Here is a 54,380-nt window from a genome sequence, read left to right as displayed (position 1 = left end):
GCCAAGGCATAAGCACACCCACTTCAAACCACAATTTAAAGTGCAAGTGCTTGTACCATTGGACTCAAAAATGTTTGTCCTTGACGTCCACAATATCACTTAGAAGGATTTCATGGTGAAGCATATATAAAAGGGAATTGATGCCAATGAGTAGTGTAAAACATACATTTAATTACAAAAAAAAGCATCTAAAACATACATCTAAAAACAGGAAAATCAGCTTATCTGGCTTGGGGTCATTAGATATAGAATTTGGACCCTGAACACCAGGAATGCCTCAATGCGTTTCGTCAGCTATCTCTGTAGCAGGACTTCTTCAGGAGACAGCTGACGAAAGTTGTTCTAAGTGCATCTAAGCCCTGCCCCCCTACCTCTTACCTGTGTTTTCTGCCTGAGGGGGGATGGAATAGACACCAGTGGGAGGTAGGTTTCAGCTGTCTGCAATGTGGGGCTCTGCAGTGCAGACACAGCAGGGAGGGATCTTAATCGATCCCTCTGCTGGCTGCAGTGGCTGGGCTGCCATGTATATCATCGGGGGATATACAATGTATTCAACAAGTTCCGAAAAAAAATTGGGGGGGGGGGGGGGGACTTGATGAATTTCTACTTCCCCATAAGTATGGGGATTGTGAAAATTATCAAGGCACAATTGTAAGCAGGAGATGTCTGTGATTATTTCCTGCGTTAAAATAATGATGAATGAGGCTGACACTTAGATTATAAAAAAGTAGGAGAAAATTTAATTTTTCACCTGCTTCTGTATGAATTAAGTGATGATGAATAGAATAAAATAAAAAAATATATATAAATTTATTTTTTGTGTTTGATTTCAAATAATTAAAAAAAAAAAAAATTAAATATAATTAAATCTTCACAAATTATTACATAAAAATTGTATTAATTTTGTTTAGTATTGTATTAGTAAAATAATTTCAGAAACAAACTTTTTGGCTGGGAGCATAGAAAGTCAAGTTCTCCTGAACAGATGTATTTATCCGAAGATAGAACATAAAAACCGTATTGAGACTTTTCATCTCCCATATCAGACACAAGAGACAAATGTTGCATTTAGTTTCCCTTTAAATGTGATACACTATATGGACAAAAGTATTCGGACGCCTGACCATTATACCAACAGGGACTTTAATGACATTGTATTCAAATACATATACTTTATGAAGGAGTTGGTTCCCCTTTTGCAGCTAGATCAGCTTCCACTCTTCCTGGACGGCTTCCACAAGATTTTGGAGCGTTACTGTGGGAATTTGGGCCCATTCATTCTGTAGAGCATTTATGAGGTAAGGCACGGATGTTGGACGAAAAGGCCTGGCTCGCAATCTCTGTTCCCGTTCATCCCAAAAGTGCTCGATGGGGTTGAGGTCAGGGCTCTGTGCAGGCCAGTCAAGTTTTTCCACACCGAACTCCTTAAACCATGTCTTTATAATCCTTGCTTTGTGCACACAGCCATGTTGGAATAGGAAAAGGGCCTTCCCCAAACTGTTGCAACAAAGTAAGACCCTGTAACAAGACCCCTTCCATCAGGTACAAAATGCACTGCTCCTGGACTTCAATCTTAAGTGATTTCAGTCACCTGTGTTGAAACACCTTTCTTATCAATTAATTAGTTCACCACGGGTGTCTGCAATGATAAATTAAGAAGGAAGTCCAGGAGCAAAACATTTTGTACCTGATGGAATGGGTCATGTTGGAGGGTCTGCAAAGTTGGAAGCCTAGCATTGTCCAAAATGTCTTGGTATGCCGAATCATTAATATTGCCCTTCACTGGAGATGAGGGGCCTAGCCCAAACCCTGAAAAACAGCTTCATACCATTATCCCTCCACCAAAATTCACAGTTGGCACAATGTAGTCAGGCAGGTAAGGTTCTCTCGGTATCCGCCAAACCTAGACTCACCCTTCTGGCTACCAGAGAAGCGTGATTCATCACTCCACAGAACACGATTCCACTGCTCCACAGTCTAGTGTCGATGTACTTTACATCACTCCAGCCGACGCCCGGCATTGGACTTGGTGATGTGAGGCTTGCATGCAGCTGCTCGGCCATGGAAACCCATTCCAGTAAGCTCACGCCGCACAGTTTTTGTGCTTACATTAATGCCAGTGGAAGTTTTGGGACTTTTACGCAACATGCACCTTAGCAGTCGTAGACCACGCTCTGTGACTTTACGTGGTATTCTGCTTCGTGGCTGAGTTGCTGTTGTTCCTAAACAACTTCCTAATAATATATCACTTTTGACCATAGAATATCCAGCAGGGATGAAACTTCACGAACCGTCTTATTGCACAGGTGGGCATCCTATCACAGTACCACGCCTGAAGTCGCTGAGCGCTTCAGAGTGACCCATTTTGTTTCACAAATGTTTGCAAATGGAGACTGCATGGCTAGGTGCTTGATGTTATACACCTGTGGCAACGGGTCTGATTGAAACACCTCAATTCAATAATTAACAGGTGTGGCCAAATCCTTTTGTCCATATAGTGTATATGCTCTGCAGCAGATATGTACCAGCTACCGTTCTGCACAGAATCACCAAGGTGGCCCAGCCATGAGTCTACTGTTCACAGCTGTCCCCCTCCGTCTCATAACTCCAACGCCTTTGGCTGTGAATAGATTTCTACGCTACTATTACAAACCCGGTAACATTAGCAAGATGACTGATGGGATGGGGCAGCCTAGCGCTGTTGCCAGCAGTTTCAGGGCCTGATTCAGACCCACTCGCAAGCGGGTCGATGTTGGCCCAGTGCGTATGCGCACGACGGAGCCGTCATGCGCAGGGGGCGTGCTGTCGATGTTGAGTGACAGCACGCCCCCTTTGGTGGGTGGGCCAGGGGGGGCGTGGCTGCCCAGACAGAGGCGTTCCCATGGGAACGCCTACCGTCTAGGGCCGGCCCCACTGACATCACAAGTACTAATAAGTGTTGTTAGAAACCGCTTACCAATAGGATCAGTGGACAGGTTATATTTGCAAAATGTAAAACCCCAGTTAGAAATAAAAACCTATGGAGCAAGACTGTCTCCAACACCGATGTTTTCTCCCCAACTGTACGGTACCTGCTGGAATCTTGTTTCACCATCTCTGAGAACATTGCTCTTGCGCCTTCCATCTACAAGTCTGTAGCCTTCACTTTACAATTTTGGAAAATACCCCACCCCCTCTCTCCCTCCCTGGAGTTGGTAATTAAAAGATTTAATATGGTCTCTTGTAAAGGCCCCCATACACTAGTGACGGATTGCCGCAATCCCCATTACAATAATTTGTCGGTCATGATCAAAATATTAAAGTGATCCGCAAATCCGGGATTTCACTGATTCCCCGATGGATCGGTGACCATCGATGGCTGCCGATCTGAATTTTCCTACCTATGGATCAGCGTTTCCTATCTGATCGGGGAGTCGGCCACCAGATGTAAAGGGGCCCTTTAGTCACACACATTCTGGTGCTTGGGACCCTCTTGGTGTATGCTTGGGGGTTTCATCTTTGCGGAGGTGATAATGTGATTTAAAAGCAAGTAAGAAATGTTAGGACAAAGACAGGGTCTCAGAATACATGGCTGCATACTAAGAGATTGCCAATAGATAGAAGCCTTGATTCCAGGGTGCAGAGCCTCTCTACAGCTTGCCACGTGGGAGCTGCACCTGACACGCACTATTAGGGGTATTCAATTTGAAGCGTTAAGTCCGGATCTGCCTTAAGTTTCCGCCGATGACGTAATTTTCGCTGGTCTTGCTTTTACGCCGTATTCAATTTGGAAGACTTTTCGCCTAGGCGGAAAGTCAATGCAATGTAATAGGCGGAAAGGTATCGCCTATGAATGGCAGACGAAAAAAAGTGCAGAATTGGGGTTTTGGGGTGCAACATTCCGGGAGCCCCCGTGCAGCCTTCAGATAGTCCCCCAAAGGTAAACTGTGTCAAAAAATTTAAAAAAAAAAAAACTTAAGGACACCCCAAAAAATTACTTTGATAAAGGGGGCAAAAAAAAAAAATGTTGGGGTACAAACTTAAAAACTAGCGAACTTGACTCTGGGGGGGTACCCAAGTATGCCCCAAGTGTTTTTTTTGATTGCAGGGGCTTGCAGCAGGTGGATTTTTCAACTTTACTTTAGCAACTTTTATATATGCTGACCCCCATTTTCAAGTACCCCAAATTTGCTGGGATAAGTTATTTTCAGGTAAAAAAACCCCTGAATACTATTCTGCATCACGTACTGGAAAACGCTATTTAGCAGCTATTGAGCCCGTTTAAAAAACCCAAATACCTTCAGCAAGCCAAATCGGGGGGTACCATAGTGAACCCCCATGTCAGAGCATCATTTGGGGGGTGTCAGGTTGATTTCCCCAAAAATGACAGGACTTTCCGCTGGTTTCAGTATCGCCGGGTGCTGTTTTCGCCTACTTTCAAATTGAATACGGAGACTATCGGGCACGCGCGCGATACTTTTCCGCTTGTAAAACTGGCGAAGTCAGCGTTAAGTCCGGGCCGCGTAAACTTATCAAATTGAATACGACTCTATGACCGCTGATTAAGAGGCTCAGGGTCTGTATTAAACACAATCAAAGGTGGTAACCTGGTAAGAGGTTTGTCCCATTTGAGCCAATAGCTGGATCACTTCTGACATCGATGGGGTTTACAAATTCGATTTTGGGTCTTCCGTTGGTTTTGCAATACGCGGATTTACTAAAGCCCAAGCCGTCGGGTAACCAATTGGAAGCCACACTTTAGAATAGACTAGAACATTGCTTCTACATCAATGTTTTTAACATTACGAGTATAGACACCTCGTATTTACTAAGCGTCGGCTTTCGGAAGTGTGTGTGAGAAGTGAGACCTTCAACAGCTGCTGTTTGTGATATCTGTCCAATCAGAGGAGAGGAATCCCTGTACACTCATAATGAAGGCAATCAGGGGCGCAGCTACCCTGGGTGCAGGGAGGGCGGTTGCTATGGGGCATGCAGCATGGCCAGGGGGCCCACCTCCTCCTCCCTGCACCCACTTTTGGTTTGTGGGAATCGTGGACTAGGAAGCAGTTTGCTGCAAGGATCATCAGTGCCTGTCAGACTGATCAGACCCATCCCACTCTCCTTACCAGCATCAGTGAGTACAGGGTGATCATGAGCAAACCACTATTTTGTATTGCTGCATGTGACAGGGGCAGTGACATGATGTGAGGAGGAGAATGGAGGCAACAGGAAGCCACAGACTGAAAGTTATATAGTGGGAGGAGCAGAGTCCCCCAGCAGCACAGAGTATATCAGGAGATGAGTGATGTGTTAGGACAGGACAGCATTTGACAGGGGCAGTGACATGATGTGAGGAGGGGAATAGAGGCAACAGGAAGCCACAGACAGAGTTATATAGTGGGAGGAGCAGCACAGAGTATATCAGGAGATGAGTGATGTGTTAGGACAGGACAGCATTTGACAGGGGCAGTGACATGATGTGAGGAGGGGAATAGAGGCAACAGGAAGCCACAGACAGAGTTATATAGTGGGAGGAGCAGCACAGAGTATATCAGGAGATGAGTGATGTGTTAGGACAGGACAGCATGTGACAGGGGCAGTGACATGATGTGAGGAGGGGAATAGAGGCAGCAGGAAGCCACAGACTGACAGTTATATAGTGGGAGGAGCAGGGTCCCCAGCAGTACAGAGTATATCAGGAGATGAGCGATGTGTTAGTGAGGACAGGGCTGCATGTGACAGGGGCAGTGACATGATGTGAGGAGGGGTATAGAGGCAGCAGGAAGCCACAGACTGACAGTTATATAGTGGGAGGAGCAGGGTCCCCAGCAGCACAGAGTATATCAGGAGATGAGTGATGTGTTAGTGAGGACAGGACAGCATGTGACAGGGGCAGTGACATGATGTGAGGAGGGGAATGGAGGCAGCAGGAAGCCACAGACAGAGTTATATAGTGGGAGGAGCAGGATCCCCAGCAGCACAGAGTATATCAGGAGATGAGTGATGTGTTAGTGAGGACAGGACAGCATGTGACGGGGGCAGTGACACGATGTAAGGAGAGGAAGACAGGTGAATAGAGAGGCACGCACTGATAGATAGGGAAATGAGCAATGTCTCCCGATAGCACAGAATAGTGATGTGAAGCTCCTAGTTCATTCATCCAACTTACAGACCTAATTAGCATCTTCCTCAATTTATCATTATTGCTCTGAGACCCTGGAACACAACACGAATCTCTAAGGCTAATGTCATAAGGGAGCTTTATTTTTATATTCATACCTTGTAAATGTGGGTATTTCAGTATTGCTATGATAACCATGCTGTCTGCTTGTTCAGAGCTTACTCCGTGGAGTATTTCACGCATGCTGGAGTTTTCATCAGCCGCAAATGAGAAAGAGCAGTTGTCAAAGTGGCGACATCCTGACTTGCAGACGAGGGTGACATTGTGCCATGTAGACTATGGTGTAAGGGAAAGTTGCAGAGATGTCTACGAGGATGACACGCAGCAGCAGCAGTATGTCTGGATTGGATCTGGGTTCATGGGATCTGTTGGCTGCAGGAGTGTGTGTGCATGTATGTGTGTTAAGGTGGGGGGGGGGGGGGCAGTCAGTAAGAAGATATTGTAATAGTATTGGCTTCACCCATAAATTACATTTTAGTTTTGGGTGGACTTACACTTACATTATTTGGAAGGGGAAGCGGGCACGATTTATTAGCAGGAAGTGCGCACAGTACTGTGGGCAGTGATCCGTACATGTGGGCATCTATAGACTGTAAGCTTGCGGTCAGGACACCCTCTCTGTCTGTTAACACCCAGGGCTCCATTTAGTAACAATCGTACTTGCCAGCGGCAATGGAGACTGTACCGCTAGCGCCATCTATAGAGGCCACAACCCCTTTAATGAGTGCTACAGGGACTAGGGCTTATTCTTAAATTGAGCCCTAGGTCTTGTTTTATTACTGTGTTAGATCCGAAATTGTAAAGTGCTGTGGAGAAGGCTGCCATAAAATAGACAAGCTAAAACTGAGTGACATCGGAGTTTACATCGGATCGTACCACCATGTTCGGATCTCAGAACGAGGCTACACGTCAGGCGCCAGCTGTCCAGAAATCTCGTCTGTCGCATGTTTCTTCTCGCCTATAAATGGTACGAGCCAAGACACCCAAGAGTCACCTCGGAAAGAGGACGTGTAGTCTCATTCTGACATCAGGCCTTGGCGGGAAGATCACAGACAAAACCGAGCTGTTCATCTCTACAATAAATGTTAATAAATCCTGGAATATTTTTAAATAACCCCCTGGGGCGTTATATACAAACTCTTCTACAGGGAACATAAATTCACTCTGTCCCCCAAATCATGTCATTTTCCATTGGATGACATCAGACACCTGTTCAGAAGTAACGGTAAAGAGATTGCAGCCAGCGCTTTTGCAGTTATTTCTGTACTAACTGATAGGATAGGGAAGTTGGAATTGCATTGCTCTCTCACGTAAATAGGATGGTTCAGAACTGACCTGCTGGGGAGAGGATGCTGTAGTGTAGATCCTCATATGGTATGCAGTGGAGAAGCCGGCGGACCTAATCCTGACAGCCAACTTCCCGACTGCTTAATCCCGGCGAGGGTTAAATAACAGGGGTCTAAATCTAAATGCCTGTCATTTTACCAATGCCGGGAGACGGCATCCCGATCAAAGGGATGCCGAGCGCGGATAGCCGCAGGGAGGGAAGGGTTAGGTTTAGGGTTCCCGGGGGGGATTTAGGGTTAGGCACCCCCCCGGGAGGGGGGGCGAGTTAGGTTTAGGCACTTAGAGGGTGGATTAGAGTTAGGCACTGGGGGGGAAGGTTAGGGGGTAGAATTAGGTTAGACAATACTTACCTTGGACGATCAGGATTTCCTCCTCTGCCGGGATGCCGCTGTCGGGATTCCAACCGCCAGGCATGGGTCCAGCGGTAAATCATACTCCTCATATGTTAATGTATTATAGTCATACTAGCATATTGGTCAATGGGGAGGGGAGAGCACAGGCAATGGCGATTCTCTCTAAACCACCGACAGATTCAGACCAAACCGCTGAGGTTTACGGCAATGTGCTGCAATCTCCAATGATTTGTGGCGGTTTTCCTAGCGATGTGGCTGTTTTCCTAGCGATGTGGCTGTTTTTTTGGCGATTTTCGGTGGATTTCCTTCACGTTTTGCAGCGATTCTTCCCCAAGGATTCGCAGCTGTTTTCCCAGCGACGTACGGTGGTTTTTCAGATGATTCTTTTTTTTTTTTTTTCTCTGCTATTTTTGTACGCCAATCTGTGGCGGTTTCCCCCTGCAATGTGTGGCACTTTGCGCAGCGGTTTTTAGATGCCAGTCCCCAGCTGCCGGGGGGTTAGTGTGAGTGGACGCCATTCCCCATAGTACCAGTGGTTTCCGAACTCGTTCTGCAAGGGACTCTAAACAGTCCAGGTTGTAAGGATAGATCCATGCTTGTGCACAGGTGGATTCATTAGTACTTCAATCAGTTTGATTGAATCATCTTGTACATAGGCATGGATACCCTCAAACCCTGGACAGAGTGTTTGGGAACAACTGCGTTATATAATATCTACAATAAAATAAATACAGCAGTGCAGACCTCCACAGCATTAGAGTGCGGCACAGAGCGGCCCGCCTCCTCTCTCCCCTCATCGTCTCTCTCACTGTGTGCTCGGTCATGTGATCACCAAGATGGCGACGCACATAGCAGAGCACGGGGGGAAGGTGAGTGAGGGCGCTGTGTTGGGGAATACCGATATAGAGGAAGCCCCCCTGGGTGTTGGGGAGATGAGTGACGGCTGCTGGGAGCAGAATAACCCGGAGTAGCTGCCGATAGTCTCAGTCAGCCCTGGCTCTCCAGCTAATGGCACTACAAGTCCCAGCATGTACTGTCTGCCTGTCCGAGCACGCTGGGGATCGTAGTCTCTCGACACCCGAATGGCTGTAGGTTACCCCGGCCAGTGTGGATGTGATAAGGCCCAGGCTGTGCCGTCAAAGAGGGAATACATTGTATCAAGCACTATAGTAACCGAGTGATGCTAGTATACTTGTACAGTAGTGTGAATAAGCCTTATAAAGAGAAAGCCAGCATGATACGTGGCATACACCCACCCCACCACCTAGGTGTGGACATCGATGTTCAATGGGGAAGCAGTCGGGAAGCCGACGGACGAAATCCCGACCGCCAGCTTTCTAATCCCGGCAAGGTAAAAATGACAGGCATCGTAATCCCGACGCCTCTCATTAGACCTACGCCGGGAGCCCGACACCTGGTTTACCGATCGAAGGTAAGCCGGGCGCGGACAGTCGCGGGGGGGGGTGGTGATGGTGGTGGCGGGGGGAGGGTTAGGTTAGGGGCTCCCGGGGGGGGATTTAGGGTTAGGCAACCCCCGGAAGGTTAGGCTAGGGGAGGGTTAGGGTTAGGCACTCCTGGGGGGGGGGGGGAGGTTAGTGGCCTCCGCTGTCAGGATTAGAACCGCCGCCGCACCCCCCCGGGAGATTTAGGGTTAGGCTGCGGGGAAGGGGGGGGGGGAGGTTAGGCACTTGGGAGGGAGGTTAGGGTTTGGCACCCATAAAGGAGGGTAAGGGGGTAAAAAAAAAGGTTAGTTCATACTTACCTTTTCTAGCTTCAGGATTTTCACCCCTGCCGGGCTTCCGCTGTCTGGATTAGAACCGCCGGCCGCACCATTTGATGGTCAGCTTTCCGATGGCAGGCGCCATTGAATGGTGTGGACGTTATAGTCACCCAGTGTTAAAATACAGCTGAATTCATCTGTTTAACACTAAAAATGTCCATAGGTTGCTATTAGTTACCATTGCATCAAACGTTTAGATGGTGGAAGCCCAGCCATCATTCCATAGGGGCATCCTATATCCATGCCTACAACCCACCCCATCCCGGCCTCCGCCTTGTCGCTCACTATAAACTATCAAAGACATCAGCTTTCCAAAAACCTTATTGAAGTCTGCGGCCCTGAGGCATTATATGGTCCAGAGCTCCTCTGCGATGTTTAACAGCCACGTAATTTATTGGGGCGGGTACATTATTCTGTATCTTATTACATATTATTATGACGCACTGTAGTAATTGTATTCTCACCAGATCAGCCGGGCAGACATGCTCGCTGCACAGTAAAGACTGTAAGTGTACACGTCTGGTCATTGAAATGGTTGATCTGGTGAACCTGGTCACATATATAACTGGGGGCATTCTGCTCCAAATGCCACCCAGGGCGGCACAAGTAATTTGCCTCCCCTCCCCATGGTCACTGTGACTAATGGGGTGCAGATAAGAAGGGGCAGAGGAGACACTTCCTCGGCCCCTATACTTAGCTGTCAGCATGCTGCTATGACAGTGGCAGCAGGAAGAGCAATAACTGGTCGCTATGATCCCTGTGCAGTTACTTACAGCAGGGTGCAGCTGGTGATTGTGGTAGTGCAATGTAGAAACCTAGATTATAATGTCCATAGGTTGATACCACCTTAAATGAGGTTCCCTCCTGGCACGCCGTGTACATGCCATTACCTTATTTCTGGTCGTTATAGTAAATATGTGCACAGTAATTTTCCACATACACTAACAGGCTCCATTGACAGGAAGGGATCCAGGCAAGCAGCAAACGCAACCCAGTGTGCTACAGGATGCTATAATATGAGTGATCCGATAGGGTCTCCTTTACATTCTCTCTGAGATAACCATGTACAGTGTTTGCTGGGATAGTTGAACATATATCTATTATTTTTTGCAGTGGATTCTCTGTCATGGCGTGCGGCGCTCATTCTTCCGGGTCTCCAGGCGCCTAGGAAGCTCTGCTACGAGTAGCGATGACGATCCACAGTATAATGTGGTGGTTGTGGGGGGAGGACATGCCGGCACTGAGGCTGCAGCTGCGGCAGCACGGACAGGAGCCAAGACTCTGCTCATTACACACAAGGTGGAAACGATAGGTAAAATATATATGGATTTATTTGACTCTACTTATCACCGACGTACTAAAATAACAAATCTGTGTTCTGCCAAAATTATTATAGTATGCAATGTATATCATGGAACTGATCAGGGTCACGGGCATCAGAAACCCTCAGTTCTGCTAATGTGTTACACTGAGATTTCATTCCTGGACCTGCATCTTACGCTCATATCATTGAACACACCCAGGTCAGATGTCCTGTAATCCATCTTTTGGGGGCATCGGGAAGGGTCACCTGATGCGAGAAGTGGACGCTCTGGATGGAGTTTGTGGAAGGATTTGTGACCTCTCCGGGATCCACTACAAGGTCCTAAACCGCCGAAAGGGACCAGCAGTGTGGGGGCTGCGGGCCCAGATTGACAGGACTTTATACAGGCAGAATATGCAGGTCAGTGAGTCCTTTGGACCAGTAGGTGGCAGCACATGCAGTCTGATGTTGAAATGCTGTATGTACCGAGAATTAGCCACAGAGATATAAATACCTGTTATTTTAAAGGGGAATTTCAGCTTTATGTAAATTTTTTTTTTCTATATGCCGTGCACTTGGGTTCAACAATAGACCTATTGTATCAATAAAGTTATTTACAATGGACAGACTGTTCTCTTTTCTTGTATTCATGTGGTCAACTGAAATAAAGAAATTTGTCTATAATATACGGTTACATGTAGGTGGATTTTAAACCTTCGACATATTTCTCTGCAGAAAGCCATCCTGAACATGCCGGGTCTGACTGTGACAGAGGGCTCTGTGGAAGATTTGATTTTAGGGCCCCCAGATCCCACTTATCCTGGAAAGTGTCAAGTCAGCGGGATCATACTGGGTTTGTATAATTGACCTATTCTTCCTATAACCACCGCTGAGTGATCGTTTTACTATTTTATAATGTGTAATACAAATTACACCCATCCAGCATGTTTAATATGGTTTTGTCACAACCCTGTTTCATCCCGTACGTTTGGCTTGTACTGCGCTTACTGAGCCCCACTGCATTGTTCCCCTACAGCCGATGGAAGTAAGATATTCGCCAACACCGTGGTGCTGACAAATGGCACATTTCTCCGTGGAATGGTAAGGATCGGCACGGAACATGTTCCCGCCGGGCGCTGGGGGGAGGAGCCTGCAGTCGGTCTCGCACGCACCCTGGAACATTTGGGTTTCGCGGTTGGGAGGTTAAAGACCGGAACCCCACCCCGCATCTCAAAGGATTCTGTAGACTTCAGTAGCCTGCAAAGACAAGAGGCGGATAGTGAGCCCATACCATTCAGCTTCATGAATGATAGCGTCTGGATCAAGGTATGAAATTCATATAAAGGGGACGATAGGTGTAGAAGAATTAGAGGAGAAAGCAGTTTGTGGCCGTTATGCTGGTGACACTTGTTGCCATATTGTAGCCAGTATCTGACAATTGACCCTATAATGCAGTGAGTGTTTCCCGAAAGCCGTCCACGGTGACTGATTATAATCCTGAGGTTAATGTACAGTATTAAATGTCACTTAAACAGCAACATGATCATGCAGTAACATGTATGTGTTCTATTTAGCCTGAACTACAGCTCCCATGTCACATGACTCACACCAGCCCCAGCGTGGAGCAAATCATTAGAGAAAACTTACATCTGAGCAGTCACGTCAAGGAGACGAGCGCTGGCCCACGGTAAGACCCACTGGGGCTCGTTAACGAGGTGCGCTGGATGTGCGGCATACAATGCTTTCACTTTGCGCCTTGATGGCCGCTTCAGGGTGGTTACCTGTTCACCAGGAGATGCCTAAAGATGGGTACACACTTGCCGACTGCCAGATGTGACGGCCGATGGTGCCATCGAATGATATATATATCTGGCGGGCGGTACACAACTGCACGGTCCGGTGACCGCCTGCCCGATATGACGTTCGCAAGAACCATTGACCTTGCCGGCGTTGACAGCTGGGTCGCTTGCATGGACGATGGAACGACCCCGATCGCCCAGCGGGGCCGCGCATAGTGGGTGCACACTAGACAATGTTCCTGGTACGTTGGCCCGATCTGAGGGTTCGTACGACATATCGTTTAGTGTGTAGCCGACATTTGTGTGTCTTACAAGTCACCTGACCACTTTACTTTGTCTTCTAGGTACTGTCCCTCCATTGAGTCAAAGGTCTTACGGTTCCCGGGTCGAAGTCACCAGGTCTGGCTTGAGCCTGAGGGGCTGGAATCAGATGTAATCTATCCCCAGGGACTATCTGTGACTCTACCAGCCGAGGCTCAGGAGAGGCTTCTGAGAGCGATCCCTGGTCTGGAGAATGTTCACATGCTGAGGCCAGGTTAGTAGTTAGTGAATATAACTGGCTCCTAGTGAATTGCAGCGGCCGATGTAAAATGGTGAAACCATGCTCCGATTATGGGATAGTTCCAACTATTGACAAATAAGAGTTTGGCAACCTCCCACTTCTCCATCCACCAATGAGTGTTCTTCTGGATATGACATTGCATACTGCACCTCTGGCGGCTTAGAAGCAGACGAAGGATGCTTCAGCACAATCAGTGTGACCGGGTAGGTGGTAGACCTGCTTCCTGGCCGCCAGGCACATCGGTGTGGTGTGTGGATCACCCCTCTCTGGATCTGCCACTAGTGAATTGTTGGGATGCATTGTCATCAGCAATGGCCGCCTCCGCAGTGTGATGGCTGCACACCAATTAATGACCTGATCTCATTTCTCCATTGCGTTGTGGGCACATTATGTCCTGTCTTACAGGTGTTTACACTCTAGTAAGGTTTCTGGCCTGTTCTGGGCACACAAATGATTGGCGCGGGTAATCAGAACCCATGGGAGACATGGCACAGAAACAAGAAGCCAGGCTCCTCCAGTACTCATTTACCAACCAGGGAAGTTCAAGTCATTCTAAGTGCCATTGGCATAGGAGGTTGGAGCCTGGGCTAACCCAGTTCTGTTGTATTATCACCTGGAATGGGCTATTCATGACTACCGTAGATTGTTCTGCCCACCGACCCGGCATTGACTCCTCCCAGGGACTGTGACAAAGCACATTTCCACCATAGTTTGAGAGGTAGAAGGGAGCGTACTTCTCGTGGAATGGTGGAGCTTTCTCTGTCTCCTCTGGGTTATGATCTGTGTTAATTTCATTTCTGTTGGTACCATACACTCCAGCTGATGGCAGTAGGGTACAGGGACCATTCTATATACTGGTTTTATTGCATGGGAAATAGGTTTGTCGTCTGTGAACGAAGCTTTACACCTAGAGTATTCACAACATGCAGCCCTACAATTGTTGAGGAACTGCACTTCCCAGCATGCCCTGTCACAGTTGTAGCATGCCCCAATAGCAATACTGTGGCAAGGCATGCTGGGATGTGTAGTTCCACAGCAGCTGGTTGGCCGCATGTTGTGAATACCCCTGCTTTAATGTTCTCTCACTTTTTGTAGGATACGGAGTCCAGTACGACTTTATGGACCCCCGGCAGCTTCGTTCCTCTCTGGAGACCTTTCTAGTCCAGAGACTCTTCCTGGCCGGACAGATTAACGGCACCACCGGATACGAAGAGGCTGCTGCTCAGGTAGACTGGAAATAAGAGACCTAAAGACCCCACAGGATATACCACTCGGTCACACACATCAGAGGGTTTTATTGTATAACCCAGAGGTTCCCAAATGTGGTCCTCAAAGGACCCCAACAGTTCAGGTTTTAGAGATATCCATGGTTGAGCTCAGGTGGTTAAATCAAACTGAACAAGGTGCTAATTAAGTCACTTTTGGTCATGCATAGATATCCTTAAAACCTGGAATGTTAGGGTGCCTTGGAGATCGAGTTTGGGAAACTGGTATAACCCAAATAACACCATTTTTCTTCAGGGTCCATAGTGTTCCACAGGGATACCATGGGGTTAATGTGGTTGGAGAGATCCAGGCACGAAGCAGTTAAAGCTGTAAGCTCCCAGGATGCCTCGGGTCCTCCATATATACCCCAGCCACAGGCCTTCAGTTGTTCATTTGGTGTGGCAGGATTCAGACGCACCTTTGTAACAGGACTGCTCAGGCAGTCCTAGGCTTTTATGTTTTATTTTATTTTCTATGTTTTTGGGTTGGCAGTACCAAGCGTCTGAATTAAGACGCATGTACTGTGACTCCATCTACCTCCGCCAGGCCGCAACACCAGTAACAGGGCTGGTGATTTCGGCGGGTCTTGGCTGAGCTTGCTAGCAGCAATCCTGGGACCCGGACGCACGCAGATGTCAGGTAAGGCGATTCCTCCAAAGGTTTTCGTACCTCTGGGTCGCCCCTCCTACACACCTCGTGTATATGAGATGCTCACAGTCCACTATCGGTGCGCTGCTGTAGCTGTTGGTCTCAGGAGTTTTTTGGTCAGTCTCCCTGTATACCTCTAACATGGGCCAGGTATATTGTGCTTTTGAGTAATTGATTCAAAGCCCAGGGCAACTTAATTTGCATATGCATTGTATGTGTCTGTTCTAGCTGCTGTGTTAATACTGTCTTTTATATCTGACTGTCAGTTATAACTATCACTGTTTTTTTCCTCATCCCTCTGTTGCAGTTGTGTGGGGGTTTTCCTTTATACTTCACATTTATTTGTTATTTGTGAAGGTTGTCACATTACATTGCATTGTTACCTTTATAATTATATGTCAAAAAGTAAAGGGAAGCAGGAGGGGGAGGCCCCTGTGCTGGTTTCGTCTAAAGCCTGTTTGACTGCTTGTCCTCTCAGGATTTTATAAAGGATGGTTTGTGTGCTGTCTGTTATAAAGAACCACCTCACCAGTCCAGTATACCAGTCCCTGAACAAGAGCCATCCTGGGTGTCTTCCTTGTCTCAGTTTATGAAGCAGTTTGTGGATTGCATGGCTTATCCCATACTGCTTCCTTGTATGGGGTAGCCACAGCATGCTATGTTTACACCTCCTATACATCCTTCCTGGATAGATGCTTATGCCCACTCAAGTCAAGAGTATGGCTCAGTCAGCTGTTGCAAGCAGACCGGTAGTTACTAAAGCACCCAAGAGAAACTTATCTTTTTATCGGCCTGTTCACCATATGGATTCAGACGCATCATCAGGGGAATCGGATGATGCGCAGGGTATGTCTTCAGGGTCTAGTTCGGGTGAGAAGGACCATCCATGCACAGTGGATGTTTCTTCTTTGGTGAGGGCGGTTAAATAAATCCTAGATAATCAGGATGATGAACCAGCCCCTGGTAAGAAGGCTCCAATGTTTAAACATCGGAACGTGGCTAAAACTGCGTTTCCTGAATCTGAGCAGCTCACTGAGCTTATGGAAGAGGCATGGTGTAACCCGGACAAACGGTTTTATGATTAGCATCGTAGTATCCTTTCCCAGCTTCTGTATGTACGAAGTGGGAGGTACCTCCTACTGTGAATCCTCACGTGTCGCACTTAGTCAGAAATGCTACGTTGCCTATTCCGTCAGCATCTTCTCTTTAGGATTCTACAGATAGGAAAATTGAAGCGTGTCTTAAGGCAATATTTTCATCATCGGGAGCTGTTATTCGCTCCAGCTATGGCTGGAGCCTGGGTAGCCAAAGCTGTTGAAGAATGGATGGGGGCATTGGAAGATTCTCTACCAGATGCTACCAGAGAACAGATGATGAATATCTCTCACATACGGGAAGAGGCTTCCTATCTGGGAGGAGCTGCAGTAGATGCTGGAATTGTATCCTCTAAAGCATCAGCAGCTTCAATAGTGGCACGCAGGGTCCTTTGGTTAAGATCCTGGAAGGCTGATACAGGATCAAAGGCGGCACTGGAAACCTTACCTTTCTATGGAAATATACTTTTTAGAGCAGAGTTGGATATGATAATAGCTACTCTGGCAGGCTTCAAAGTGTGCAGGTCTGCCATCTACTGATACAATAAAATCTAGGCAGTTCTATTTCCGGTCTGGACCAGCCAGACGTCCAGCTTCTAAGCCGAAAGACAAATCCTCGGCCTGATGGGGCAGGCCTCCTCCTGGGGGATCTCAGGGTGGGATGTCGACTTCTTCAGTTTGCGGATTGCTGGCATCAAACAACAACAGATGCTTGGGTCCGAGAAGTGGTCTCTCAGGGGTAAGCCATCGTTTGGATACTCTCCGGTCAATTATCTTGGCAATGGAGCCTGGTGATTTTATGGTTTCCCTGGACATTCAGGATGGGTATCTGCATTTCCTATTACGCAATCCCACCAACAATTTCTTCGGTTTGCTGTCCTACAACAGCATTACCAATTTCAGGCACTGCCCTTTGACTTATCTACAGCCCCCCAGGTATTCGTCAAGATAATGGCAGTCATGACGGCCTATCTCAGGCGTCGGGGAATCAGAATATTACCATATCTGGACGATCTTCTGATATTGGTACAAACTCCAGTTGTTTTACAACACCATTTTCAACTGACCATAGCTTGCCTACAAAGGCACGGCTGGATCATCAATTGGAAGAAATCCTCTTTCTCCAACACAGCAGATGATACATCTGGGAGCACTTCTGGATTCTCCGGTACAAAGGGTGTTTCTACCAGAGGACAAGATTGCGGCCCTATCATTGCGAGTACACAAACTACTATGCAAGCGAAGGGTATCTATTCCATCAGCGATGCAGGTCCTGGGATCAATGGTATCCACCTTCGACATGGTGGAGTATGCTCAATTTAATTCCAGGCCTCTGCAAAGATTGATTCTCTCCAGGTGGAACGGACAGTATCAGCTAATAAGGTCCCAGAGGATCCTTCTCACTCTCACTCCAGAGGTTCGTCTCTCCCTCTTGTGGTGGCTGAAAAAGGATCATCTGGACAAAGGGTGCCCATTCTGGATTCCAAATTGGGTACTTCTCACCACGGACACCAGCCTTCGCGGATGGGGGGCAGTGACAAGTCATCACACCTTTCAGGGAAGATGGACAAATCAGGAAAGTCATCTGCCAGTAACATTCTGGATCTGCGAGCAGTATACAATGCCCTTATCATGGCATAGGACATGTTCCAAGGCAAGCCTGTCCAGATCCAGTCCAACAACGTGACTACAGTAGCCTATCTCAATCATCAGGGAGGCACGCAAAGTCATTCAGCTATGAAGAAAGTGACAAACATTCTGATTTGGGCAGAACGTCATCTTCCGACGATCTCCGCAATATTCATCCTGGGAATCCTCATTTGGGAAGCGGACTTCCTAAGTCGTCAGGACCGGGTGTGTTTCAACTCTTGGTGAACAAATGGGGCCTACCAGACATAGACCTCATGGAATCATGTCACAACCACAAGGTCCCCAGGTATGGGTCCAGCACCAGAGGTGCCTCAGCATCCTTTGTTGGATGCACTATCAGTAAGATGGTGCTTCAAGCTTGCGTATCTCTTTCCTCCGATTTCCCTCATCCCAAGGGTTCTCAGAAAATTTAAGCAGGAATACTAGTGGCTCCTGCTTGGCCAAGACGTCATTGGTTCACCGACATACGGAATCTCTTCATAGACAGTCCGTATCCTCTTCCTCTATGGCCGGATCTGTTAATGCAGGGTCCCTGCCGGCTCCCGGACTTGCCTCGTCTGGCTTTGACCGCGTGTTTCTTGAATCTTCCATCTTAAGAGCCAAAGGTTTCTCCAGCTCTGTGATTCAAACGATGCTTAGGGCACGAAAGCTTGCCTCTGTCCACATCTATTACAGGGTTTCAAATTCTTTTGGTCAATGGTGTTCCCACATGAAGTATGTTCCTAAGGTGTTTAGGGGTTCCCAGGTACTGGCTTTTCTCCAGGCTGGTTTAGACCTTGGTCTCTGCCTTGCCACTTTGAGAGTGCAGGTTTCTGCATTACCAGTCTGGTTCCAGAGAAAAATTGCTTTATTACCAGATGTTAGAATTTTTTTTCAGGGAGTTCTGCGAGTTCAGCCTCCTTTTGTCCCACCGGTAGCACCTTGGGATCTGTCTTTGGTTAATAAGGGGCTACAAGCTCCCCCATTTGAACCTCTGCACTCTGTAGACTTGAAATGATTGACAGCGAAGACACTTTTTCTCCTCGCTATCTCTTCTGCACGCAGAGTCTCTAATTTGGCAGTGCTCTTTTGTCGCTCTCCATTTTTTATTTTTCACCAGGATAAAGCTGTTCTTCGTACAAGGGAGGGTTACCTTCCTAAGGTAGTGTCCCGTTTCCATGTAAATTAAGAAATTGTAGTTCCATCTTTTCAGGCTCCAGACCTCTCTGTCGGTGAAGCCTCCCTGGATGTAGTTCGTGCTCTCCGTATATATGTGGAGAGTACAAACTCTGTTAGAAAATCAGATACTCTTTTTGTTTTAAATGGTTTTCACAAACGAGGATGGCCAGCTAACAAGCAGACCCTGGCTCGATGGTTACGTATGACTATCTATGAGTCCAGAGGCTGATATCCCTGTTCCAAACACGGTGACGGCACATTCTACTTGGTCTGTAGGGCCTTTGTGGGCATTTAGTCATGGTGCCTCTGCTGAACAATTGTGCAAGGCAGCCACGTGGTCTTCTGTCCACACTTTTCTACGTCTTTGATACTTTTGCCTCTCAGGATGCTTCCTTTGGGCGACGAGTTCTCCTTTCTGTTCAGGAACGTCCCCCAATGCTTTGACATCCCCATGGTATCCCTGTGGATCCCTATGGGACCTGAAGAAGAAAATAAGAGTTATGGTAGACTTACCATTGATAACTGGAAGTCTGTAGGGTCCACAGGGCACCCACCCTGACCCTCCTGGCTGCATTGGGTATTTTTTCTTTCAGTCACGGATTCCCTCATTTTGTGTGAGAGTGTTTCTGGTGTACAATTGTTCTTCCTTCTCCTCTTTCCTTCTCCTGCCTCGTGCCTTGTTTACAAAACTGAAGGCCTGTGGCTGGGGGCGGGGTATATATGGAGGAGGACCCGAGGCATCCTGGAAGCTGAAAGCTTTAACTGTTTGGTGCCTGAATCTCTCCAACCACATTACCCCCATGGTATCCCTGTGGACCCTATGGACTTCGAAGAAAAAGAGTTATCAATGGTAAGTCTACCATTACTCTTATATTTAGATGGATTTCAGGGAATAACATTAACTGAGATATTAACCTCAGAGGTGTGTGACCTATTGACAACTCTCACACCACTGTATAGGATTATAATATGTTTGCCACCTATAAGTAGGGATCTGCGGTGGCTGCCAATCTACCCAATGCTGGTAAGAGAGACTGTCGGTAAGTCTGAGGTTTTAGTAAGGTGTATTGTATTTACTTGCTGTGCAGATTCCTTTGTGATCAGAGTATTTCTGTCCTGCTAGGGGGTGATTGCCGGAATAAATGCTGCACTCCGGGTTAAAGGTCAGCCTGCGTTCACCGTGAGCAGAACAGAAGGGTACATTGGCGTGCTGATCGACGACCTGACCACGCAAGGCACACGGGAACCATACCGCATGTTCACCAGCCGCGCCGAGTTCCGTATGTCCCTGCGGCCAGACAACGCAGATACCCGGCTCAGTCTGAGAGGTGAGCTGGTGACTGACGTCCAATGGAGAAGGTTTAAGGAGTTCATCCACATTCTGTAGCAGAGAAACAAAGGGGAGGACTGTTAAATGCGGGTGCACTACATATATCCTTCCAGTAGGGGGCACACCGACTGTGGTCTCCACCCTCTAAGAGGCCGGCACAGGAAGAGAAACTAACCCCCATCTACCTATAAAATGTGAATTTGACTGGATTCCATATACCTTTTGTTTCTGGTATGGATATGTTTTAGATATGCATGTGTCCATGTTACGTGTAGCAGTTGTTTCACTTCTCTGATTGGTCCTCAGGGTATAGAGAAGCAGGCTGTGTTTCTCGGGAGCGGTACGATCGGGCGCAGACCACCAGAGAGACTCTGGATGATGGACACTCTGTTCTCCGCTCCATACGGTTTTCACCCATTGAATGGAAAAAACGCATTCCAGAGGCCCAAATCGGCACCAGCCGTTCCAGCATCCTCAGGTACCATCTGTGGTTATCAGTGCAGTATGCGGGGTAACCTGTAGGTGTCACTATGGAGACAGTACAGACCAGGAATTAAAGCCCCTTCTTCTCCACAAATGCCATCTGTGCCTCTGTGGGATCCATATTAATTTTGCCCTTTAGGGCAGGACAAGGTACACGGCCCCCCAGTATAGAGAGCTACGATAGGGTACTTGGCTTTTATTTTCAGCTATGGTACCCATACATCATGGCTGAATTGACAGCTCCCAGAGTGCTCTGATCTCTGAGCACCGATATTCTGGAAATCTGACATGTCAGATGTTTGTTAAATCAGTCCTGTTGCTGACGGGAGAGCGAGATGTTCCTCTTTGCAGTGTCTCAGTTTATCCTGCTTAACACCAAGGGTAATTTACAGTAACACATTTCCAAATATAGATAGGAAGTTTCCATACCTACATGGATGTTGAGAGTTTTAAAAATATTTTTATATTCTATTTAAAAAAAATGAAATACATTTCCTTGTCAGTTTCTTTTCTCATTTCTCCTTATCTGAGTGCAAACTGATACTGTACATCCCCAATATAAAATGTGATATATGGACAGTTACATGAAAGCTACACTGTAGACAGACTGCCGCTGATTAATCGTTTCCTCCTCCAGTGCTGAGGACATGCTGAGGTATGATGGGGTGGAGATGGAGACCCTCTCCCGGTTCTTGCCAGACCCTCTGCAGAAATTCAGCGAAAGGCGGGATATAGCTCAGCGCTTAAAGACAGAAGGTAAACGCGATACGCTGGAAGTTAAATGTTTTAGGGGTATAAGAGTTTGGTTAACATAAATCGCTAGAGCAGGCCACAGTATAGGCAGAATCTTGTTAAGTAACATTTTTCCTTTGTTTCTTCAAGGTGCTAATAATAATTAATTCTGCAGTGTCATGTGGTTACCATGGCAACCACAGTCATATGGCATATGATGTAATGAGCACAGAGGATTTGGAATGCCTTAGGAGCTCTGTATGTGCACTTGAACATCCTCCCCTGCACCCCCTCATCTGCCATCACATAACATGCTTTGAGTCTGTGACAACCATATTTGTTTGCCATATAGAGAGGCATTGAATAAAAGATAATGGTTTGTAGTAGAACAGCTAACAACAATGACTATCAGATGTATGCTTAAAACATACATAAACAATTCTATCTCCGTGTTTCTCAACCTTGGTCCTCGGGACCCTTAACAGGTCATATTTTCTATACCCCAGGCGACCTGGAAAACAACTGTTTGAGAACCACTGTTTGATCTCATATCCGTCCATTGGAAACCCACTTTGTTTTATTCTACACATGAGGACGCACTTAACAATGTTTACTCTATGTCCTACAACTTGATAAATGTAATTCTATGTGACAAAGAACATGTTTTACTTTGTTGCTATTTATTTAACAAAAATAAGCCAACATAATTGAGGACATCAGTGAGAAATGGAGTACACGCCATGATTCAGTAGTTAATGGCCTCATAACTAAGTAACAATACTGACGCGTTTCATTGTGGGATAACCCAAAAATTAATCTGATGAAGTTGTGCGTTACTCCACAACAAAACGCGTCAGCCTCTAATTTGGGTTTACCATTAAAACGATCTATACAACCTCCTCCCCTTACCCCGAACCCTTCCCACACATGAACAACAATTGCTTCTATAAAATGATAGGAGAGGTGGTCGTCTTGGCATTTGGTAATACAGACATTGATGCTGCAGATTAGAGGTTCAGCTTTTCTATAGAGGAGGTAGATTGTCCTGATGATCATATTATCATGTGCACTTGATTAGTAGCACATGGCTCAAAGTATCCTCTTTGCTGATGTGGGAGCAGTACGGGTGCACTTACTTTATCACTCATAGCATCTTCATGTTGGCTTGTTTTTTTTTGTTGAATAAATAATGACATAATCAGATCCTTTATGGCGTCCTGACATGAGCACAGGTTTAAAAGGATTACACTTTATTTCTCTTTCTGTCTACATATCTTGATGTGTCACTCGTGTACTGTAAAGGTGCGTATCCACTACACGAGAGTGGAACGACTGTACTATTACATATTGTAACCGTACAATCGTTCATCATCCTGTGCAGTGGATAATGTGCCCACACTGAACGATATGTCGGTCAGTGCAGGCACCCTCCCTCATCCCCAAGCATGCGCAACCTGTTGATATCGGCAGGTTGGCCGGCATGTTCAGGTGATGACAGATGCCGACAACGACCAGCGGGAACGCGCATCGCTGGTCGTTGCCGGCATATTCACTGAACGATTAATGAACGATAACAATGTTTGAATCGTTCAATCGCTCATTTTTCTCATGTAGTGGATATGCACCTTAAGTTTGTATTTCACAATTGTTATTAAATGTATCCAGAGTTCTGATGGCCAAACGCATCACGCTTTCATATTCTAGTTATTTATAAGATACACGTCGGTTACCAGCAGAAGGAAATAGCTGAAGTTCGGAGAGACGAGTCTTTGGTGTTGCCAGACAACCTAGATTACATGAACCTGGACGCCATTCTTTCTAATGAAGTTCGGGAGAAACTATCTCAAAGTCGGCCTGAGACGGTAAGATGGGGGGTTCTTCTGCCAGTCTCTTGTTCTCATCCCTCTCCCACCTCACCTGTTCGCTTTCGTGTCTGCTCCATGTACCTCATTAATGGGATTGTCCCCTTTTCCCCAGGGGGAAGGCATAATGAATGGAAAACACAGGAGCAGGGTTGGGACAGAGGCCATTGGTATAGATGGCAGCCACCACGTGACTAAGGCAATCATTGGCGGAAGGTCTTGTTGTCATTTGGGGCCACCATAGAGAGCCAAACTAGTCTCGCATTTCAGCCACAAACCCCCTCTCTGGAGGGCCACAAGACTGGACATTGTCTCACAGATCCGTGCTCCATGGCTGCCCCAGCTAATCTCCTGTTTTCTACAAACTCCTCAGGTCTCCCAAGTTCTTCTGGAAGGTTAATTTACAGTGGGTACAGACATTGGTCATTGCCTCAGATGGTCCTGTTATACCTGTCTAATTAACCTCCCTTTCCATCTGGATCTTCTTTTCGATGCCCTCTTCTCCAACAGAGCCTCAATGTAAGGGGGCTGGTTTGTGGCGCAGTGCTCTTTACACCACAGTTTCTAAAATTACGTGATTCCGCTGTCTTGTTTGCCAAAGGGTTCGGCGATCGATGATAACACTGCTTATTGCCATCTTACTAAAAGATATAACACCTGCGCTCTGAGTTCTCCACGCGGAAAATAATACTTGCTTAGGAGAGAGCTGCACATGGAGGTGACCAACCTAATCATTACAGATAATGGAGATAATGTGCTGCGCTCTTCCTGTATGTGTTCTGCTTTGTCTAGTATTGTAAGCAAATAAGATAATTAATGGCCTCTAATCCCCTAGACACAGATTAAGTATCACTTTACTCATAATGATCAAGATAAAACAAACAGTGGTGGGCTATGCCCAATCAGGCAGGAATGTGCATAAACAATCGTACATGAATATAAAGGAAAAAATCTCTCCGTTCTATTTGCACATTTGTAATGTCTTTCAAACATAGAACCAACAAATGGTGTCAAACTGGAATGTCTGTGTCCATATGACCCTTAATGTTCTTTGACTTAGAAGTATTTTGGTTCTGTTGCTGTTGATCCCAGCTTTATCCTAAATGTAGAGAAAAGTCACTTGTATAATAGTATACTGTCGTCCAAGTGGCGTCCCGCTGGTGGAAAGTGTAGAAAGGTTGGTGCACTTAGGCAGTGTTAGAAGGGGCCAGATGATACGCTGGTGATCAAAGCCTTTCAGCGTATCTGAGATATAGGGGCTCCGGACTTATCCGCCTCACTGGATTCCAGGCACCTCTGGTCCGTCTTTCTACAGACGTCCCCTAGGGCCTGGTTATCACGGTGGTGCAGCTGACATCTGGGGAGGAGATACGGCCGGTTGGGGCTTAGAGCAGAAGAACGCCGTGGACAGCAGTGACATCTGGCCCTGGGATGATGCAGCAGATGGCTCAAGGGATAACAGGTGAGTCTCCGTTGTGGAAGGGACACCCGGTGCCCGGCTCTACTAAACCCCAAATGGCCATATCTCCTCCCCAGACGTTGGCTGCACCAACAGTCTTCTTGTCCAGCTACTTTATCATCAGACTCCATATCTTGCCTCCACAAGGACACCGTGGTCCTTCGCACAGTGCCCTCCTGTGGTTTCCATGTTTTACAACCAGGAATTGTTGTGTGCCGCCCTTGAAACCCTGTCCTGCAAGCACTAAGGACACGGCTCTTCATTTGCTTGATGTGGTTCGTTGCTTGCGGATGTTCCTTTCGATGACGTACTAGAATTCAGATGCCCTGTTGGTTCTTTCCCCGGCTGCAGGAAAGAATGTGGTAATCACACACTGGATCCCGGAACAACCATTTAGGCTAATTCTGTGACAGGGCTAATGTCATCCATGTTTTATGACACCCTCCCCCTTGATCTTGGCTCCATTTGGGGTGTTAGGCACAGGGCATCATACATAGCCACCACCTCATTACCTGAAGACCTTTCACGTTCTACAAGGAGGCACCTGCATGGGAGAGATGGTCCTCTAGGTGTCCACCGTCTCATGGTGGTTATGCACCTCCTGCTTAGTGGATGCAGACCAGCCCTACCAAGAATGCCGGGGTCTTTGTGTCTCTACTTACCTAATGGTAAACAAGAAAGGAGTAGAGGGATATAAGTTTCAGCATTATAGCCTTTGTCTTGCCTTTTGTAGGGTGTAACAAAGCCCATGGTAGGCCACAGCCCCAACGTGTACCCACTGTAGCACCCTATAGGCTCAGTTCTGCATCTCTGAAACTCCAGTTGTCATTGCAGTACTTTCTTACTATCGTTTTATAGGGTGCTACTTAGCTGACGGCACCTGATGGTCTGTAATGTCAACCAGCCAGCCAGCCATGGAACCCTAGTGTCCACATAGCCAGGAGTGATGGAGTCAGTGTTGACAAAGAGAGCATTCGTCATAAAACACAGATGATAAATGCTTCACCCTTTGGAGTTGAGATGAAGCCCGGAAATGTTTGCGGGAGAATCTTTTCTCTAACTTGGAGCCACAGATTTGTCTTGAAACCTTTTTTTTTTTCTCCCTCCTAATGAAATGTGTTTACTGCTCTCCTTTCCGCAGATCGGAGCAGCTTTCCGTGTTCCAGGTGTGACCCCTGCCGCCATATTGAATCTGCTAAGATATGTCAAGTCTAGCTCCCGAGCACCGGAGGCCGCCCGGAGTGGGAATAAGGGAGTGGGACCTTTAGTTGAAGGAGAGTATTCACCAGAAACCTGTGCACTGGAGCAGCAGACGGTGTAGAACAAAGACAGAGAACTGAGAACCGTTACCACCGGCATCAAGATAACGGAGAGCTCGGGCCCGGTGTTGGATTGTGGTTAGATGTCCGCTGCCATATATCGCTATGGTACTCTGTGGAGACTCTTCTTGTGGGGATCAAGGACCTGCAACTTATTCTTGTTTCTGGGTCAAAATATGTAAAAATGAAGCTTTATCTAGTATCACCAATGTTGGGCGATTATCTAAGAGTGGGACAGGAAAAATGGCTTGAACAGAGATAAATATCTGTGAAGACATACACTGTTGTGCAATATAGTACAGTACAGTCTAATACAATGGGAAACCTGTTACTTATATTTAATATAAAGCTCTTTGTAAATGGTTGTTTCTTCACCCGTCTGGAGTGTATTTGGTATCGGAAGAGGGAACTGGCTGCAGACCAGGAATATCTGACCTCTACCTACTAGTGTTACGTTCTTCCTGTCAAACCGCACTATCGGTGAGTCCTATATCTTCTGTGCAGGTTCAGTAGTGCGATATGACCGGAAACCTGTACATACAGGCTGTCGGTCACTGTGTAGCCTGCTGCTAGGGTTAGGGAAATGGAAGACGCTATGGGGGGCTACTATTAGTGTATTTAAGGGGCCGTATGTGCCTTCAGGCAATAAAAAGTTCTTTACTATATTCTGTGGTGTTTTCATGTAGGGCGGTAAAATGCCAACATCCGGGTCACCGCTCTCTGACCTAGCTTGTGTATGAATGTCACATACACATACCATAGTGCAGCTATAAATGTATATTTCTGATATGTGCCTAAAGACTGCTACATTTTCTAAACTAATAAAAGTACAGGCCTTCTTCTTAGTATAGACTTATTCAGGCTTAAAGGCAACGGATCCTGAGACCATTCATGTGTGGGGTTTCTTCTCAGCCAAGGGAGTGGGCGCACTCTCAATTTTGCCTAAGACCACAGCCATGAATAAAGAATGGTACCAAAACATCCTCCAAGAGCAACTTCTCCCAACCATCCAAGAACAGTTTTTGGTGACAAACAATGCCTTTTCCAGCATGATGGAGCACCTTGCCATAAGGCAACAGTGATAACTAAGTAGCTCGGGGAACAAAACATCAAAATTTTGGGTCCATGGCCAGGAAACTCCCCAGATCTTAATCCCATTGAGAACTTGTCACCTAAGAGGAGATTTCGGCTCGGACTGCCTGTATACCTCTGGTCACAGCCTCGTACACTCCATCATGCATGGGGTTTGTACACAATTACGCACCTAACGTGATCTCACATATAGCACATTACCCTGACTAGGGGAACTAATGGAGCCCTGGGTCTGTAAACCTGTCAAGTGGTTGACTTCCCCAGGAAGGAACGTAGAACTGAACAGACCGGGAGAGATGCTATGTGTAGTTAGTTAAACTTTGTTCCTCCAATAAGTTTTCTCAGGTGCGTAAACTATTTATGATCTAATTATGGAGTCAGCGCCTGTTGCAAATGTTTTCAGCTTGGTGACTTACATCTGTCCATGCATTAGAACTGTACGTGTGAGGAAACACGTAAGTATATTCAAGCAAATAGCAGGGATGGAGTCCTTAAACAAAATGCTTCTACAGTGCATGGCTTTCTCAGGCCTTGTGTCCCACTGTAATGTAGCGCACATTACAGGACTCCAGGACTGTTTAAGGACTCCATCCCTGCTAGTTGCTTGAATATACTAAGCTGCACTAGCAGACCTCAAAACGACTGCACAATTACGACATTGTAATCGTGCAGTCGTTTGTCAGTCTGTGATGAGCCTGCACTGAGCGAGCAGTCATTCAGTGCAGGCTCATCAATCATCTGCAAACATGCTGAACCTGACGTTCTCGTCAGGTTGTCCAGCATGTTTTCCCGATGATAGATCTCTAAACAACCAACGGGAGCGTGCATCGTTGGTCGTTTTAGACATTTTTTAAAGAATCTGCAAACGATTGTCGAACGATATCATTATTGTTCAATTTGATCGCCTAGTGAATGGGCACCTTTTACGTGTTTTTTTGCTACATAAGGAGCTGACTGAGGCCCATATGTAATAGCCTGTGAGATGCGTGCAGCGCCGGGTTTTAGGTGATGTAGACGCTAAATTTAATGAGACAGTTTGAGGCAAGCTCAGATCCGAGCTACAGGTTTGTGAATATTTATAGCAGATTCACATAGTATGGGAAGTGTCCCCTGGCTTTGTATATGTCTGTGTTTTTTTTTTTTTTTTAATTATTTTTTTTTTTATTGAAACATGACATATCGACACAATAGTCAAGTCATATCACATATCAGACCTGAATATAAGGTTGATAGTACAAGCGATATGTAAACAATATAATATAGAAAAACAAAGGTGCATTCATACTGGACAAAAGCGACACTGGAAACAAAAGATAATTTAAAAAAGTATAACAGGTAATAACCAGAGCCACAGGGTTAACATTAAAGTATCAACATGTCTATGCCTCAAACTATTTTCTTAATTTTCCTATCCAAACAAATGGGGCATCTCTGGATTGGATACCAGAGAGGACCAGATATGAACAAACAGTGCAGTGGAAAATTGAGTGTAATGTTAACAATCCGAACTACGGGCAGAAGGGAGAATGTAAAACTTTACAGTGAAGGAGTATTAGCCCAGATATAATATTGTAAATAAAAATGTTGTTAAAGAAAAACAATATGGGAAAACTGAACATAAGGGGAAGGGAAAACAAAACAGTGAGAGGTAAAAACAAAAACAGTAAAGTTACATTAAAATTCTAAGCATAGAAAGAGAAAAAAAAGACGAAACAAAGGAAAACATTGTCGCTATTAAGTAACTTGCTGTAACAAAAAGCAGTGTAATAACCAAGCAAAGCATAGGTTACCTATAGGAAAAGCACATCTATTTCTATTAAAATATGCTAGAATTTAAATAAGTAGACAACATGAAATGTAAAGAAGTTCCCATGGATGTATGGTATTATAAGTGTCAAATAACTAATGGCAGTACACTATTCCATAAGACTAATATTTAGGGGCTGGAAACAATCCTAGACGGCAATCTTAAGACCGAACACATAAGATATCACAATGGTGTAAGGAAAATGGCAGTTAACCATTATCAAAAACCTGTATTTTTAGTGGGCGGCCAAGGGAGAACCTACGTGGGTGTTTGGGGACAAAACCAGTATGAGGAGGCATTGAGAGGGAGCTAGTTTTAAATAGAACCATGGAAAAGTTGGTGTCATCCCAATTATCAAAACAATTTGCTGTTACAAGCCAGGGAATGTCTGCAACTCGTAGACCATCAGGGCACAGGCAAAAAATGTTGTCACAATGTGAAAGTTGTCTGTAAGCCGCTACATCCCGGGCAGAAGATAATTCCACACCGATAGTGTGAGATAATTGTGACTTTACAGGAGATCCAGGGGTCCATATGAGGATAAAGGTAGTCTGGTTTTGTTGAGAATGGAGAATATCAACCTCAGCAATCTGGGATGAAGGTATTTTGGCCTGCTGAGTACAAAATTCCTGAGGGAGAGGGGCTAGAACTCCCAGACTGCCAGGATCATCAGCAACTGTAGCTACAAAATTTGCTGAGGATTCAATTTTAGAGAGAGTGGCATTTAGTTTCACATCTAGTTTCTCCATCCAATTATCAATGTGGCTTAGAAGGACACGAGCAATGGCTTCTGCCAGCGCAATGATAGGCAAGGAGTGAACAGAAAGCATTATCACATCTGGTGTAGTTAAAGTACACATTAAATTCCAAAGACCTTGTGGAGGAGAGGAAGGGATTGAAAAACCAATCTGTTATGAAATGTGTTATATAGGGATTTAGAAGTTACACCCACAAATAACAGGAGATAAAATATATCAAAATATTGTCTAACAATTATACAAAGCGTCACTAGAGGGCATCAGGACCTCATAAATGTTTAGACACAAAATCCTCAAACTAACACGGCAAATTAGCAAAGCATGTAATATAATGGAATACAGAATGACAGTTACCACAATAAGGAAAAACCACCATATGTAAATGATCTTTTCAGGAATTTTCAGTCCATGCACCTTGCAGTACCAACAAGCAGTCCAGGTCAGTTTTGTGCTGAGTGCAGCAGATAACAATCAGCCAGACATGAACACAAATAATAGACAAGTGGCAGACATGTGTCTACTGAGGTCCCATCCAACTTTGGCTCTGTGACCAATATCATCCGTGAAAGCCACTTAGTAGAAGGTAGCAAGTGCAGGCATAGGGAAAGACCGTCAGTGCAGCCCAGGTGGAAGTCCAAAAGTGGGTGACAAGAACGTGGTGTACTGATTAAAGGGGATGAAGGAGGCAGCACGAGAGTCCCAAAGGAGCAGTCACTGTTCCCAGTTTCACCAGCATATGAGACATCTAGAACTCAGTCACTGCCAAAGGTAAGTAGCAGCCCCAGTCACAACAATGTCAAAATAGCAGGAGCAACAGATGGATAGCTCACGGGAGGAAGCACCAGCCAAACGAGGATCCACTGATCTTGATAAAGAGTGGTAGCAGGGACTGGGTGCAGGACTGAAAATATTTCTTCCCGATGACTCCAGTTGATTGCAGCAGCATCGAGAGGTCCACCGGACTGGATACAGGGCAGTAGCAGGCACTGAGCACAGAGACTAATTCACTGGTAGCTACTTCAGGAGTGGGAATCACACGGCAACAGGCAGACTAGCTAACTTTTCAGCAGGGTCAGACTTTGTGCACAAAATGAGCCCAGCTATGAGCAGCAACTACCAGCGGTAGGCAGCAGCAGGAAAAGTGGACCAAGTCAAGCTCTCCAACGGTGTCCGAAGATGGAGGATGTAAGCACAAGAACCACCACAGCCTCGACTGTCAGCACGTGGAAAGCTAAGCTAAGTATTTTGCAGGAGTGAGTAAGGATAGTCTCAACAGGAGAAAATCTCATTCACTCCACGAATTCACGCCCCAAAATGGCCGAGGCGGTCATAAGCGCCTGACACTAAGCAGGCTCGACTCCGGTGCAAAGAAAGCGGCTCCAGACTAGATATCAGGATCAAATTCCTCACCAAGGTGTAGTTGCAGCTGCCACACACAGCCGGCAGTTATTCTTTGGGTAAAAGCCCAAGTTTAAAGCAACTGATCTAAGCGATGTCTGGAGCTCCTGTAAAATGCGGCCACACTGGGTGCCCCGCCCACTGGAAGTCTATATGTCTGTGTTTATACAATGTGTGTATGTATGTGTATATATATATATATATATATATATATATATATATAATATGGACAGATGAGACAAAGATCAACTTGTACTAGAGTGATGGGAAGAGAAGAGTATGGAGAAGGAAAGGAACTGCTCATGATCCAAAACATACCACCTCATCAGTGAAGCATGGTGGTGGTAGTGTCATGGCGTGGGCATATATGGCTGCTAATGGAACTGGTTCACTTGTATTTATTGATGATGTGACTGCTGACAAAAGCAGCAGAATGAATTCTGAAGTGTTTTGGGCAATATTATATGCTCATATTCAGTCAAATGCTTCAGAACTCATTGGACGGCGCTTCACAGTGCAGATGGACAATGACCCGAAGCATACTGCAAAAGCAACCAAAGAGTTTTTTAAGGCTAAAAAATGGAATGTTATGCAATGGCCAAGTCAATCCCCTGACCTGAATCTGATTGAGCATGCATTTCACTTGATGAAGACAAAACTGAAGGGAAAATGCCCCAAGAACAAGCAGGAACTGAAGACATTTGCAGTAGAGGCCTGGCAGAGCATCACCAGGAATGAAACCCAGCGTCTGGTGATGTCTATGCATTCCAGACTACAGGCTGTAATTGCCTGTAAGGGATTTGCAACAAAGTATTAAAAATTGAAAGTTAGATTTAGGATTGTTTAGTTTGTCCCATTACTTTTGGCCCCTTAAAAAGTGGGAGGCACATACAGAAACCGTTGTAATTCCTACACCGTTCACCTGATTTGGATGTAATTACCCTCAAATTAAATCTGAAAGTCTGCAGTTAAAGCACATCTTGTTTGTTTCATTTCAAAGCCATTGTGGTGGTGAATAGAGGCCAAAATATGAAAATTCTGTAAATGTCCCAATATTTATGCACCTGACTGTATGTAGTATTTAACTATAGTGGTATTCCGGGTGGCATTCCAGACCCCAAACCACTCTCTGTCCTCTGGGTAAGGATGGACATTGGACCACTGAAGTTGGTTGCCCATTGAATAGAAATGTGTTTTTATCCATAATGTGCAAATTTAGTGCTTCCACTGTGCATGTGCATTGGATAACCATCGATGGTAAAACAATGATACCCATCCCTACCTGATGGACCTTTCCATTCGGGAGCCCGGATCTAGGCTGCGAGCAACACCTTTCTACACAGGGCAGGGGCTATCAAACATGCGGATGGCAGATACTATTCATGCCTCACCATCTGTCCCTAAAGCTGGATACACACCTATGCAATGATCTGGCTGATTGGCCCAATAAATGCATAGCTGCGTATCCATGAGCATTACCAGATAAATGGCTTCAAACACTCCTGTACCGGTCGGATCGGGAGGTCGCAACTTGTGAGCTGCTTAAAAATTGAGATGTCAGACCACCCGATCCCATAGAAGAACGTATACACAGTGATATAAATAACTCTGATCAAATAATCCCATCTGAGGATCGGAGCGTTTATGTTATCTGCAGAGTGTGTACCCGACTATAGCCATATTCATCATGGCCGGGAAGGACAGCAGTGCAGGGTGTCCTGGCGGGTGTTCTACTGACCAGGAACCTCCTATGTAAGCTGACAATGGGGAGTTTATTAGACATCCCCTACATATAGATATATGTAAAAGGGACCTAAACCAGTTTATGATTAATAATTGGGGTTTTCAGGAGTTTAAGTTATGGGAAAATTAACATGTGTTAAAGATTTGGGGTTCAGAATGAGGGAAGCATACGGGGGAGCACTGAGGCAGGCGGAGTATTTGCACATGAAAGTGGGAAGGCCGCATCAATCGATCAGGTCAGCCCAGTGTGGGACCATACTATAGGTCATGTACGTCGCACTCGCTGTGCAAATCACTGTGATTTTACACCCACACACCACATTCTGGTTTCCCATAGACCCTTCTTCCCTTTCTAGTTATTCGTGGGTACAGGGCCGGCCAAAGCCTACATTTTTTGGTAAGCGAATATAGATTTTGGCACCCTTTATATGTATGATAATTGTGCGATTTAAATTTATCTTAAATATTGGTCCCGAACTTCAGGCACACCTGATATTAATAATTGTATAGTTTGTAATAATCTAGTTCTATCTAAAACTATAGTAACCAGGCTAACCTGGTCGATATCGACCAGGTTCACCTGCACGCACAGGTGATGGTTGATATCTTCGTGCCGTGTGTACACACCTTTTAGGCTGTAAAAAAATAAAATCCATGAGAAAGACAGTGTGAGCCATAGGAGTGGCCAAATCAACAGTGTGGCACATTCTAAGAAATGAACAAAGCACTGGTCATCTTGCAACACAAGAAGGGCTTGACGTCCATGGAAGACAGCAATGGTGGATGATCGCAGTAGCCTTTACATGGTAAGTGTACGCGCGGAGTGAAAAAAATTGTGGGTCCCAGGGACCCCTCACTTTTAAGAAATTAAAGGTCCTCACCCACTGCTTATATGTCCATCACATATTAAGGGGGGGTGAGGGCAGACAGCGGTTGCGACAGTGTTTGGGGGCAAGGAGGGGGCTAGGGACAGGCAGAACTGGGGGTAGGAAGGTGGTAAGAGTAGATAGCTACTAGGGCAATACTGGGGGGCAAGGAGGGTGTTAGGGGCAGTGCTGGGGGCTAGGGAGGGAGGGCAGCACTGGGGGTAGGGAGGGGGCAAGTGTAGATAGCAGTTTGGTGCACACATTGTGCACTGTGACAGCATGCCCACCTCCCTTACAAAATGTGTCAGCATCGCTCCTTTACACACACAGAATGTGATAGCATCCTCACCCAAAACACATATCCCCTTACACATACACACTGTGACAGATACATGTCCCCTTACACACACACACACACACACAATGAGTGACAGTATGCCCTCCCCCTACATACACACAATATTCTGGAAGGGTAGTGTCTAAATCCCCTTCACGGAGAGGACCCTGATGTCATGAGCCAGTGTCCAGCGTCATTCCCTACCATCCAAGTGGGCATAGAGGGGGAACATAACCATGTGGCGAGCGTAGCGAGCCCACGAGGGGACATCGTTCTTGATTTATTGGGGACATCTTAATTGTTTAGCTGTCTTTCATGGGCATGAACTGCACTTCCACCCTCACTCATGTCACTTCCAGGTCCCCAGTAAGAAGAAGAAATCAGCACTGCCATTCTGGAAGTAGTATGACAATATGCCCTACCCCTACAACGTTTATCGCAGTGATATAAACTCTTTTATGGCCGCAATTTACAGAACCAATAGGAGAACTCTTGTCAAGGCAGCCGAGCGGTGATGGCAGATGCATTAAGGGCGGCTGAGCTTGCCACTTTGCCAGATCAGTGTGAAGAAGACATTAACACTTGCTTGCATGTATTTGTGCAAAAAAAATAATATATTTATATATATTTATTTATATTTATTTTTACACACACACACAGTGTATATATAATGTATACCTCAGATTTTTGTTTGTTAAAGCCCAAAAATGGGGCATGGCCTCACTACAGCGATATCTATATATACTGTAGATATATCTATTATTTATCCTCACCAAAAAGAATTTGACCCTTGGCTATCATATAGCCATATTTATCTAATTATAGGGCTTAAACATGCTAATGGAATACATCTATAAAACCACACCATTAGCATGTTTAAGCCCTATAATTAGATAAATATAGCTATATGATAGCCTAGGGTCAAGACATTTTTGGTGAGGATATATATCAATAAAACCCACAACATTAGCATGTTTAAGCCCAGCCCCAGGCCAGCACCTTTTCACAAAGTTACCGCGTCCCGTATGTATAGTCCTACCCCTGTCTCCCTGCCACTCAGGGCCGCTGTGCCTGTACGCATCCCCTGTGCTGCGGTGTGCGGGGACTGATGAAAGGGGAAAGCGAGTCTCCCCGGCCCGCAGTGTACATGTGCGCCCAGTGCCGGCTCCCGTTGGGGAGTCATAAATCAGCATGGTCTCGGCCGCAGCGCCCTATGCGGCCGCGTACCATGCGTAATTACAGAACCGGCCCTGCGTGCATACCTACCAACCATGCTGATTTCGGTGAGACAGTCCCGCTTTGAGGGCTCTGCTCCACTGTCATGATCGGGACTGCATGCCCCCAGACAGTTATGCTACATTACACATCCTGTCAGATGTAACCTACGCAGTGCGCCCAATATGGCTGCCTCGGATGGTGCTTCCATGGGCAGTATGAGCATTGTGTGGATTTATTCATGCAGTGCATATCACACCACACGTGTTTCAGCGACTCATATTAGTTCCTTGTAGGATAGCTAACACACTGTAACCTTCGTAGTGCACCCAAGATGGCTGCCTCACCTGGTACGCTCTTGGGTAAGATTAAAGATACTTGAATCTGCTGGCTAGACTTAAGCTGACCACACACTAGACCAACTTACATCCAACCAGCCAACTAGTTGATTGGTTGGAATGAAAATCTGGTAAGGAATGAAAGCAAATGACAATCAGCAATTTGCTCCCAAACGCCGGAAAATGGACATAAACTGTTGTTTGAACAAATTGTTTAGATCAAACAATTAACAAACTTGTCTAATGACCATTTTCATCTGTTTTCTGGCATTCAGGAGCAAATTACTGATCATCATTTACTCCCATACGTTACCAAGTTGACTGGTTGGATGTAAGTTGGTCAAGTGTGTGGCCAGCTTTAGTCCCTGCTCTTAGATTTAGTGCGCTGTGACTTCCCCATTTTGTGTTTTCTCTCCTAAGCATTACCTATTCCACCCAGGGTAACCTATGTAGCGTGTCCAAGATGGCTGCCTCGTCTGGTACCCTTTGTGTGTGGCAAATATAACTCGTGGAAGATATTAATAAAATATCTCCACCACCCTGTGTGCCCCTTACCGCTTAATTCTTCCCATGACACGGGTTCCCTGGTGGTTCCCCTTTTTGTCCGGTAGCGTTATTCTACTCTTTACAATGTTGTTCGATTATATTACTGTCTTTTTTTGTTTTACCCCCCTTTCCTCTTGTTCTTCCCAATCCCTTTTTTCTCCTCCCTCCATTTTTAGTTCTCACTTTCTCTACTGCTCCTTCAGTTGTGGTGTAAATGGTCCTATTGCTCTGTTTATTCCCTTTACTTATGGCCACTCTACTTTGCGTAGTGTCTATTAATGCTAGAGGGCTGAATGTCCCCGAGAAAAGGGCCCAGGCTCTCCGCTCTTTTCATGTTGATGGGGTGGATATTGTCTTAGTACAGGAGACCCATTTTCGTCACTCTACCACTGCACCACGATTAAGTAACCAATTTTATCCCACTGTTTACTATTGTAATTATTCCCAATCGAAATCCAAGGTTGTTGCTATTTTATTTGCTAAACGTCTGCCTGTTTTGAACCGTGAGGTCCATAGCCTGGAGATGGGGAGATGTCTGCTTATTAAATGCTCCATTTTTAACCATCTTTTTACAATTGTAAATATATATGCCCCTAATCAAGGTCAACCGGCTTTTTTTGAGAGGATTCTGGATAAAGTTGACTTACTTCAACAGGGAACCCTGATAGTAGGTGGGGACTTTAACTGGACTTTGGACCACCTCCAGAGCACTTCCTCAGGTTCTTCAACGACCCCTTGCCGCACGTCAAGACGGGTGAGACGTTTGCTCCATACTCATCAGCTGTCCGATATTTGGTGCATATTTCACCCGAACGGACTTTCCTTCGCTCGTAGTGTCTGATCAAAGGGGGCGTGCTGTTGATGTTGATTGACAGCACGCCCCCTTTGGTGGGTGTGCCAGGGGCGTGCCTGCCAGATGGAGGCGTTCCCAAGGGAACGCCTACCGTCAGAAGCCGGCCCCAGTGACATCACTAGTGATGTCAGTGGGAGTGATTTTGGCTCTGATAGAGCCAAAATCACTCCTGGCCTTGTGGTTGAGAAACTCAACCGCAGGCTTCTGCTCGCAGTGGCGATGGTCGCGATGGTCAAGACCATCGCGACCATCATCCTGCACGCTCGTATATGCTGTGGGTGGTGACCCACAGCTATACGAGCGTCCAGGAGGACACTCCATATTTATGGAGGTGGGCCCTGATTCAGAGCGAGCGCTCTGGTCAGAGCGTCCGGCTCTGAATCAGGGCCTATGTCCATCGTACCCGATATGTTGACTATTTTCAGTTTTTCTTCTTTCTATGATACTAATAGCCTGTGCTTTGTTTCTGATGTTGTAAAAGTCTTTGAGTCCTGATGGAGAAAAGCACTATATACATAACATTATTATTGTTATTACATACACAACTGCAGCATGCAGCACAGTAACAATGTGATTGGAGCTGATTGGTTGGGGATAAAGGGCAGCCTAAAACTGAAGTGATAGAACATGGCAGCACACCCTTCGTGGCGCATGTGTGACCCCTTTGTGATGTGGCTACTCCTTGTTTTCCGATCTCTCCCCAAATGTTGGCAGTAGGATGGGATCTTGACAACATATAGAATGTCATCAGGGTTCCCCTCCCCTTCACGTCCCATCGAGTCCAAAAATGCATATTGGGTGATTGGGGCTGTGATTACTCAGATATTGTCATCACGCCATCTGCATTTGCCTCTTGGACTTAGATCACTTGAGCATTAACGTGCACACAGTGGCGTAACTATAGAGGGTGCAGGGGGTGCGCTTGCTACGGGGCCCGGCGGCTTAGGGGGCCCGCCAGCCCAGCAAGCTTCCCCCTGCACCACCTGTTGCACAGCTGGCCAAGACTTGCTGGTGCAACTGGGAACGCTGGTCTCTGAAGTGATCAGAGACTAAAGACATCAGTGACGCTTCAGAGGCCAGCGTTCCCAGGGATGCAGTCACGGATGATGTCACACTCATCACCCGCTATGAGAGGAGCCTGCGCCTGCTGTGCTGTCAGCGGCAGCGTCTATGCGGGAGAGCTTACAGCGTGGAATGGAGCGTTGCCCAGTGACCAGCGTGAAGAGAGGTAAGTACTGCTCAGGGGAAGGGGGCAACAGCATTAGAGGCATTACTCAGGGCACTGCATAAGGGGCATTACTGGGGCACAATATAAGGGGTGCTACATTAGGGGCACTACTAGGAGCATTACTTATTACTGAGGGCAAAGCATAAGGGGCACAACATAAGGGGCACTACTAGGAGCATTACTGGGGCACTGCATAAGGGGTACTACATAAGGGGCTTTAATACAGGGGGCATTGCATAAGGGGCTCTAATACAGGGGACATTGCATAATGGGCACAATTACAGGAGGCATTGCATAATGGGCACAACTACAGGGTGTACTGCATAATGGACACAACTACATGGGGCACTGTATAAGGGGCACAACTACATGGGGTTTTGCATAATGAGCACAACTACAGGGGTACTGTATAGATAGACCTATGGGGGTCCCATACCTCTAATTACGCCCCTGCGTGCACACCTGCTGTCCAGAGATATCTCTGCAAAATAGAAGTGCAGTGCACCTAGGTGTATGGCGAGACGGAGCAATCTCAAGGTGTGCCCTGTGCAATAACACATGAACGTCCACCTTCCTTTACTATTACTCCTTCCATAAAATAACCTCTGCTTATGTTCTCCTGCCATCCTGCTGGGATTGGCCCAATTTACGGCGTTATATTATGTATGCAATGTATCATATGTGACTCTTTTTGACAGTGGCGCCTTCTTTGAACATTATGTGAAATGGGCCTAGGAATGTGATTTCCGAAGAGCAAATGGACAAATGGACAAAAACTGTCTATAGGATGAGGCCAGATTCCCACGGGATCTGCGATGGGGCGAAAAACAAGTCATTATGCGGAAGGGGGCAGAGGAGAGTGCGCATCCACCCTCCACGCTATATGGAGCCCCCCAAAAAATACACCCTCCCCATCCCTTATCTTATGTCAGTCATCTCTCTGGCTATGACAAATAACATTGTGGAAGAGATTTAATAACCCTACCACAAAGGACAAATGGATGTGTTGCCCATAGCAACCAATCAGCTCGCAGTTATCTATTACATTCTATAAAATGACAGCTGAAATCTGATTGGTTGCTATGGGTAACACCTCCAGCTGTCCCCTTTAGAAGGTTTGATATGTTTTTTCCCCCTTAGTGGGATAGCAGGAGGGATCCAGCAGATCACACACAGCAGTGATTGGTTAGCACAGCAAGACAGGGTCGCCACCGGCCAATAGCGCTTCGAGCTCCACCTTCCTCGATGTGACGTCACCAATAGCAACCGGCCCAGCCAATCAGCGTCAACAACCGCCTCAGCCAATAGAAGCCCAGCTGGGGCGTGTTTGTCCCCTGAAACGCTACGGAAAGGGGGCACGGCAGGGTTCGAAACCTCCGTCATCCGCGGCCAATCAGGAGAGGCCTGTTTGAGCTACGCATGCGCGCTGCGTCTCCTCCATTCACAGAGAGAGGGAGAAGAACGCGGCCAGGGAGGGGGAGGGGCTGCGTGTGACGTCACTGGCCGGCGGAGATCGAGAGACCGGCAGCACCCACGTGACCTCCCGCACCCTCCTCACCCGGCAGCTACCGCAGCGACCATGGGCGACGCCGAGAAGCTCAACATCGACTCCATCATCCAGCGATTGCTCGAGGGTGAGAGACTCCGCGCAGCGGCGCCCTGTATACATGTATCATCGTTCTAGCCCGGTGCACCGTACATTGTATCCCTATACCCCGTGTCCCATATATTATATCAGCGTATACTATATACAGTGCCCCGTATATTATATCCATGTACACCGTACCCTGTACATTATATCCCGAAACCCTGTATATTATATCCTGTGCCCCATATATTATATCCCTATACATTATATCCCGTGCCCCATATATTATATTCCTATACCCTGTATATTATATCCTGTGCCCCATATATTATATCCCTATACATTATATCATGTGCCCCATATATTATATTCCTATACCCTGTATATTATATCCTGTGCCCCATATATTATATCCCTATACATTATATCCTGTGCCCCATATATTATATTCCTATACCCAGTATATTATATCCTGTGCCCCATATATTATATCCGTAATCCCTGTATATTATATCCTGTGCCCCATATATTATATCCCTATACATTATATCCCGTGCCCCATATATTATATTCCTATACCCTGTATATTATATCCTGTGCCCCATATATTATATTCCTATACCCAGTATATTATATCTTGTGCCCCATATATTATATCCTGAAACCCTGTATATTATAACCTGTGCCCCATATATTATATCCCTATACCCAGTATATAGCTTGTGCCCTATATATTATATCCCTATACACTGTATACTATATACACAGTGCTGCATATTATATTCCTATACATTTTACCTTGTACATTATATCCCTGTATCATATATCCTGTGCCCCATATATTATATCCCTATACACTGTATACTATATACACAGTGCTGCATATATTATATCCCTATACATTGTACCTTGTACATTATATCATTATACCCTGTATCATATATCCTGTGCCCTATATATTATATCCCTATACACTGTATACTATATACACAGTGCTGCATGTATTATATCCCTATACATTGTACCTTGTACATTATATCCCTATACCCTGTATCATATATCCTGTGCCCCATATATTATATCCCTATACACTGTATACTATATACACAGCGCTGCATGTATTATATCCCTATACATTGTACCTTGTACATTATATCCCTATACCCTGTATCATATATCCTGTGCCCCATATATTATATCCCTATACATTGTACCTTGTACATTATATCCCTATACCCTGTATCATATATCCTGTGCCCCATATATAATATCCCTATACCCTGTATAATATTTTCTGTGCCCCATATATTATATCCCTATACACCGTATACTATATACACAGTGCTGCATATATTATATCCCTATACATTGTACCTTGTACATTATATCCCTAGACCCTGTATCATATATCCTGTGCCCCATATATTATATCCCTATACACTGTATACTATATACACAGTGCCCCGTAATTGATATCCCTGCACCCTGCTCTGTTGTATGCTGTGCCCTGTATATTATCTCTACTGTTCTACACCGTGCCCCGTATATTATATCTCTCTACTGTTCTACACTGTGCCCCGTATATTATATCTCTCTACTGTTCTACACTGTGCCCCGTATATTATATCTCTCTACTGTTCTACACTGTGCCCCGTATATTATATCTCTCTACTGTTCTACACTGTGCCTCGTATATTATATCTCTCTACTGTTCTACACTGTGCCCTGTATGTGATATCCCTGTACCCTGCTCTGTTATACGCTGTGCCCTGTATGTGATATCCCTGCACCCTGCTCTGTTATACACTGTGCCCTGTATGTGATATCCCTGCACCCTGCTCTGTTATACGCTGTGCCCTGTATGTGATATCCCTGCACCCTGCTCTGTTATACGCTGTGCCCTGTATGTGATATCCCTGCACCCTGCTCTGTTATACGCTGTGCCCTGTATGTGATATCCCTGCACCCTGCTCTGTTATACGCTGTGCCCTGTATGTGATATCCCTGCACCCTGCTCTGTTATACGCTGTGCCCTGTATGTGATATCCCTGCACCCTGCTCTGTTATACGCTGTGCCCTGTATGTGATATCCCTGCACCCTGCTCTGTTATACGCTGTGCCCTGTATGTGATATCCCTGCACCCTGCTCTGTTATACGCTGTGCCCTGTATGTGATATCCCTGCACCCTGCTCTGTTATACGCTGTGCCCTGTATGTGATATCCCTGCACCCTGCTCTGTTATACGCTGTGCCCTGTATGTGATATCCCTGCACCCTGCTCTGTTATACGCTGTGCCCTGTATGTGATATCCCTGCACCCTGCTCTGTTATACGCTGTGCCCTGTATGTGATATCCCTGCACCCTGCTCTGTTATACGCTGTGCCCTGTATGTGATATCCCTGCACCCTGCTCTGTTATACGCTGTGCCCTGTATGTGATATCCCTGCACCCTGCTCTGTTATATGCTGTGCCCTGTATGTGATATCCCTGAGATGTATTGCTATAAGTGTATGCGCTGGTGACTGGCATGGGTAATTGTCTTGCATTTTTATACATTTGGTATTGTAGACGGTGCTTGTGAATCCCTCTGTGCCTGTGTGGATATTGTATACTATTTGCAGCCTGTGGAAGAGCTCATTATGTCTCCCAGGCCGGGCCTGTAATTCATGTTTATAGTAATGATTAGAAGCAGTTTTGGTAATTAGTGCTTTTGTTTTCAGTATCTGACTTTAGATAAGTCGCTTTATATCGGAGGCATCCAGTATCTCACTAATTACTTGTGACACAGATGTTACTTTACTGATGCACAAACCTTCAAAAGAGCGATATCATTAGAGAAACCTATATATACTACTCCCCAGGTGGCGGCACTTAGGGATGATGTCAGAATTGAGGTAATGATGGTTTTCTGTTGCTCTCAGATCTCTGTAGCAGTTATTGGAGCGACATACAGTAATCTTAGCTGGGTTACACTGACTCTTATTGTCACTCTTGCTGACAATGCTAACCGGCATTCTCTGATTTATTTGGCTTTAGTCGGACTTAACCGCGCGGAATTGAATGGCTCTGGGAGCTCCTTCCCTCCGCTATTAACTCTATGAATAGAATATTTTGTGTTATGTTTAACACATTCATGTGTCTACCAGGAATATAGCAACTTAACTTAATTCTTGGTTTCCAGGCTCCTACTGCAACCTTATCTGCATATAATAGTATCGCCCCTCTGCCGTTTATAGCGGGAGGTAGTGTTCTCTATTTTGCCTGTCAGGGATAATGCGTAGCGGCTCTCTGGTACAGTTGTCTACTGTACCTGGGAAACCAGATCTGTATTTGTGTAGCAGGGGTGTATCTAGAGGTCTAAGTGCCCCAGGCAAAGTAAGGGACTGGTGCCGCCACCCTTACCCCGTGTTTTTAGGAATCATTGCTCTCTATACTTTACTTTAACTTGGATATTTGCAAATGCCCCTTATTCATATTACGCCGCACAGTAGTGCCCCTTATTCAAATTACGCCGCACAGTAGTGCCACTTATTCAAATTACGCCGCACAGTAGTGCCCCTTATTCAAATTACGCCGCACAGTAGTGCCCCTTATTCAAATTACGCCGCACAGTAGTGCCCCTTATTCAAATTACGCCGCACAGTGGTGCCCCTTATTCAAATTACGCCGCACAGTGGTGCCCCTTATTCAAATTACGCCGCACAGTGGTGCCCCTTATTCAAATTACGCCGCACAGTGGTGCCCCTTATTCAAATTACGCCGCACAGTGGTGCCCCTTATTCAAATTACGCCGCACAGTGGTGCCCCTTATTCACATTACGCCGCACAGTGGTGCCCCTTATTCACATTACGCCGCACAGTGGTGCCCCTTATTCACATTACGCCGCACAGTGGTGCCCCTTATTCACATTACGCCGCACAGTGGTGCCCCTTATTCACATTACGCCGCACAGTGGTGCCCCTTATTCACATTACGCCGCACAGTGGTGCCCCTTATTCACATTACGCCGCACAGTGGTGCCCCTTATTCACATTACGCCGCACAGTAGTGCCCCTTATTCACATTACGCCGCACAGTAGTGCCCCTTATTCACATTGCGTCCCTTATTCACATGCCACAATAGTGCCACTGCTGCCCCTGTAGAAGAATGCCTGTTCTTCTATAATGTAAATAATAATAAAAACAAAAGTGTGTGTGTATAATGAATTTAAAAAGCAAAAAGGTAGATCCTAGTTGGTTCATGGAGAAAACAAGTGCATTTCTTAAGTATGTAGTTCACGCATAAACATGTTGTAAGCATCATGGAGAAGTTGTTACTGCACACACTTCTAGCAGATAATTCTAGCCTAGTGCAAGATAAAACCATGGATTATAAAATAAAGGGGCATATTTATCACATTACTGCATTTATAATGTTATTGTGCTGTGGAAATATCGCCTGTGACCCATACTCGCCATGCAGTAATGTTTGATCACCTCTGCTGAATACTGGGATCTGTAGTGCACCCCGTTGTCACTGATCATGTAATCAAGGCTGTACATTTGCAGCATGTTCTATCCAACATGTTGGGACTTGTGGATCCACTTGGGCCTGTGCTGTTGCCTCTGGCCGGTCTCCTCCTCACACTCTCCACTGTGGCTACAAAATCACTTTATTGACAGTGTGACACGGAGGAGTAGACTGGGGCCGCAGCTTCTACAAGTCCGTGCCGGGATTCAGGACGAGGAGGCGGAGCTAGCCTGTGATTAGGGGCGTCGCCAGCTGAATGTACGCAGTCGGTTGGCCGCAGGGGCAGCTCACCCCCCCCATGTACGGAGCTGCACTTTCCGATTCGGCCTGGCAGTTAGTAAACACTGTACCACCATGGCTGCTATATGCCCCTCCCCCTTCCACTCCCCTCCCTCATCGTTTAGCGCTGATGCGACAGAGCGCGGCAGCACAGACTTGTGACAGACAGAACTGGTTGCAGGCACCCCTGGCAAGCGCCACCCTGGCCAAGAGCTGGATACGCCCCTGTTGTGCAGCATAGAAGGTTAATGCTTTATGTACTTACTGTAGCAGAAGGGCCATACATATTTGTGTCCCATACACTGAGGCTTCGGTTGCGCCAAACAGCCCCCGTCTGTGCGTCAGGTCCAAACATCTTTCTCGCTTAAAATATTCGTCTAACGTTAAAAAAAAAAAAAAAAACCGCAAGCAAAAAAACTACTTTGCTATGTTACACTGATCAATTTGATGTGCGACATCTGTGTGCGAGTTATTTACTCGGTATAGGAGGCGCTACAATTCCACGGCGCTTTCTCGCACCAATTTCCGTTGGGCTTCATCTGCGACTTCGTACATGTTTAATACAAATTCCTGTGTAGTTACAGCCGCGTCTCAGCGTCTCCAGGTCACTGAGTGGTATTTAGCTGCGCCTACGATATTAATAAGATGCAAAACTTTAAGAACAAATGGTTCTCTAACCCTCCCCGGTCATCTGTCATGCCGCTTGTCTCGCCCCATATGTCTTATAGATGACAGGTGTATAAGGATACATCATGCCCCACTCTCTGCATGCAGCACATAGGAATGGGCAGGGGTGTATTTTCCCTATTGGTCAGGATGGCACTAACCAGGGGCGCCAGCCGGTTGGGGGCGCTGGCACCACCCGGCAGTGCCACCCGCGGACAGCAGTAGCGGAACCCCCTCCGTGACAGACCAAATTGTTTTCTGCCACAGGCCACCCACCATAATCAGAGCTGCCCGGCCAATGCCTGTTTAGCTGTCAGCGCTTCCGCGTCATACCACCTGTCATGGAAGCATCGACAGCTGAACCAGCAGGGTCCGGGCATCGCGCCTGTGCTGCAGTTAAAGACCCTTCAGAGGGAGCATGTCATCGTGAGAGAAGGCAAATCACGGCCGCCCGGCACCTAGGAGGAGGTCCAAGCAGCAGAGCCCACACGCGTGTGTGTGTGTGTGTGTTTGTGAATGCTACTACGTGTCTTGTACTGAATGTTGTGTGTGCATGATCAGTGTGTGTGTATGTATGTGTATATATATATATACACACACACACACACACATTATATATATATATATATATATATATATATATATATATATATATATGTGTGTGTGTGTATATGTATGTATAATATATATATATATATAAATATGCACGCACGACTAGCACCAGGGGCAAAACACATAAATTATATATAATAATTTTTTGTGTGTGTACACACCTAAAAATCCTGCCACTGGCCAGTTCTGTCAAAAGTCTGATCTCTGTCGTAAGCATATTTGCTGGACGGGGAGGGGAGGCCTCTAGATACACCCCTGGGAATGGGATCTGTAGGTAACACACTGTCCCTTACGTACGTGCGGTCACACTGGCCAGGAAAGTGTCATACAAAGACTACCTTCATGTACACTGTGATGTGTTGTGCCCGGCTGACACTGAGCGTTCCCTGCAGTGTAACGTCCTATTATGTCTGTGATGTGAGCTGTAGGTTACCCCAGGCCAGCCGGGAGATCACAGTAAGCAGCTTTCAGGCTAATGGCTCAGCACTTTCACATGTTTCTGTACACGCCGGTCTCTTCTTGGTGATCACCTCGGGCTCAGGTGATATTAAGTCCCACTGTTACCAGCCGTGTGTGTATAGAATGTAGTGGAAGCGGTGCATCCTAATGTCGACCTTGTTGTGGGGCCGGGTGCTTGTGGCAATTGGTTTATAACGCAAAGGGCGGAATTCAATTGTTTTCGCGGCCCGGATCTCCCGTCTAAAGTGACGGCAGATCGCGGGCCGCTATTCAATTGTTCCAGCTTTTCGCACTGATCGCGCCCAAAGTGGTAGGGATTAGCCGCGTAAATCGGCTAACCCCGACCAAAGTGCTGGGCGCGATCGCGAAAAGTGCCGTTTGGGCGTCCAAACAGGTCACTTTTCGCCGATTTCAGCTCTCACCCCTCTGGGGCTGCGAGCCGAAATGGAGCGCTGGCAGCTGATCGCGCCCGACAGGAGCAACAATTGAATTCCGCCCAAAATGTGTATGTAGAACATGGGTAAACTATAAGGATTTGTGCAAACTGTAACGCCTCCCCCTTAAAATTCACGTATAATTCACATATTATTCACTTTTTTTTTTCTTTTCTCTGTGGAAGGCGCCTGGAAGCCCGTAGGTCACATCTGTGCCCTGTGTAGTAAGGGGGTTCCTAAGGGGAGTATCTGCTGCACCCTGTCACCCCAGGGAGCGAGAGCTGTGCGGTAAGGAAGAGTGACCTGGGAGTCGGGCTCGTTCCTGGGCTGTCAGCCTCCTTACATCACTGCTTTGCACATAGATGACTAAATAAAATAACCCCCCCCCCTGAAACAACAAAGTTTCCAGATTACATCATGCAGAAGACATGGTGATGGGTCCTCTATAAATAAATATATGTAGATTGTCCTTCACCTTTAGTAGTGACACTATGCTGGTCAGTCCCACCATTACATCAGTAGTCCTATCTCTCCGTCACCTGTGCTTTGCTCTCCTGTTCCCAGCTTCCTGCATTACCCCCCCCCCCCCCCCTATTGTCCTGTCCCGCTCACAGTGCTGAGCTGCGGATCTGCTGTAATCTCTCCAGCTAGACCCTGCAATGCTGTTTGTTTGCTGTTGCTGGGACGTTGGGCTGGTGCTGCCGCCGTCAGATTAGTCTGTGTGTTTTTCCCTGTGATTGGCATGTTGTGTGGAAGGGTGCACCTGTCCTGTCGGCAGGGAGCTGCTCCGAGGGGAGGCGGAGGCACTCGCCTATCCCACTTGTGGTTGTTCAGTGGCTGCTTTGTAGTGTGATTAGGCAGCAGTGTGTATCTACAAGGCGTACCGCCCTGTCCACACCCCGGGTGCTCTGGTTCTCAGCTCTAGATGCAGTGCAGATTTGTATAAGGTGCAACATGCTCTGTGGGGTGGAGGGCTGGAGGAAGGGGCTTACAGTAGCCCCTGTATGAAAGGGATAAAGCAAAGCCTTCAGCCCCCCCCCCCCCCAATAAAACTAAGCCTCCAACAAGCACTAGAAGACCCGAGTTTTTAGAAGACCCCCATTTTTCCAGGTGTTAATAGAAATTGACAATTTTGAGGTCCATTTACCCTGAAACTAAAGTAGAACAAATAAACCATTGTCATGGAAGGCACTATAACATAGCCTGCTGGTCTGTTTTGGGGGGTTATCCTCCAATTTGATGAACCCTGGACCTACGGGCATTGCAGGGTGCTGCGGTAATGCCGGCAAGCTTCCTCAGGCTGGCCGGCTTGAGAGGCTGCGTTCGGCCTTGCGCTTGCCTGTGTCTGTGAACGTGGTGACTTGATGGGTTTCTTAAGGTCCATAACACAATCTCTATCTGTTCCTCAGTTAAAGGCTGTCGGCCGGGGAAGAACGTTCAGCTGTCGGAGAATGAGATCCGGGGTTTGTGCCTGAAATCACGCGAGATCTTTCTAAGCCAGCCCATCCTCCTGGAGCTAGAGGCCCCACTAAAGATCTGTGGTAAGTGCGACTTAAGGACTTGGGTAGGTGACTCCTAGGTGGAGGAGTCGCTGTTCATGGCCTCCAGTTACCAAATCACCGCTGGTTGCCGTTAATCTGACTGGTAAAGAGGTGAGATGCTAAACCATGCAATTAAACTCAATGGTGACTCTGGGCCAATCAGTGTTGGCTTATGTTTTGTGTTAGGAAGTTTTTGCTTTCAATCAAGGCAACATGTTCTGTATGAGGTGATGCAGTTCTACTGGCACTTGTAGTGGCCCCTACTGCTGTAATCTCACCATCCTGCATCTAGCCTCAGCGTGGTGGCACAGTGGTTAGTATTGTCGTCTTCAACAGACTGTAAGCTTAAATGGGACAGGGACTGATGTGATTGACTATTCCCTGTACAGCGCTGAGTATAATGGTAACACTTCATAAATGACGACACTTACTCAGTAACTACAGGTAGAGATGACTGCTAACATACCAGTGATACTTGGTGGGCTGGGGGTGGTGGGCTGGCGGTAGCAGGTCACCAGGTATAAGCCATTGTAATGACCAGAACAACGTCCAGTGGCTGCGGCTTGTGGTTTTGATGTGTTGCCCCGAGAAGATTGAGATCTGGGAGAACAGTGTGGCTTATATAATGGCATGGGATCGGTACGCATGTCCGACGGTTCTAATCCCGACAGCGGAAGACCGGCAGTGAAGATCCCAACACATAAGTATTTTAACTATTTGCTAACCGAAACACCCTCCCTTAGGGGTGCCTAAACGTAAGTCTCCCGGTGGGGATGCCCAACCCTACCTTCCCCCTGGGGGTGCCTAACCCGAAGTAAACCCCCCCCCCCACCCGGGAGTCCATAACCCCCCCTAAAGCTGTCGTCGCCCGGCTTAGCTTAGCTTGCGTTCGGTATGTCGGGCTCCCGGCGTAGGTAAAATGACAGGCATCAGGGTTTCGACGCCCGTCATTAGACCCCTGCTGGGATTAGACAGTCGGGATGCCGACGGTCGTCATTTCTACCATCTGCTTCCTGACTGCATCCCAATAGCATAGTGCGGAAAGCATCCAATCAGGTTACAGCTATCCAGTGTCCTCTGAAAATATCTGGTTCCAGCACATCTTATTATATAAGCCTATGGGTCATGTATAGAAGGCTGCCAAGCCTCTATGGAACCCTCAGCCTGCTGCAGAGCTTCTTCCCTACAGGTTCCTGTTGCTCTTGAGGAGTCTGAGTACTCGAAGTGTCTGGAAGCCTCTTCCCCAGCGGTTTTCTTCTGAAGAGGTCATACGGAGGAGAAGCGAGGTGGTTGGGGGGGGCAAAGCTACCCTCCTAATGTCAAAGCTAGAACTGAAGTTGACTTGTAATAAAGAGCTGCTAATGGCATTCAGAGCTATTTGTATAAGTTTCTGGCGCTTATCAGAACAAGCGAAGGTGGAGAACTTGCCTTCCTTAATCAGAAGAAAGGACGTGGTGCTCGGCCACTGGTGACACTATAGCTGGCGCTCTGCTGACACTTAGAAATAGATGTGATCTCTGTGTAGTTGTCTTAGTTATGGCATTTAGTATTCTGCAGACCTGTCCGGTTGTCACCTCCTTTTTATGTTCTCAATGATCCCTTCCGTGTTCTTCTTCCCCCCCCTATATGTGCAGGTGATGTACATGGGCAGTATTATGATCTCCTAAGGCTGTTTGAATACGGAGGCTTTCCCCCGGAGAGTAACTACCTGTTCCTGGGTGACTATGTGGACCGTGGCAAGCAGTCCCTGGAAACCATCTGCTTACTGCTGGCGTACAAGATCAAATACCCGGAGAACTTCTTCCTACTGCGCGGGAACCACGAGTGCGCCAGCATCAACCGCATCTATGGGTTCTACGACGAGTGTAAGCATCGCCGGGCAGTTCTGGGGGGGCTTAGTGTAACATACGTGGGCTTGGGTCACTGTCCTGAGCTTTATATCCCTGTGTATGAAGATCGGTGGCTTTTAGTAATATTACAGGGGACTGAGTCTGTTTTGCTAACGCAAGTGGGGTTTCTGTTTGTGCAGGTAAAAGACGTTACAATATCAAGCTCTGGAAGACGTTTACAGATTGCTTTAACTGCTTACCTGTTGCTGCCATTGTGGATGAAAAGATCTTCTGCTGTCACGGAGGTGAGGATGGTTCTATATACCGACCAGAGCTCTGGTGTAGGGGAGACTGTTAATTCTGATTTGGATTTCTTGATCTAACCTAATCTCAGTGTAATCAGCAGGAAATTGTGGTTCAGTTAAAGGATCAAAATATGACACATAGCAGATATGAAACTTCTGTAACAAGACACACTTCCAGCTACATTGCTAATTTTAAGTCTATTAAGGTTTAAAGCAGCCTTCTAATTTCTTACCACCTCTTCCCGAGGTGCCGAGTGTGAGAATTGTTTGTACTGAGTCTTCCCAGTTAGCCTCCGATAACGTCACTGCTCGCACCTGGGTGGCCACTAGATGTCACTGTGCTTTGTCTCTAGAGAACTGAATGTTCCCAATAACATCACAGTTGAGCCTCCATCCAGAGCTGCACATGTTTAGACACGGTTACATCCTGTGTGCAGGGAAGTGACTCATGACGGAGTCTGTTTTATATCCAGACATCTGCAGTCTCTGTGACAGATCCCCTAAAGCTGGGTGCACACTTTGTCGATAGACACAGAGCGGCCGCTATACTTGCGAATCAGCCGCACGATATATTGTTTGTTGGCGGTGTGAATGATATATCCCATAGTGCGTACCCAGCATAACGCTTTGTGTGGATTTTGCTCACTGCTTCACCCGGTCACGTCTGTGCTCTGCTCACCTAGGCCTGTCCCCCGACCTACAGTCTATGGAGCAGGTACGACGGATATTGCGTCCCACCGACGTCCCAGACCAGGGTCTCCTGTGCGATCTCCTGTGGTCCGACCCAGACAAGGACGTGCTTGGCTGGGGAGAGAACGACCGCGGGGTGTCCTTCACCTTTGGGGCTGATGTTGTGGCAAAGTTTCTTCACAAGCACGACTTGGACCTGATCTGCCGCGCTCATCAGGTGAGCACAGAATGCATGCCAGTCAGTCTGTCTTGCTCTGTTTCCTCCCTTCTTGCCATAACAACCCGTGTCTCTCTCTCCCTGTAGGTGGTGGAGGATGGCTACGAGTTCTTTGCAAAGCGACAGCTGGTGACACTGTTCTCCGCACCCAACTACTGCGGTGAATTTGACAACGCCGGGTCCATGATGAGTGTGGACGAGTCGCTCATGTGTTCTTTCCAGGTTGGTCGGCTGCAGGACCTTGTTCTACAATGTTGCTCGCTGCATAGGGTCCTATAATACAAAGCCAGTCCAGATAGCAGAACAGTCTAGATGTGTAAACTGCTTCAATAGTGGCCAGTGGGAAGCTCTTCCAGACAGCAGGAGATTAGTGTTAATTGACTCCTAATTGCGATGCTGGTGCTCGAGCCTCCGGGTGTAATACGTCCGCATTCTGGGCAGTACAGGTGCACAGACTCCATGAAGTCCTGTTTTATATATGGCTATGTGTGGTTCTTGCTGCGTTCATGTAATAGTATTTTGTGCAGATGCTCTTAAATCTCTGTCCTTTCTCCTCCAGATCCTCAAGCCTGCTGACAAGAAGCTGTTTGCTTATGGGGGTGCAAATCAGACCCGTCCAGTTACCCCACCTCGAAACTCTGCCAAAAACAAGCAGAAAAAGTGACCCCCCCCTTCCAGCTCCCACTCCCCATCCTTCCCACCCCCCCCCCCCTCCCCCAAATCTGACATGCTGACACTGACCTCCCTCCAGGACTCCTAGAATCCATCCTCCTTCCCTTGGAGCTGTTGGTTCTTGCTGGGCCAGGAGACTCCATGTTACCTCACACTGACACAAGGGGCTGGAGGGGGAGGGATGAAGAACACCTGCTACAGGAGCTGTTTCGCTGCCTTAATCCCTCTGACGCGGCCAGTGGGAAGCGTTTTCCGTTGTTGGGACTGTCTCCGAAGCCGCTGGGTAAGGGATGAATGACTAGATTCTCATGGCGGTGCCTTACTGCAACGTGATGACTCTACAGAACGTGACCTCAGGGGTATTAACCATCTGCTCGTATGTCAGCATTTCATCCCGTCTCTGGAACCCAATTCTGGTGTAAGGGCTAAACCCGCTGCCCGCAGTCTGGAACAGCAAGCAATGGCCGGACAAATGCTTCACATGGCGTACAATTCTCTAGAGTGCAGGTGGGGTATCACTTGTGGGACTAAAAGTCCCAGCACCTCTTGCTTGACATACTGGAACTTGAAGTTCTGCATTTGCTGGAGAGCCGCAAGTTGCCTCTACTCTAGATGGATATTTTGGGGGGTTTTCATGTAGTGTTACAATTTTAAGAGCCGGCTAAAGCGGCCATGTTGTCGGCGGTGCCATGTTTGCTGAGGGAGTTTCCATATCCATTATGCGTTGCAGCCCAGAACAGGGTAACGGGAGTATTTTTAGCCACAATATCAAACAACTTAAAGCCAGCTGGAAAATGTTACATGGAATAAACTGCTGTAAAGTCACTTGTCACCCATCTATTGATCATTGCTCCCCCCCCCCCCAAAAAAAAAATCTGTAAGGCTTTATGTATAGTCTGGCTGAAAATCTCCCACGTGAAGGCGTTCTTTCTGGGACTAGTAAACTAAAGTGCCTCCTCCGGTGAAAGTAGAACCTCTTCCGGTGACTTTTTGCAAGGGAGAGGTGAGCTGTAATGTTACGTAAAGCTTCGGCAGAAGTACTGGAGACGGCATTTTGGAAACTGGCATTAGAAAGGGACGGACCTTAGACATAGGCCTTATCTGGTATTTTGTGTTTCAGGATTAAAGGTACATGTTGTGTTCATACTAACACGACAGTGTCTTCACTTGTGTACTGTACTAGTCCGCTATATAGAACTCAGTCTGCGGGTTGCAACAACCACTAGAAATTCCGATTACTGCTGTAGTACCTTGCACAGCCGACGTGACTGAAGGCGACTTTTCTATATCTCCGAACATTTCATGGTTAAAGGTTACCAGTCGCATACACGCAGCGGAGGTGGACATTATGGGATCTGAACCTAAATTCCCTAGGACCTAGTGACGTAACTGAGGTCCGGATGTCGCTAGCTGCTAGTGAACGGATTGGCGGTTGCAAAATGGCCGCCTTGCGTGCGAGTGACCGGTGCACAGAATACTCGTGCGTGTACGCCGGGACCTGGGAAACGGTTACCTGGACTGCTGCTGTTTCCATCCTAAAGATTTCCTCTGTAAATTCGTTTTATTTTATTTTTTAACAGTTACTTTGTAGTCAGTGGACCAGCTGTGTGCGGTGACTAAATCTGTATGTACTTTGTATGTAAGGGATCATGTGTGTACATTTTGAGAAATACCCATTAAACTTTGATAATTGAGAGGACACGTTAGCCCCTTATCTGCTCAGGGTCCAATAGATATGCAGACTATTGTAGTGAAGGGTGTATCATAGCAAGTGATAACTTGTAGCTCTGTCTGCTGGACTTAAAGTCCCGCCATCCTCTGTCATGGCTAGAACTGATGGGGGTTGTAGTTGTGCAAGTGCTCTCCCTACTGTATAGTGATCACATACACGACATTCCTGTAACAATGGGAGCAAGGGCCTGGCAGGAACGGGAGTGGGGGCGGGAGCGCGGGCCTGGCAGGAACGGGAGTGGGGGCGGGAGCGCGGGCCTGGCAGGAACGGGAATGGGGGCGGGAGCGCGGGCCTGGCAGGAACGGGAGTGGGGGCGGGAGCGCGGGCCTGGCAGGAACGGGAGTGGGGGCGGGAGCGC

General features: G+C 46.8%; 2 protein-coding genes across 3 annotated transcripts; both read left to right on the top strand.

Annotated features, from left to right (window-relative positions):
* Positions 1–8,630: 8,630 nt before the first annotated feature.
* MTO1 (mitochondrial tRNA translation optimization 1) lies at positions 8,631–26,970 on the top strand. 2 transcript variants are annotated; one of them, XM_088446924.1, is made up of 13 exons: positions 8,631–8,729; positions 10,754–10,952; positions 11,164–11,363; positions 11,679–11,796; positions 11,980–12,269; positions 12,518–12,630; positions 13,087–13,277; positions 14,400–14,530; positions 20,244–20,448; positions 20,757–20,928; positions 21,571–21,689; positions 23,370–23,527; positions 26,128–26,970. In XM_088446924.1, exons 1-13 carry the CDS (start codon positions 8,697–8,699, stop codon positions 26,305–26,307), a joined length of 2,109 nt encoding a protein of 702 aa, XP_088303050.1. In that variant the 5' UTR covers positions 8,631–8,696; the 3' UTR covers positions 26,308–26,970. The 2 variants fall into 2 exon arrangements, with proteins under 2 accessions (XP_088303050.1, XP_088303051.1); XM_088446925.1 differs by lacking the exon at positions 8,631–8,729 and adding an exon at positions 8,741–8,948.
* A 12,891-nt stretch (positions 26,971–39,861) lies between these two features.
* Positions 39,862–53,989, top strand: LOC148506386 (serine/threonine-protein phosphatase PP1-gamma catalytic subunit-like). Its single transcript, XM_088446923.1, has 7 exons — positions 39,862–40,120; positions 48,446–48,577; positions 50,212–50,442; positions 50,607–50,711; positions 51,395–51,618; positions 51,706–51,840; positions 52,178–53,989. The coding sequence occupies exons 1-7, from the start codon at positions 40,066–40,068 to the stop codon at positions 52,280–52,282; spliced, it is 987 nt and encodes a 328-aa protein (XP_088303049.1). The 5' UTR covers positions 39,862–40,065; the 3' UTR covers positions 52,283–53,989.
* The last annotated feature ends 391 nt before the right edge of the window (positions 53,990–54,380 follow it).

This window comes from Taudactylus pleione, unplaced genomic scaffold, assembly GCF_031769625.1.
Source record: "Taudactylus pleione unplaced genomic scaffold, aTauple2 ptg000407l, whole genome shotgun sequence".
Classification (NCBI taxonomy): domain Eukaryota; kingdom Metazoa; phylum Chordata; class Amphibia; order Anura; family Myobatrachidae; genus Taudactylus; species Taudactylus pleione.
This window is presented reverse-complemented; position numbering and strand designations above follow the sequence as displayed.

Excerpts from the sequence above, each read along its gene's own strand:
- LOC148506386 (XM_088446923.1), top strand. The coding sequence starts at position 40,066 with ATGGGCGACGCCGAGAAGCTCAACATCGACTCCATCATCCAGCGATTG. Across the intron at positions 40,121-48,445 it reads CATCCAGCGATTGCTCGAGG|TTAAAGGCTGTCGGCCGGGG; the intron begins GTGAGAGACTCC and ends TCTGTTCCTCAG. Across the intron at positions 50,712-51,394 it reads GATCTTCTGCTGTCACGGAG|GCCTGTCCCCCGACCTACAG; the intron begins GTGAGGATGGTT and ends CTGCTCACCTAG.
- MTO1 (XM_088446924.1), top strand. The coding sequence starts at position 8,697 with ATGGCGACGCACATAGCAGAGCACGGGGGGAAG. Across the intron at positions 10,953-11,163 it reads ACACAAGGTGGAAACGATAG|GTCAGATGTCCTGTAATCCA; the intron begins GTAAAATATATA and ends GAACACACCCAG. Across the intron at positions 13,278-14,399 it reads TGTTCACATGCTGAGGCCAG|GATACGGAGTCCAGTACGAC; the intron begins GTTAGTAGTTAG and ends CACTTTTTGTAG.